Source organism: Macrobrachium rosenbergii, chromosome 43 (assembly GCF_040412425.1).
Source record: "Macrobrachium rosenbergii isolate ZJJX-2024 chromosome 43, ASM4041242v1, whole genome shotgun sequence".
NCBI classification, from domain to species: domain Eukaryota; kingdom Metazoa; phylum Arthropoda; class Malacostraca; order Decapoda; family Palaemonidae; genus Macrobrachium; species Macrobrachium rosenbergii.
The window spans coordinates 17,109,979-17,182,067 of NC_089783.1; the positions used below are offsets into that span (position 1 = coordinate 17,109,979).

At 37.7% G+C, this 72,089-nt stretch overlaps 1 long non-coding RNA gene across 2 annotated transcripts; it reads left to right on the forward strand.

Annotated features, from left to right (window-relative positions):
- The first annotated feature begins 7,304 nt into the window (after window positions 1-7,304).
- Window positions 7,305-33,738, forward strand: LOC136828609 (uncharacterized). Of its 2 annotated transcripts, none has more exons than XR_010850139.1 (4): window positions 7,305-7,420; window positions 27,079-27,288; window positions 27,887-28,033; window positions 29,105-33,738. It is a non-coding gene; the product is annotated as an uncharacterized lncRNA (long non-coding RNA). The 2 variants fall into 2 exon arrangements; XR_010850140.1 differs by having other exon boundaries at window positions 7,311-7,420; window positions 27,887-28,083; window positions 29,105-31,756.
- The last annotated feature ends 38,351 nt before the right edge of the window (window positions 33,739-72,089 follow it).

Here is a 72,089-nt window from a genome sequence, read left to right on the forward strand (position 1 = left end):
AATAATATGCAAAAAAAGTTTCACTCAAAAATGAATTTCCCACGTACAAAATCAAGATATATAGTTATACTACACTCTGTAAACGTTTCATCGAATTTGGTTCAGTCTTCTTGGAGTTATAAGCCTTTATTTTTTAAAAAAACTAAGTTTTGAGAAATGGCAAAAGAAAAAAAAATAATGGTTATTTTGTAATAACTATGAAACTGTGACAGTTAGAAGGCTGATTTTTGAACAAAAACTACTTTGTCATATAAGAAATATGCCCTGGAATTTTCAATATAATCAAATGAATAGAAATGTGCTCTCTCATGATTTATATGTTACCTAAAGTTTGCATAAGAATAAGGGGTAAAAATTTGAAGCAAATCCCTTCATTTATAGGGCAGTTATAAGAACTAACTTTATAGTGGGGCCTTATGGAGTCAGCGCTCCCCTTAAAGCTTACATATGTTCACACACCTGACCATTAGTAACCAAGTTATGTTAAGATGTAATTCGCATGATATATAGAATTTATTTCATAACGCAGAAATGTATTAGAGGCAAGGAAACCAAACACAATGAATTGCCAAGAAAATAATCATTCTTTCTCGACTTAGGAAGTGAATCAAGGGTCTGAAAACAAACACTTTTGTTAAGCGAATTTATAGAAAGCTGCAAAGTTCACCCACATTTTCCTTTTGGCAGAATGAGTTTCAAAAGAACCAAGCAAAAAGGTCATAATATAAAGTTTTCAACCATTCTTTTAAGGTTCAAAAATAAGAAATCTGTGTCACTTGATCAAATAAATCATATATATATATATATATATATATATATATATATATATATATATATATATATATATATATATATATATATATATATATATATATATATATATATATATATATATATATATATATATATATATATATATATATATATATATATATATATATATATATATATATATATATATATATATATATATATATACATATACAGATATATATATATATATATATATATATATATATATATATATATATATATATATATGTGTGTGTGTGTGTGTGTGTGTGTGTGTGTGTGTGTGTATACATTTAATGTGCGTGCGCTTGTGCCTTTTTACCTGCCCGTAATAGTAATCATTTTCTAACCAAAAAAAAAACAATGTTAAAAATCATTGAGCTTTACTTCTGGCCTTATACACAATGTTTTAACTTCACTAGAAATCTGAGATGAAACCAAAATGAAAATCAAAGTCAAGGAAATTTCCGGAAAAAAATCGCGATACAATGAAAATGTCTGAAATATTTTTTATTAATTAACTTAAACATTGAAGTAACTCTCAAAATTTGCCGTATATATATATGTGTATATATATATATATATATATATATCATTGACAGTTTACTCATATATAAAATTTGCCGTATATATATAATATGTATATATATATATATATATATATATATATATATATATATATATATATATATATATATATATATATATATATAAACGCATATTATAATATATATATATATATATATATATATATATATATATATATATATATATATATATATATATATATATATATATATATATATATATATAGTGTTGTTGTTGATGTTTGTGTTGTGTGTGTCAGTTTGTAAGTCCTAGATATGAAAGTGATCACTGAGCATGTACGAAGGCCATTAAGACGTTAAGAATGAAAAGGCACCAGGAGTCCGTAGGATAACAAGTGAGAGGTCCAAGTGCTTTAGGGAAACTGTCTGAATGAATGACGAAAGTACACCAGCTATGACTGGATGAAGGAGAAGTTCTATAGTAATGGGTGAAAGGACAAATTGTTTCACTGCGTAAAGGTGCATGTGATGGAGGAGACTGTAAAAATATTTGGGGAATAACATTACTTATTTTGATCCAGAAAGGAAGACAAAGAGATTGCATATCAAGTGTTTGCCATAAGTTTATTAAATAGTTTGAGAATTAATAGAAAATTAGTAGGTGATGTGAATGCACAAGTAAATATAACATATAATAAAGTTGATGATGCTATGTTTAGAGTGCTTTAATGACGTAAAGTGTTGAAAATAATGATTTTAGAGTAATTGAATTTTATGATGGATTTGAAGCTTCTGCCATAATGTTTAGACAGGAGAGTGACTGGTTTCATGTTGAAGTCGGTCTGCACGAGGGTGTCTAATAGCTATATGAATGAAGTGGTGCAAAAAATATTGAAAAAATAAGTTTTCCAGAACATCACATGCGTCAGTGAGAGAGAAATAGCGGTATTAGGCTAATAGTAGTCCATATGGTTCACAAAGGAGCCACGTGGTTCAACTCATCATTGGTCGTTGACATGTTCGGCAGGAAAAATGCCAAGGTTAATGCCGTTCCGAGTAAATTAAGAGGGATTTGATTATTGACCTGACTCTATAAAACTTAAGCCTTTAAACTAGAAAGTGGGGCCAGTAGGCAAAAAGAAGAGAGTTCAAGGGAATGTATTAAAAGCAGGAACAGAAGGAAGTTAGCACGAGTGAGGTTATAAAATACGATTAAATCTGAAAGGACTGGGAAAGGTTGAATTATATAAGTATTTGAGAGTAAATGCAATTGATTATGATAGGATTACTAAAGGAGTGAGTCAGAAAATTGGAAAAGCAAAGAAGTCTCAGGGTTAGTGCAAGATTTTGAAGTAGCCTTGTATTATCCATAGAATCCAAGGTTGTATATATGAATCAAAAGGGTAGAAATTTCTGAGATGAACTGTTTTTGTAGTATGTGTGACCACTGAAAAGCTTAAAATGAGAAATGTCAACAAATACAGAAGCTTAGGTAAACTTACTATCATAGGTAAATAAACAGATGGGTCAAAGTGTTTTTGGACGGTGTGGTTGAATGAATAGAATGGAGAATAATAGGTTATCGAAATTAGTGTAATTTGCAGCTTTTCAAAAGGAGGAGGGGAAATAAAAATAGAGGGTTTAGGATAGATGGAATCGAAAATTATCGGAAAGCAAAGTGCCTCACTTTATGAAGCACGAAAGTACTGTACGTGCAAGAGAGATATCGTTATTTCCTGCACATGAACATAAAGGTTATACTCCGGTGAGAGTCCCTTCGTGTTGGTCATTATCGTAAAAGTTGTTTACATAAGGGGCAAATCCATAATTCAGCTGTTAATTTGCGAACGCTGTAGTGATTATAATTTTTTTCCTGGAGCTGCTACAGCCTATTTACACACATGCATACACATTTATGTCTCTGTAGATAAAGTTTCGGTTTAATGATATACTTGAGTAATAGAATATCGTCTGTACCTCCCAAAGGGAATTACCCACAGACAAAAATAAGATTATATATGAGGGGGGGGGGATTACGAACACAAAAGAAATCAAGTTAATCCACATCTTCATCAACACTTGATATCCCAGACAAATGGAAGACTCTGTTTTATTCAACTAGGATATGAAGAATTTGGTGAGAGAGACAGACTAGATGAAATTAAATGGTGACACGATGAGAGTGTTCAAATGATATAGAGAATATGAAACGTCAAAGCGAAGGGTTGCATAATCCCCGAATTTTCCTTTTGAGAAACATTTATTCACTGAAGTGTTTTCGTCTAAATAACTTCGTAATAAAAATTGCAATCATACTTTTATCAGTTACCTTGAAAACGTTACAATTTCATTAAATATAGCAACGTTGGCTTTAAAAAAGTTAAGGTGTTAGAAGAGTATTACGCTGTTTCATATGCCGGGGACTAGTTTTAACTTGATTATACTAAGGCAATTATAAACGCTGCAGAAACAGTGGAATTCAAGAGGCACTGGAAATTGATTGCATAAGATATCACTCATTCTCAGCACAAGGGAATTCTTAATCAAACAATACTTGAAATTCAATGTGTAAATAAATGAATGTTCTTGCCTCCGTAGTAATTGCTGTTCCTTGTTTGTGATCACTTTGAGAAATGATGAACAGTAGTCGATGTCTCAACGAACAGTTGTGGTTAGCTGTTTATATGTAGTTCTCACATTGCTCGAAGGATATGAAGAATGTTAAATTCATACCTGACCTTTTTTTATTGTAACTGTGACCCTGATATTGTTCTTGACCTCACTTTGTGCATCGGTTTCATTAGCGGAGGGTACTTGCCAGATATAAATTTATCATAAACAGATGACTGGCGACTTCTAAACAAGCTCTTCGTTGCAGCTGTACTAGACATATCAGCTTCAATCAAGGATTGTTGCCATATTTTTATATTTGGCAACTATAGTGTCATTCTGATATGGTTTACAGTTTATAACTACATTTAAATCCCTCCTGTTTGGCCATTGATATTTAAGTATGTCCTTGATCTTAGCCTCCACATCACAGTGCACATTCATTTTTTTTAGTGAAGAAGAATATTAGGTCTCGTATTGTTCAAAAGCTTCTGTTGACACTACATCCATTATGTGGTGCCCTCATAAGATTAAAAGCTACGCCTATATCTCAAAATTTATTCCGTCTTGCTAAGTAAGAGGCCCACCTATGTAATATGTTCGCTAGACCCCACCGACAACACTATGGGTAATCCTGGTAGCAGACCGACAAACTGAACATAAGCATACCCTCCTTGTCAGAGCTACAACAGATATACTAATATTTCACGGTTTTGAGGTCTTATAATCAGTTTCCCTTGTTTTATTTTTCTGCACTGTTAAATGTTAGTGAATAATACCTACATCTAAAACAGAAAAAAAGTGTCACTCTGATATTTCTCTATTTCCTTCGGAACTATCTAAGTGATTGTTTTATATTACCCAGAATTTAACAGTACGTGTGCACAGTATGCATTATTCTATGGTAGTAAATTTTATAAGTAATTTGCTCAAAAATCTTCGCAACTAAAGTTTTATGTTAATTCTAATTTGTTTCTTAAAGTTTAGCGTTCATGCACAAGAACTCTATAATGTTATTCTGTAGGTATATCTGTAAGCATCTCTCTCTCTCTCTCTCTCTCTCTCTCTCTCTCTCTCTCTCTCTCTCTCTCTCTCTCTCTCTCTCTCTGTATTACTAATAACAGCAGTCCTAAAGAACGAAAATTTTCTATGTTATTTAAGTATCGCCTTCGTTGACATAAGGCAACTTCAACCTACAAATCAAACACTGATTTAGGGCCAACACGTTCGAACGCTGAATAGTTATTAAGATCATCATATAAACCACTTATCAAAGAAATATTTACCGTCAGCCCTGCTTTCGAGCATGAACTGCGTTACTGCAACAGGAACTCGGTCAAGTGATGTAGGTAGTCTTCGTAACGACGGAAAGTTTTAACTGTCAAAGAAAATGCAATCAGTTGAGTTAGGCTACTGTTTTGTTCTTATTCTTTATATTTACATAAATAGTCCTTTGAATATATTTATAACTAAACCTTATACTGGCTTTGATGTAGTTTTTATTTTTCAATAATTCTGTTCCTAGAAATTTTATAGTTTAATCTAAATCTTAATTAACATTTTTTTCTTTTTAATTAATAATATGGACAGTATATGACCTGTGTAAATTGTGTTATCGTAACTTGGAGAGCCCAGTAGTGACTAAGAACTGAAATCAAAACTAACGGTTTCAGAGAAACTTATCACAATAAAAATGCTAATTTATAAATATTCATTTTGATTTAATTTAAAGTTATTGCGTTATTAAATCTGACGATCTTCAAATGCATTGAGTTTCATTTTCTTTGTCTCTTAAGAATTCGTCAGCTCTTATTACTAAACGTGCCTTACAAACACCATGCAAGTGCTTTTATTTTTCAGATAAATGCACTCTCCTGATTTTTAAATGACATCTAATTCACTAGCATTTTATATTATGCATTGCGTGAAGAGAAAGTAAATTTTTTGTAAGAGATGTTTAGAGATGACGACATTAGTCATTCTTTCTATGTTGGCTATGCTAGTCACGGTTTTAATTTGTATATCATTAGGTATCAGTAGGTACTGCACCAGTAACAATGATTTTGCCTTTGATAATAAACACTGTTGATTTGTAAACATATTTTATATAGCTTTCGTAAAAATTCCCAGTAGATTACATAAAATTAAAGACAACGTTTTATATATTTCAAAATCGTTGCCAATTATTATTTATTTTGTTCATATGTTGTAATTGTTCAGACTCTCACTAGATGCTAGCAACGAGTTATGCAACGCCTCATCCAATCACAGCAATGTCTACTTAGGTGGAAACTTGCTTTCCATTTTATCTCCCCAATAATCTTATTAAATCAAAGGAAACGTTTCCATATGGGGCCATTTTTTTTCATTCTGTCGCAAATGTTATTAATATCAATAAGAGCAGGCCGCAAGCATTCTTTCTCCCGAAGCAACTTTTAAATGTTGAGAGAGAGAGAGAGAGAGAGAGAGAGAGAGAGAGAGAGAGAGAGAGAGAGAGAGAGAGAGAGAGAGAGAGAGAGAGATTACGTTTAAATGTGTTCTTAAGGTAGAAACTATTCGGTACCAGTGTTTTAACGTCCTGAATGAATACAAACCTACCTTGTTTCGTTAACAAATTTTACAAATCGAATTCTAAAGACAGCTTCAGAATCACAAAACATGTCAACGTGACATATTGTTCACGTTTTGTTTGCAGTTCATGTTGAACATGATGTACGTGTGTGTACAACAAAATTTAATTCATGTTCAAATAATACTTGTAACCTTTGGGCGTAACTGGTTATATTTGTTCAGTGACGTCTTTTCCCGCAAAACTAAACTGCTGATTGTATAGAAAATTAAGAGGACAAAGATATCAAATGGTAACTATATTATAATGTAGTCTCAAAGACCTTTGTAATATAATATTGTTTATTATTTACTACAATTAGTATGCTTCATCTGCTGCTGGGGGGCAATCGAGTAAAGCACACCCTAGCAAAGTCTTTGGCCGAAAGAAAATGTGGCAATGTTGATTGTAGTCGCATGATAGACAAAAAATATTAGATTTATTCGCAAATACGAATTCCTATGTCGATTCCCTAGCCTATATATATTAATCAAGACATCGTTATGACAGGTCCTCGGTTATAAGCGTCGGGAAAACCATAGACGAGGAAAAGATCTCGGAAAAGTAGTCCGCAGAATCATGAAAATATCTAACATCAGCTATTACCTCTTTATATTTTATCAAAAATAATCACAGAGTTACTCATTATCACATGCTATATTTCAATGGAGTATTCAAAGAAAGCCATTAAAGAGCAATGTAATTATCAATGAGCTATTATATTTTCCTGTCAGTGGTATTCTTCCGCCTTGGTGTATTCCACTGTTCCTGCAATTGTTCCCGGTCCATGATAGAGAAGACAGTATTCGCTAGTCGATTGTGTTTCATATTTTCGGTGTCGGGAGAAGCGCAGTGGTTCAAGGTTGGTAATTTGAATGATGTTACTAATAGACTATGATAAAGGACCGTGTAAAAGGAGTAGAGTATTATATTTAGGCATGTCGAATTGATTTCTCGCTAGCCTAATACAAACATGCCTGCTTTTGTTAGGGGCTCCCCCAAAACAAGAGCCCGTGAGAGCAGAAGGCTGGCGTAAGATGAATTGAACGGAAGGGCACGTCGAATGTTGATAGGGATATGAGTTTCTACTGTACATGAATTGTGGTAAGCAACTACTAATAAAGTGTTTGCAAATTTTAAGTATAGTAGCCACATGCTAAAATATCTTGAAAAATACCAGGTTAGGCTATGTTCTTATATGGTAATAGGGTAGGGCATATTTGACAGTAACAATTGTCTCAACTACTTAGAGTAGGCTTCTTGCTTGGTACCACTTCACCAGATGTGCCCTACAGGACCTGCACACTCATTTGTCATATTATGTGGGAACATTAAAAGAACAATGGTAAAATTTTAATTTGAAACATTGCATTTTCAACTGACGAACCTAACCTAATATGCTGGTCCTCCTAGACCTCGACCCTGTACCTTGCCTAACCTAGCGGACTGCATCCATACTAAACTGGGGATGCTTCACCCCTATAAACATACCCTCGCCTGGATCATGAATGTCAGTAAATAGCACTGATACCGTTAGGCTGGTCAGGACTTTCTTAGATTTTGAGGGCCGCTTGGGGTAGATCTAAGCTGGCTGTCTACGGTGAGCTAGGCTATGGCAGTTGACATTTTCAATAGAACTTTACTTGCTGAACATGAATTTAATATTTTGTTGCTTGGCTATAGTTAAGCTGTAAATTATCTTAGAACTGGTGTGGTAAAACCCTTTTGAGAATAGCTAACAGTAAGGGAGACCCTTTGGGAATTTGGGTTTTTTGATGGGGCAAATAACTTGGGAAAAAGTTTTGATACCTTATTGTATTTCCTGTTATATATGTCATTTGGAACACGAAAAACAAGCGTAAAAAGAAGGGCGAATAAATAGATAGTGGGAGCCGTTCCAAAGGGACTTTTCATTAATTACTAGTACTACTGATTCTAAGCCTTAACATGCATGGGCTAGTTTTTGGCTCACCAATCACCAGTTGCCGGTTTTCTGCGCATAGCGAGAACTGTGAGAGACTGGCAATTGACGGTTTATGTTATTTTACTTGCTGAACAAAATTTAAAGTTAATTGCCTCTTGTCAGAACATACAAGCTTGCAGTAATATTTAAAAATGCAGATAAGGCACGCAGCACCATTCTGCTATGGCGACCTATAGAGGCCACCCAAGTTGAAAGCGGAAATGGTATTGTTTTGTTTCCCGTTTACGAAAGCTTTGAATAGTGTGCAGTGGAGCTAGACTATGGCAGTTGATGTTTTTCTATGTTATTTTACTTGCTTTACAAGATTTTAAGGTAATATTTTGCCGGTTGGTTGCTGCTAAACTGTAATTTAACCTTGAGCTGTGTGTGACCCACTAGCGGTTCTCTCTGCCCACTGGTACAGATGTGCAGTTTTCAAGGGTTAATTACATTTTAGTTACAGCTGACCAACAAAATATTATTTCACTTATACAACTTACCCGGTAGTTACATATAGCTGTCGTCTTTGACGTCACGGCAGTATTCAAATTTCGCGCTAGCGCTATCGTTACAAAAGGTGATCCCTCTACCCCCGCCCTCTATCGGGGTATCGGGAACCGTCCCAAGAACACTTCATTAGTTTTTGCCGTGCCGAACCGGTAATACGGTTCTGCTGCTGGTAGTATTTCTCAACAATTCGAACTTCTAATTCCTTTTTAGGTGAAGTACTCGGTTTGTTGTTTTTTGCTGGCGCTAGTTATTGCTTGAGAGTTGTTATTAGTTGGACTATTATGTCTGATTCTGGTTCTAGTGGTATCCGGTTTTGCAGCAAAGGCTGCAAAACCAGGCTTGTTAAGCTTAGTCTAGATCCGCACACTTCGTGCTTTTCATGCAGGGGGCAAAAATGTTCTGCTGATTTGACTTGTAACGAGTGTGAACTTCTAACTTTGTCTGACTGGAGTGCTTTGGGGAAGTACATGAAGAAGCTAGAAAGAGATAGGATTAGGAAGGCCTCTTCTAGGTCTTCGAGGTCAGGAGGTAGTCAAGAGGTTTTTGTAAATCCTATTATTCCTGCTCCCCCTGTAGTTCCTGTAGTTTTACCTACCCCGGACACCGTTTCTCCCAATCCTGATACCGTGTCAGTCCTTAATGCGTTTATGTCTTCCATGCAGAAAATGGGGGACAATTTGCAGCGGTTAGTAGACCGCAGTGATAATACGAGTGTTGTGCCTTGTGTAAGTGTTGTGGAGGAGGTAGCTTCTCGGCCCATTCACGCTCCCAGGTCTAGGCCCCTGTCAGGCTCCCAGGTTCCAGGGAGAAGGCATGCCGAAAGCCGAAAGGAGGTGAGTGGGACCTGCTCCCGAGTAGTTGCCCCCTCAAGCAGTCCTGTTGCCGCTTCCCAGGCTGCTGGCCCTCACCACCGAAAAGGTGAGGAGCGGAGAGTGTCGAGTGGATCCAGTTGGAGTTCCTCCCTGCCTAGAGGTTGGCGTTTTCGCGACTCTTCTAGACCTTTGAAGAGGTCTCGTCTGCTTTCTCCATTGAAGATTCCTAAGAAGAAGGCTCTTCTGGAGGATCCTTCCCCCTCCTGTAGCTTTTGGGCAGAACCGGAGAGGCTTTCTTTGTCGGACTCGTCTCATTCGTTATCGGCGGATCCTCCCTGTCAGACGATTACATCTGATAGGCCTGCTCCTTTGGCGCCAGCGACTCCTGTGTCTCCTGTTCCTGTGGCGCCTGCTCCAGCATTCGATGGACCTCAACAGCTTGTGATTGACGGAATTAACGCCCGTTTGGACTCGATTTTACAACTTTTGTCTAAAAATCAAGTCTCTTCTTTGGCTCCTCCTACGATGCCAGCGGCGCCCACCACATCGCCTCGTTCTATCGCCCCGGTAGCGCCGCCGCTTGCGCCTCCGTTGGCGCCACCTTTGGCTGCTGTGCCGATTGCGCCTCCTTTGGCGCCTCCTGTGATACCAGCGGCGCCCGCCTCGACGACTATGTCTGCCGCTCCGGTAGCGCCGCCGCTTGCGCCTTCATTGACGCCTCCTGTCGTTGTGGTAACGACGGCTCCGCCTTTGGCGCCACCTTCGGTTGCTGTATCAACTGCGCCTCCTTTGGCGCCTCCGATGGCTCCTCAACAGGCTCAATCTCTTTCGGTGACACAGCAAGAATATGTCACTAGCCTTCCAGCCCCCGCTCGTGTAACTCAAGTCTCAGTTCAAGGAGACTTGGATGAAGATGTTGTCCAGCTGGACTTATCCCCAATTTCTGACGAACTCCTCTCGGGCTTAGAGGAGCAGTGTAAGGAGGAGAAGTCTCCGCAACTCTCTTCCTACAAGAAGCTCTTGAAGTTCTTTATTGAGAACTTCCCTGATTCGTTCTCGCCTGCGGCTCCTCCGTCTCCTGGGTCCCAGTACAAGAGGGACAAGGCTTCTGTTTCTTCTTCGGACTTTACCAAACTTGTCCTGTCCGTCTCGGCGAAGAAAGGCCTTAAGAAGATGGATGCTTGGCTGGCCGAGAAGAGGGAAATTGGAAAGAACGTCTTCTGTCTTCCCCTCCTCGTCGTTCCTTCCGTAACCGGAGTTGGTATGAGACTGGGGAAATGTTTTCCTGGGTGTGGCTGCCTCCGCACAGGGGACTTCTCCAGTCTCATGGATGCCAGTAGGGAGGACCGCACTTAATTCTGCGAAGGTCTTCTTTACGTCCTCCGAACTGGATCAAGTTTTCAAGAGCGTATTTCGGACTCTTGAAATTGTGAGCTTCCTGGACTGGGCGATTGCGGCCTTAGCCAGGAAGATTAAGGATTTTAATCTTCCTTCCGAGCTCTTGGATGATGTGGTAGGAGTAGTGGATTGCATGGATAGGGGCATCTGCGACAGTGCAGTAGAACTGGCCTCTTTATTTACGACAGGGGTTCTCAAAAAGAGGCAACTTTGGTGCTCCTTCCTAGCAAAAGGTGTTTCTTCAAGCCAGAAGTCGGCTCTCTTGTTTTCTCCTTTAAACAAGGCTCATCTGTTTCCGCAAGAGTTAGTTGCTGCAATTTCCCAGGCATTAGCCCAGAAGTCAACCCAGGATCTTTTGTCGCAGTCTGCCAAGAAAGCGAAGAGACCTGTGCTTTCTACCGCTTCTGTGCGCGGTGTTTCGTCCCCCGCTTTCTCGTATGGACAGTATAAAGGAAGACCCTCTAAACGTGTTTTTGGCAGGGCCAGAGGAAAAGGCAAAGCCACGCCTAGAACCTCGACGGCCCCAGAGAAGAAATGAACCTTTGTCCTCCATTCAGCTGTAGGAGCCAGACTGCAAAGGTTCTGGCAAGAGTGGCAACAGATCTCGGCAGACCCTTGGACGATCCAAGTTTTAAAGAAGGATATGCCATCCCCTTCCTTTCCAAACCTCCTTTAGTGGAGGCTCCAGTTTCTTTACAGGCGTACTCGCACAACTCCGCGAAACTAGACGCCCTTCGCTCAGAAGTCCGAGCCATGCTGGAGAAGGAAGCGATAGAACAGCTTCATGCCCCTCTATCTCCAGGTTTCTACAATCGTCTGTTCCTGGTTACGAAAGCATCAGGGGGATGGAGACCCGTCCTGGACGTGAGTGCGTTGAATGTCTTCATTCAGAAGACAAAATTCTCCATGGAGACAACTCAGTCGGTCTTGGCGTCTTTACATCAGGGGGATTGGATGGTTTCGATAGACCTCCAAGACGCTTATTTTCACGTCCCGATACATCCAGCTTCAAGGAAGTTCCTGAGGTTCGTCTTCGAGGGACAGGTTTATCAGTTCCGTTCCTCTGCTTCGGTCTGTCGACAGCCCATAAGTTTTCACAAGGATCCTGTTGTCAGTAGCCAGACATCTTCACCTGGAAGGAATTCGAGTTTCCATGTACCTCGACGATTGGCTGCTCAAAGCTGCTTCGAGGGGAGAGCTGTTTGGAGGACCTATCAAAGACTCTTCAATTAACGAAGTCTCTAGGCCTCATTATCAACGAGAAGAAGTCTTGCCTTACTCCCAGTCAGCAGATTGTCTATTTGGGAGTGAGTCTGGACTCTCAGACTTTTCAGGCTTTTCTGCCCAACCAACGGATAGCCTCATGCCTGCAGAAGATAGACGACTTTCTGCAGAGGAAGATTTGTTCCGCGAACGAATGGATGAGCCTCGTGGGAACCTTAACTTCAGTGGAGAAGTTTGTAAAACTGGGGCGCTTTAAACCTGAGACCACTGCAGTTTTACCTGCAAGAGAAGTGGCCCAGGAAACAGTTCCCGGACTCCTTCACTTTCGCCATTTCGGAAAAGATAAAGGAGTGCCTCCGTTGGTGGAGGTCAGAAGGAAGGCTGTCACAAGGACTTCCTCTTCAGCTTCCGAACCCAGACCTAACTCTTTTTTCCGACGCCTCGGACAAGGGCTGGGGAGCGACTATGGGGACAAAAGAAGTTTCGGGCCAGTGGCAAAGAGAAGAGAGAAACTGGCATATCAATCGAAAAGAACTAAAAGCGGTTCACTTAGCCCTGTTAGCCTTTCAAAAAGAAGTGGAAGGCAAATGCGTCTTGGTCCAGGCGGACAACACGACCGCTCTGGCATACATTCGGAAACAGGGGGGCACTCACTCGTGGTCCCTCTACGAGACCTCGAGGGAGCTTCTAGTTTGGACGGAGGAGATCGGGACCAGACTAGTAACGAGATTTATTCAAGGGGAGAAAAATGTAGCAGCGGACCTTCTCAGCAGAAAGAACCAGGTCCTATCCAACGAGTGGACTTTACATCCCCTAGTTTGCAAGGAGCTTTGGAAGATATGGGGACGCCCGCTCATAGATCTTTTTGCAACCGACAAAACGACTCGGCTGCCCCTTTACTGCTCTCCAGTTCCAGACAACAAAGCGGTTTTCGTGGATGCAATGTTCATGGACTGGTCGGACCTGGACCTGTATGCCTTTCCCCCGTTCAAGATCCTGCGGCAGGTAATCTCGAAGTTCTCAAGCCATCGAAACGTAAGGATGACTCTGGTGGCTCCATTCTGGCCGTCCAGGAGTGGTTCCCGACCTTCTAAACCTACTGTCAGACTTTCCGAGACTTCTGCCAGAGAGACCAGATTTACTCAGACAGCCGCACTTTCAGAGGTTCCACCAAAACTTGTCCGCTCTTCATCTTGTCGCCTGCAGACTGTCAGGAGACTCATCAGAAAGAGAGGCTTTTCAAGAGAGGCTTCGGAAGCTATCGCGAAGCCAAGAAGAGAATCCTCCGACAATGTTTACCAGGCGAAGTGGACACAGTTTAGGTCCTGGTGTCGAAGAGAAGGCGTGTCTTCTTCTTCGACGTCTATAGCCCAGATGGCCGATTTTCTCTTGTTCCTCCACAGAGAGAAAAAGCTTGCTGTACCTACCATTAAAGGGTATAGAGCCATGTTAGCTTCGGTCTTTCGACATAGGGGTCTTGAAGTGTCTTTGAGTCAAGACCTTTCAGATCTGATTAGATCATTTAATACGTCAAAGAGAGACCAGAAGAGACCAGTGGCGTGGAATCTTGACGTAGTGCTGAGATGGTTACGGTCTCAGTCCTTTGAACCGATGGCGAATATCTCCTTGAAGGATCTCACGAAAAAGACTCTTTTTTTGGTAGCTCTGGCTACGGCCAGGAGAGTAAGTGAGCTACATGCGATTGACAAGAGAGTAGGCTTTGCTAAGGGGAAGGCAGTATGTATGTCTACTCTTGGTTTCTTAGCCAAGAACGAAGACCCGTCTAGACCTTGGCCAAGAGAGTTTGAAATTAAGGACCTTTCCCAATTGGTCGGTCCCGAAGAACCCGAAAGGTACCTCTGCCCTGTGAGAGCTCTCAAGTTCTACGTTCAGAGAACGAAGAAGCTCAGAGGTCCCAATGACCACCTCTGGTGCTCGGTTAGAGATCCTTCGAGGCCTCTCTCTAAGAATGCCCTTTCTTTCTTTTTGAGAAGCCTGATAAAAGAAGCTCATGAGCAGTGTGCTGACTCGGAGATGAGTATTCTTAAGGTAAAAGCGCACGAGATTAGAGCGGTTTCGACTTCTGTAGCCTTTAGCAGAAACTTATCTGTGAAGGACTTGGTTAAGTCCACCTTTTGGAGATGCAAGTCAGTGTTTGCATCGCATTATTTAGTGGACGTGCAAACTGTTTTCGAAGAGTGCAGTACGCTGGGGCCCTTTATTGCGACTGACACGGTGTTGGGGGAGGGTGAAAAGGAGTCCGCTCCTTAACTAACATTTTCACCTTGGTGTTGGGGTTGTTGTTTTTTGAAGGTTGCCTGAGATACATGATGTGTTAGTATCTTCCAGTTTTTAATCTTTGGTATTGGTTTTTATGGTAATGTTAGGTGATCCCTCGTTTTGTTGTTCGTTGTACTGCGCCTGATCAAGGGCATCAGACTTGTCCGCACGCAGCCATGTTCTCTACGGCAGGTACTGTTTTTATTGTGTCCGACACACGGATCCCTTTATATCCTCTCGGCACAATATAAAGGCCAGCAGACTACAGAGGCAGTAACCACTGAGTCAGCTACCTTTAAAGGTAAGGAACCTATGTCTAACTTGTTGCAAGTAGATAATTCCAAGAATTTTATTAGCTGCCAGGGCCCCACCTCCTCAAGGTGCCAATCAGCTATATGTAACTACCGGGTAAGTTGTATAAGTGAAAATGAAATTTTTATGATAAAATAACGTTTCACTTATACTTACCCGGTAGTTACATAATCATAACCCTCCCTCCTCCCCTCACCTGGGCAGTTGGGCAAAAACTTATGAAGTGTTCTTGGGACGGTTCCCGATACCCCGATAGAGGGCGGGGGTAGAGGGATCACCTTTTGTAACGATAGCGCTAGCGCGAAATTTGAATACTGCCGTGACGTCAAAGACGACAGCTATATGTAACTACCGGGTAAGTATAAGTGAAACGTTATTTTATCATAAAAATTTCATTTTTGAATTCTTGTTCAGCAGGTAAAATAACATAGGAAAACGTCAATTGCCATAGGCTAGCTCACCGCGGACAGCTGGCTTAGAATTACCCCGCTTGGTATCAAACTGTCGAAGATTAAATAGTGGTTCATGAAGAAACGTAACTAAAGAGGTGGAGGGTGTGTGCTGGAATGTGTGAACCTTTCAAGTATGTACTTTTGAAATAACTAAGAAAATATATCACCATCTTTTCTTTCTCTTCACTTTAGATTGTAGCACTACAATACCATAAGTGCTGTTCTCCTCTATACTTGCATGTGGTACACTGCAAAGAACGGGATAAAACACGCGTTCCTGAAGGTAAACAAGTATCTCGGTGAGGAGAATGAAATCTGTCGTGGCATTTAGCAATGCGGGCAAAATAATAAACAGACCAAGAACAACACAAGTAGACCAAAAGGGCCATGACAAAGGAAAGCTAATTTTTTCAATCAACACTTGAAATTTATAAAACAACCAATCACATTTCAGCATTTTCCCCACCTATCTACAGTTCAGGGTGAAAATTACAGATATCCCTTATAAGTAATCTATACTTACCCAAAGTGAACTTGGACGCAAATTCCTGTCAAGAGCTCCACTCCCTTGACAGTGTTGTTATAAATGGAAGGCTTAGAAAAAATCCAAAGAGGTAGCAAAATTCGTCAGAAAAATTGCAAAAGATATGAGCATGGCTTTTCTACTATGCTTGTTAAGGATGCTTAAGATGGCAAATATAAAAACTTTAAACCTGGAGTATTGGTTTAAAGTAAAATAATACCAAAATGATAATGAGTTTCAGTTAACTGATAAATTTGTAAATTTGTACTTTAAAACTTTGATCACACTCTGGAGATGAAAATATTTTTCTATGCTTTGTAGTGCTTTGAACATTGGCGTCCATTGCCATGGCCAATTAGTGGTTTTAGAGATATTGGGCCTTTATTATATACTACAATTATGGGGACCCTAGTTGGAAACCAGGGTTTTTGGTTGTGGGAAAACTCAGAATAACTATAGGCAAGGCTGTATTTAACTGAATCCAACCAAGAGTTGTGGGTCTTTAAAGTTGCAGGGTCTAGGCACATTAAATTAGAATAGATAATACTGTTGGAACCTGACCTGTCCACACACAACCTAACCTAGGGCACTGGGCCTTCACCTGGCTGAGAGACTTTGCCCTTCTGGACTTCATCAGCTAACCTAACTAAAGGGCATTGCAAATTTAAATAATAGGGGTGTGGCATAACCAAACATAACTTGGGGCACCATGTCCTTACCAGGTTGGTAGGCTTTTCCCCCACTGGACCTCCTCATCCAACCTATGCATTTATAAATGACAGGGCTGTGATCTAACATAATCTCTGGAACCAGGTCCTTATCTGGCATTTGGGGTGGGTTTTTTAGCTCTTAATTGGGCGAGTCGGTAGAGTTGTGGCCTTGCCCTCGTTAGGCGCGAGTTCGGCTCTCTGGCCGGCTAATGAAGAGTTAGAGGCATTTATTTCTGGTGATAGAAATTCATTTCTCGCTATAATGTGGTTCGGATTCCACAATAAGCTGTAAGTCCCGTTGCTAAGTAACCAATTGGTTCTTAGCCACATTAAGTAAGTCTAATCATTCGGGCCAGCCCTAGGAGAGTTGTTAATCAGCTCAGTGGTCTGGTAAAACTAAGGTATACTTAACTTTTTTTTTTTTTTTGGCTTTGATGCCACCAGACCCTCCTCACTTCATTTAGTTCATGGTATTACTTTGAAAATATTCATTAAACTCTCCTTAATCAGAATCAGAAAGTGCAGAATTTGCTTGGGTATAAGCTACTACTGATTTCTTTTTGTCTTTTTATGTTGAAGGCCACTGGATTTCAGGCTGAGGAGGGTAGTGCTGACTTAATATTGTAAAAAGAAAATGGTGCTGCTGCTTTTCCTCTAGAAACTTGGTAACAAAAAAGATGCAGAGATATATATTGCCCAAAATACTTTGATGAGTTACGTGATTCGTAACCCAGCCTTTGACGTTTTTCCAAAGATGTTCAGTATTTTGTGTATGTATGTATATCTGGATGAGAGTCATCCACAAAATTTCCTGAGTGACTTTGTCAGGTGCAAGTCAAGGACTTACTGGCAGAACACACTATCGTGCATAATTATGCTTGCGTACTTATTATTTTTCTATGTAAGACACCTGCAGTAAGTGGAAACGTTGTCTACATGCCTACAACAGGACAAGAGATTTGTACCTTCTTGGATTCCCTCTTAATCCCCCCCCCTCCAAAGCACCCACATATCCTTAAGAGGCTTTCTTCACATGAATATATGCTTACCAGTATGTAGTTCATCTGTTTTGTCAACATCCTGGACACAATAGTTCTTGATTACAAAAAGTGTATTCAGTTGCCACAGAACAACAGCTGCTCCTTAGTTTTAGGAAATCTCCAGACAATACAGTATGGTGGTTATGTCACTTGATTAAATGATTTACAGACAACAAATATCCATGCTGAAAGGAGTGATTCTTCAAGGGAAGAACCTTTGTAATCATTTAGAGTATTTTTACATCTGTCTCTTAGTTTTTTGGAACTTTCACTGTATGGCAGTCTCAAGAATTAGGAAGTTTTGAATGTTACTAAAGAAAGATAATTGCTTGTCCAGGTAGAGTATAAAATTGAGCACTTAATATAGGAAACAACCCAAATTATTCAGTGGAGATCTGCACTAAAGGAGCCATGACCATGAACTGAAGCCCAAAATCCCACTTGATAGGTGAAACATGAAACAAAATAACCAGTTAGATTTCAGCATTGTCCAAGTACCTACATTTCTGGATCATACGCCACCATTTATGGAACATCAGGAAGAACTTACAAAAAGTCCAAGTTGGTATTAACATTCACTGGTAATGATAAATTCCCAATGAATTGTAGTAGCATTTTAGTATTAGGCAATTAAGGAGACTGAACATAGCAAAATAATTCCAATACAGTATTGAGAATTGGTATTATTGTAAAAAAATAAATATCACTTGTTCAATCATAACGCTCAGTTAATAAGCAAGTCTACATTTCTCCCTGAAGAACTGTATACAGTATTCTAAGTCATCCTAGTATCAAGTAGAGGATCAGTGTAAAGCCTAGGGGCTGCATATGGGAAGCACTTGAAACCATATGTAGCTAAACTTTGCTGTGTTTGTACAGCATATCTCAAATATTTCTTAATATCAAGTAAATCTGTATGGTTTGTATTCTCACAAGAACACTACCAGATTTTAAAGATAATTTTTATATAAGTAAGTTACCAAGTAACTACATAGCTATTACATTTCATTTATCAGCAGCTTAAATTTTAAAATTTGCGGTAGCATTCCAATATTTTGGTGTAGGTAACCAGCGCCCCACTTTTGGGGAAGGATAGGTACAACACTACTAACGAGCCCAATTCATTTCTGCCTGTTAACAGCTTAATATGGTTGTTGACTTCAGCTTCCATTTGATTTAATATAATTCTCCAAGTGGTTTTCATCGTTTATGGTGGAGTATTCTTTGTCTTGGTAGCGATTACACTAATTGTATTAGCTTATTTAGCTTGGACTTTTGCTTTTTATGAAGATGTCTGACTCTAGTTCTGCTAGCAGTAGGTTTTGCAGCAAAGGCTGCAATACCAGACTGACTTTTATCAATTATGACTCTCATACCATTTGTAGTCAATGTAGAGGACAAACTTGCTCTTCCGTCTTGACTTGTGATGAATGCAAATATTGGGATCAGGGGAAATGGAAAACTTTGACCAATTACTTAGATGAACCTGAGAAAAACAGACATAGGAGAGCGGCGGCTAAGGCTGAAACTAATAATTTAGTTAGTCAGGGTTCTCCTGTTTCGCAAGCCCTTCAGAATCATATCTGCATTTTCCCCTATCACCAGGCCTCTGACTTTGCCGGTGACTCCATTATCCAACTTCCAACCTTCCAAACCCAATGCCATCGCCAGTCTGAAAGCCAAAATGGACCAGAAATTTGGTCTCTTAGTTAACATTGTGGCTCAAATAGGGGCTTCAATGAGGGGCCTTATGGATAAGTTTAGTGCCAATGATCTCGGTGCAAGTGTTGTATCAGTGGAAGAGGTGGCTACTCGTTCCACCGATGCTCCTAGACAAAGGTCCCCGTCAAACTCCCCTAAACCTGGGAGGAGGCAAGCCATAAGTCACAGGGAGGTGTGTGGGGGTTTGCCCACTGGTAGTCGCCCCCTCAACCGAGCCTGTTGTTCAAGATTCCCAAGACTCGACGGACAGCCACTGGAAAGACGTCCACATTGGAATTCATGCCCTTACGTCGAGTGATTTGAATTCGGGATCCGATGAATCCAAGTACAAAGCAAGTCAGAAGCCCGGCTGGTGCTTTAAAAGTGCATGCATGCAGGCCACTGAAAAGGCCGATTTCCTTGGCTGAGTCTGATTTTCTGATCCCCTGCAAGCAGAACAGAGATTGGGATCAGAGTCCCAAACCTTCATGTAATTTTTGGGATGATCCATCTAATGTGTCACCCTTAGTGTCTGTGTCGGAGCTTAGGTTTTTGTCGCCCAAGCGGATCTCCAATGGTGCTTCAGGATCCAAGGGATCCGGGCATCCAGTGGGATCCAATGGATCCTGTTTAGTGGGATCTGGAGGATCCAAGTATTTAGTGGGAATGGAAGAATCCAGGCATTTAGTGGGATCTGAGGGATCCAAACATCCATCGGGAGCCGAGGGATCCATTCGTCCAGTGGGATCTGCGGGATCCAGGTGTTTTGTGGGATCCAAGGAGACAATGGGATCTAGAGGATCCAATGTGCCTGTGAAACCAGATCGGCATGTAGTTTGCGCATGGTCGTCAGTGTGCGATCGCTCCCCTTCTGAGCTGGCGCCAAATTCATCCAGGCATCCGGCGCCACACTCCACTTCCCGTTCGGTTCAGGATCCTGCTCTAGAACCAATTCAGCAATGCTTAGGCAGTATTCCAGATCTGTTACGCAAGCTGACAGTGACTCAGGAGTCAGAGGAATTGACTCACCCATTTCGTTTGAAGAAGAGGACATAGAACAGGGTCAGCCTTCATCAGCCTACACTTCTCTTTTGAAGCACCTCTTGTTTTGTTACCCGGACTTCTTTTCGCCAGTGACTCCGGCCTTGCCGGGTTCATCTTTTATTATGAGACAGCCTAAGGAAGCTTCAAGGCTGCCTAAGATGGCTCTTTCGTCGTCTTCAAAGAAGGATCTGCCAAGCATTGAGAGCTGGTTGACAGAAAAGAGGGGTATGGGGAAAGCGGTATTCTGCACTCCTCCTCCTCGTTTATCCAAGAGGGGATACTTACCTTAAGTTACTGGAGAAGTGCCATCGTTGGGAGTTACTGCCTTCTTCCAAGGGGATTTCTCCAGTTTAATTGACTCGCCATGGAGATCTACCTTCTCCTCATCCAAGGTCTTATTCACGACTCCAGAACTTGAGCATTTTGACTAAGGGTATCTTTAAAGTCTTCGAGATCTTAAGTTTTCTTGATTGGACTGTCGGCACCTTAGCGAAGAAAACAGATAACTTCGCTACAGATTGGCTGGGAGTGCTCTCATGCACGGATAAAGCGACCAGGGATGGTTCCCAGGATCTGGCAGCTTTGTCCGTGGTGGGAGTACTTGAGAAGCGAGAGCAGTGGTGTTCATTCACTTCCAAAGGGGTCACTCCCTCGCAGAGATCCTCACTTCTTTTTGCTCCTTTAGACCAGCATGGTCTCTTTCCCAGTGCTACAGTAGAACATATTGCAACGGAGCTACAAAAGAAATCCACTCAAGACTTGTTGGCCCAGTCCACCAAACACCAGGAGGAGTCTGGACGTTCTTCATCTAACTCATTGTTTGCACCTAGAACAGTTTCCCCTGTACAGTAAGCATTTCGAGGCGGTAGAGGTAGACTCCAGCCCCGTTCCCGAGTGTGTTCTAGGTCCATTCAACCAATCAAGAAGTCAGCAAGCAAAACTTCCTCTCGCAAGTGAGGATACTATCCTCCGTGTACCAGTGGGTGCCAGGCTTCTACATTTTTGGAACAAGTGGGAGGACAGAAATGTAGAACCTTGGGTTTTAGAGGCGATCAGAGTAGGATATTCCATCCCATTCAGGGAGAAAATTCCCTTTGTGTCCTCTCCTATCAACTTGGTGGCCTACTCCTTAGACTCAGAGAGGTATTTGGCCCTATCCCAAGAAGTATTGCCTCTGCTCACCAAGAGAGCCATAGAAATAGTCGGAGATGTCAACACGCCAGGGTTTTACAACTGCCTGTTTGTCGTCCCAAAATCATCAGGAAGTTTGGAAACCTGTCCTGGACATCAGCGCCCTGAATTTCTACGTTCAGACTATGAAATTCAAAATGGAAACAACCCACTCAGTTCTGTCTTCCATACGCCAAGAGGATTGGATGGCAACTAGAGACATGCAGGATGCATATTTCCACGTTCCAGTCCACCCAGAGGCCAGGAAATATCTGTGGTTGGTCTTCCAATTTCAAGCGCTGTGCTTCAAACTGTTGTCACCCCCTCAAGTTTTCACCCACGTCCTCGCACCATTAGCAAAATGGCTACATCTTATGGGGATCAACATTTGTCTCTATTTAAAGAGACGACTTGCTCCTACGCTCCCCGATTCCAAGCCTACGCTCCCCCTTGGAATCAAGTTGCACAGAGGACGTAAAAAAAAGACTTCTGTTGGCCCAAGAGTTGGCCCTGCTGATAAATCTAGACAGATCCCAGTTAGCCCCAAGTCAAGTCAATACTACATTTGGGAATGAAAATCAACTTTCAGATTTTTCGGGCTTTTCCGTCCAACAAGAGAATCCAAGCCTGCGTTTGGGCAGTTCAGAAATTCCTCTCTCTCCTGTCATGCTCGGCCAACGAATGGATGAGTTTACTGGGAACTCTCTCATCCATAGAAAAGTTCGTTCCATCAGGGAGACTTCACACGTGAGTGCTACAATTTTTTCTAAAAGCCAGTTGGCAGAGGAAGAATCTTCTGGACTTTTGTTTTCCCAGTCACCCCCAAGATCAAAGAGGACCTTCGATGGTGGCTTGTAACAGGAAGGTTTGCAGAAGGAAAACCTCTACACCCTCTGAGCCCCAACCTCACATTATATTCAGACGCATCAGGTCTGGGTTGGGGGCTCTCCTAGAAAACAAGGAAGTTTCAGGGACATAGTCACTACCCGAGAGAGAACTTCATATCAACGTGAAGGAGCTTAAGGCAATACACTCAGCCCTTCAACACTTCTCAACAGTGACTTGCAACTCCACAGCCATAGTCCACTCGGACAATATGTCCGCTCTGGCCTACATAAGGAATCAGTAAGGGACACACTCCTTCTCACTGTATCAAGCAACCAGAGATCTCCTTCTCTGGGCGCAAGGAAACCAAACCAAGATTGTCACCCGCATTATACAGGGCAAACTCGATGTTATAGTGAACGAATTAAATCATTGCAAACAGGTCCTACCCACGGAATGGACACTGAAACCGCAGGTATGCACCAACCTGTGGAAATGGTGGGGAAAGCCGTCGATAGATCTATTTGCAACATCGAGGAATCACTGACTTCCTGTATTGCTCACCAGCCCCGGACCCCCTCGCATGGGCAATGGACGCAATGCTCCAGGACTGGTCGAACCTGTATGTCTACTCCTTCCCACCTTTCAGTATGGTGAGAGACGTAATCAACAAATTTCTCCTACATGACAACGTGTCAATGATGCTGGTAGCTCCTTTTTGGCCACAGATGGAGTGGTTTCCAGATCTCCTCAATCTCCTAGTAGATTTCCGAAAATTACTTCTACAGCGACGAAATCTACTCAAGCAACCGCACTTTCACCAGTTCCATCTAGGACTATCCACTCTCGCTCTGACAGGCTTCAGATTGTCAGGAAGCTTGTCAGAGGGAAAGGTTTTTTGAGATCAGCTGCAGGAGCAATTGTGAGATGTAGATGTCAGTCTTCCTCCATCTACCAGAATAAATGGACAGTATTCCACAGCTGGTGCAGAAGAGACAATGTATCATCTTCTTCTACCTCTGTAGCGCGAATAGCAGATTTTTTGCCGCTTTTAAGGTCTTCCTGAGGGTTGGCTACATTCACGACCAAAGGATACAAAGCGATGCTCAAACTCCGTATTCTGACATAGAGGACTGGATCTATCAACTGATAAAGACATCGGTGACCTTATCAAGTCACTAGACACTGTGAAACAGGAGAGGTCAGTTTCCGTATCCTGGAACTTAGATGTTTTAAAATGGCTCTTAGGTCTAGATGTTTTAAAATGGCTCTTAGGTCTACCTTTTAAACCTCTTCAATCCACATCCCTCAGGGATCTTACAAGAAAGACACCATTTCTAGTCACTCTAGGTACTTCTAAGAGAATTAGTGAGTTATAGGCTCTGAGCAAGAAGGTAGGATTCACACAAGATGTGGTCTGTTGCTTTACTATGGGGTTCTTAGTGAAGAATAAAATGCCATCTTTTCCCTGGCCCTGTTCATTCACAATCAAAGGTTCAACAGACACTCTAGGTCCTAAGGACCAAGAGAGAGCTCTTTGTCCAGTAAGAGCATTAAATTATCTAGAGAGAACTAAGAGTATCAGAGGCGCATCCCCTAACCCCTGGTGTTCAGTTAAGGATCCAACCCATCCTTTATCCAAGAATGCATTGGCGTTCTTCTTGAGAGATGTGATCTCCGAGTCGCACAGTAAGTTTCAAGAGGAAGACTTGCCAGTCTGCAAGGTTAAAGCCCACGAAATTAGGGCAGTAGCGATTTCGATTCATTCAGGCAGAATTTATCCCTCTGCTATTTTCCAATCTACCTTCTGGAGGTGCAAATCAGTGTTTGCGAATTTTTATCTACGTGATATCGAAACTGTTTATGAGAACTGCAGTACCCTTTGCCCATTATCCGTGGCTGGCATGGTGTTGGGGGATGAAGGGTAGCGGGTATTCTTAAATTCCTCTATCTACTCGCCTTGAATTTAGGTTGTCGAGTTTCGGGAAGTTAGGTTGTACTGAGTACTTGGAGCACCCATCATTCGTTGTGTTGTGTTATGAATGGGTTATGGCAACTGGTCTTTTACTTGGTGTATGTGTAACTTGCTTTATGGTTTTGATTTGTTACTGCGCCCAGGGCAAGGGCAAGGGCTTTTGTGTTGTATGCTTTGGCAGCCATCGGAGTACTCCTCAGCATCAAAGCCCCACTGACGTAGAGGCGCCTCTGGCTTCACTGCCATGCCACTACAGTCGAGATGAGCTGCATCAGAGGCAGTTGTTTCTTGCTGGAGCTCTCTCGCCAGGTAGGTTACAACTAACATTTTATCAATGTTAACTACTGTACTTGCTATTTTAAAATTCATCTCCATTCATGAATGTTTTTTAAGTAGTACATGCCCATGCATCCCACCTGTCAATGTGGGATTCAGCTATGTAATTACTGGGTAAGTTACTTAAATAAAAATGATTTTTATAAAAGTTTTATACTTAACTAGTAACTACATGATCAAAGCAGCCCTCCCTCCCCTCGCATGTGCATAGGACATAAACAAATTGGGCTCGTTAGTAGCGTTGTACCTATCCTTCCCCGAAAGTGGGTGGGGCAAGTTACCTATACCAAAATATTGGAACTACCGTGAATTTTCAAATTTAAGCTGCCGATAAATGAAACATAGTAGCTATGTAGTTACTTGGTAAGTATATATGAAACTATAATTTATCATAAAAATGTCATTTTTATTTTTTAACATGCAAAAGAGAGAGTTTAACTTAATCCAAGGTCAACTCATCCAGTGTTCCCTTTTTGTTGAAGAAAAAAGTTGACCAACATGTGAGTGGTCGGTGTCCAGTCACTCACCTGCCTGTGACCAGTTACCAGGCTTCGAGTAATTCAAGCTTACCCCACGGATACCTCTATATCCCTATTGTGTTCAATCTGGATATCCTCCTGTGAGAATCACGATTTTGTGCCATGCTTTTTTAACAATTTTGTTGGAAAATATTCAAATAATTTGAATGGACCATAAATGACTTATGGCAACTCTTAGGGCAACACACACTTAATGATAGGGGAAGAGGACTCTCCCATGGGATTACACGCGGAAAGGCACTGCATCTCCCTGTTCCAGTACAGCTTGCATATACTTGCCCTTAAATATACTCAGGGACTGTTGTGGTTTTAGCGCTTATCCTTTACAATATTATGGTGTCTGTAGTTCTTCGTGGTTTTGCCAAGTAAAGCAAAAGAATTGCGTCGCATATATAAAGAACATGTCTAACTTGTTACTGCACCTCCCCGCCTCTGCACATCTTGTATGTACTTGTCCATAAATATATTCGGGGGATTGTTGCTGATTTTAGGTCTGACCTTTTACGGTGTTATGTGAGCTGTAATGGTAAATTGCAAAATAAATTAAGTAGATTAGGAAGTTCTATAGTAGATCAAAACCCTTGCAGATCATAATATGACTGATTAATCAATCCTATATTGTGCTTCCACTTCATGGTTTACTCCGAAGACAGTACTGTGCTTATTGTCATTTTAGCTAAATATTTTTTGGGGGTCATATTCCGTATGGTTTTATTTCAGTAAATTACATTTAGTTCAGCATTACTTGAATATCACGTTTACAAAGCACAAGCCAGTGGTAACATTCATTTGTTGTTTTAACAAAGATTGTTATATGCCTAAAATCTTTTTGAGGTAGTATTCTGAGAGTAAACTTTAAAAATTCAAATAAATTCAGTCATTTGAAGTAGCAGTATAGCCTGTCTCAAATTTTAGTTTATCCGAAAAGCAAGGATAAGAAATAAATGCATTTTCGAAGCTGGAAGTTTCCCCTTAACTACAAGGAAGGTTTTCTTGAATATCTGTTCCTTCGTCAGCCTTAAATTTCATCATGAGGAAACCTTCGACAATGCATTTAAGTTTGAGATTCTTCCAATACAGGGGCTGTTGAACCTTCAAGAAAGCCAATTTTAAAAGAATTCATCTTGCATTATTATGACCATTAACCCCCTTTGCTATCCATAACTACGTATGCCATAAGTTTCACAGCCTTGTTACAGAAGCTTGTAATAAGCACTGACATAATAAAATTTTGTCGATATTTTGTGTATGTGGAGTGACGTTGAACATTACTTAACTGTACTAAGGCATGTGGGCATTGCTTAATAAATTAAAGCAGGTAATCAACTAAAGTCATTGGTTTTGAAATTGAATATTACTGCAATATCTCAATTATTTAGACAGAAATGTTAACTTTGCAATGAATTGTTATTGACCTCTTGGGAGTAATTGGCGCATGAATCGAACTTCAGCAGATGTTGCAAGATAATTTTGTTTATGCATTTTGAGTTTATAAAGTTGATTGTCAGAAGTTACCAATAAGGCTTAATAGAAGTTGTAAATAAATTTAGATTATTTACGAGGCCATACTAGAATACAAGTCAAAATTTCTTGTCTGTTTTGTTTATCTGAAAGTGCAATGGGCAGTAAAGTGTCCATGCCACAGGCATATTCAGTAAAACCCAGTTATTTATTAATCTCAAAACTAAATTTTGATCCTCTTTCAGGAGCGGTTTGATCTTCTGAGGAGAAGCTTGAACTTGCAATTTTCAGAGGACTGGTTATAGTTCTGACGTCAAGTATTGTAAGAAAAGGTTGTTTATAATTCTGCAGTAATTTGTTGTACGAGCAAGCTGGTTAAAATTCTGCTGCCGTATTTTGAGAACAAGAAGCATCCCAAGAAACCAGCTGGGTGCAGCAACTGGGATGTTTCAAAGGTAAGAAAAAGAGAATTGTCATCTGAAAAGTTTGATGGCATTCTGAAAGCGAGGTGGATCGGTAGGCTACATCGTATTTCAAGAGAAGAAATGCATTTTTCATTAAATTTTTAATCAAACTGGATATTAGAGGAGAGGCTAATGTGATCTGCGCAAAGTTACACGTTTCATTAATTCTGTGTAAGTCTATTAGCAAAATGAAAGATCTCTTGAAGACTAAAAACAAACTTGCTAGATCATTAAAGAGAACTATGACATTTTTAAAAAACTTTCACTAATGGGAAACTAATACTACAGCAGGCAGCATTTTTCCTTCTAAAGATCATGTACTTCAGTGCAACGATGAATGTAGTTCTATATTTCAAATAATCTTTCAACTAGAAAGGCTAAACATGAATTTTTTTTATGTACCAGTCGTAATCTTGTGTGTACTTAAAACATTTTTTAGATTCCTCTGTTTTGTGTGGTGCTAATTTCAAATTGAAAGCTTTTTTCCGGGGATAATGCAGGTCTAAATAGGTATTGTCAAGTCACTTGACCATCAGAAATATAACTCGTGAGCTTGTTTCTAATTCAAACATTTTTGTTTTATTCACAGGAAGTCATCTTAACACTTCGAAATTCCAGTGACTCATGGATATGTCATTTGCAATCCGACCTACGTCACAGTAGAAAAAAATACAAAGTTCTCATCTTAATTTTGCGTCAGTGAATTATGAGGAAGTTATCTTGAGAGTGACATGAGGTGCGTATCGTAATTATACGATGGACAGTGCGATGAGCGTGACATTTAGCGTGCGTATCTCATTTACTATTTTACTATAAATTATTATATGAGGGATAATATTATAGCATATATGTACGCACTTGCTCTGCATTTATCTTGTCAATATGCACTGTATTTTGTGTTTGTAATCTGTGAATTACACGAGTTTCAACGTAGGATAGTCTGCCTTTATAACACACACACACATTACAGTAAGAAGTTTGAAAATATCCATTTTAGAAAAATTTAAAACTGTACAGGATTTTCAAAGGATTAGGTAGAACATGTTAATCGAAGGGTTATGGTGGGATTGGTTAATCACTGAATTAACATGTGACAGATTAGTCGGTGGATTGCAGCGGAATAGGTTAATCACTAGACAGTGATATGCTAGTTCAGTCAGTGGGTTAAAGTTAGGTCAGCCAAGAGAATAGGTTAAGGTACAAGACATTGTACATTGGGTGATGGTGGGATAGCACGTGGATTGCAGCGGAATAGGTTAATCACTAGACAGTGATATGCTATTTCAGTCAGTGGGTTAAAGTTAGGTCAGCCAAGAGAATAGGTTAAGGTACAATACATTGTACATTGGGTGATGGTAAGATAGCACATTAGTTAGTTTGTTAGTTGCAGAAGAATTTAGTCAGTGGGTTAGGGTAGCATAGGCAGTCGTTGTTGTTAGTTGTTGGACTGGGGTAGGGCAGGTGTCAGTGGTTTAAGGTGAGTACTGTATTGTGTTTTATTTAGTTGATTATTATATAATTAATCTTTTGGTCAAGATCACATAGTTAAATCAAAGGACCAAAGGATGTGTTAGTTTATGAATAGAATCTATTTAACTTAAGGTACTAAAGAATACTTAGATTTAAAGGTAATAATTTCTGATCAGTTATTCTGTTAACGTTATAATTGCTGTAAAATGGCATAAAAATACCCAGTATTCCTTTTACTTGTACTATATCAGATCACGTAGACTACAATTTTTTTTTTTTTTTTTTTTTTTTTTTAAGAATGTAAAGAAACCAACCTAATGCCTTTCTTTTTTTACAGGGTTTACGTGAGTCACAGCTCTGAAGAAGGAATTTACCTGTAGTCGTTTGCTTATAACACGGAGATATACTGCTGATATTTCCTCCCCAAAAAATGATGAATTAGACGCCATTGTTGATTATAAAGCACCACATGAAGCCCTAAATAGTTTTTATGTTATGACACGTTATTTAAATATTGTATTTATCTTATCCTAGTTATCAGTACTCAATGTGAATTGAACTCATTATTTTCATTTGAGAAATATCAGTTTGATGTAAATGCTTTTAAATTACTCAGTAGACATTTTATGTAGTATTACCAGTTCTTTATCTTTTTATATAAAGAACACAGAATCCATTCTTGGAACATACAGTACACTGTTAAGAGTAGTAGTGCAACTTTCCCCTTGTACAGATAGAGTAAATCCTTGAAATCTTAATGAAATGTCTATTCAGTGCATCATTATGGTGAAAAAACGTTAAGACTTGATGCTAATGTTAGTTAACCCAAGTAATTGGTGTTTTTATAAGTTAATCCAGTCAGTCCTTTTACACATTGCATTTTTGTTACTCGCTAACTGAATCTCTGCTCACCGGGCTTAGTAGTAAGGTAATGAAGGAAGATTTAAAAGGCGTGACTAAATTTACACCAAGTAACCTGCAGTGCATTGAGGTTTCATGTTTTATTGTCTTGAACTGATTTTAAATTTGCGAGGTTTACTATGAAGGTGCAATCGTTTTCCTTTGATTAAAGTCAAAAGACTGATTACTACAGAAGAACAATTAACATTAGCTGAAATAGTCTCATCTTTTTAAGTCTTAACTTATTTTCAGTTGAGAAGAGTTTTTATGAAGGTGCAATTGTTTTCCTTTGCTTAGAATCAAAAGATTGATTCCTTTAGAAGTACAATTAAAATTAGTTTTTGTGCATCAGCTGATTCTTTAAAGTCTTATCATTGTTATGAGCATGTGAAGTAAGCACGAAAGTTAATTGGTAATATGCCTTATAGTGTTTAGAAACCTAATCGACTGGCATTTAACTCTTTAAGCCTATGCTTTATAATTACTGTACTTAATAATAAGAACCAGAATGAATTTTACTTCGCTGATTGTGAGTTACTAATTTTGTTTTGTATAAAAAAAACTAATTACCTATTTGCATGAACGCAAGCTGTTTAACCGAAAAATTATTAAATGCTGTGTCACTTTTAATATAGTTTTTCGGAGACTTAGTATCGTGAATGAGGTTAAAAGGTACTTCAGGTGTTGTTTAGGGTACCTATGTCAAGTGAGGAAATTGAACATTATGGAATGATTAAAACCTGAGATGTGCAGAATGAAGGAAAACTGTTGTACTTGGATCTTTGCTAGTCCAGTTTCCGTTGCTTATTTTTGTTTTGCAATTTTATCAGTTGAGCCATATATCAGTTTCCTCAAAAAACTAAAGTGTCCATGTAGGATTTATTTTTGTAGAATTATGCACTGTACGCCCGAGTACTTTAAACAAGTCACCAAAACATGCTACTGACTTAAAAATGATAAATGTAAATCCAGTTTACCATCACCTGTTCATATAAATTTGGAAAACTTGCTTATGTTTCAACCTCTTACATCTTTATTCCACTAAGCAGTCATCTAATACTTAGCATCTGTTTATATGCTTCTTACGCAGTAACTTTCGGCCTTTCGCTAAATTTGGGTAGATTTCCATTCGTTTTCGTCCTCTATAGAAAACTGCTCTAGTTCAGTTCATTGGCCATTAACCTGTATATGCAATGTTTCATCTGACTAAAGCTTTATTGGACTGCTTTTAGGCAAATTGGTATCACACAAAACCTATTGGACAGGAAAATGTTTGCTGCCCTCTGCAACAACTACCTCTTTCTAGTCCAGTTCACTAATTTGGCAGGGGAAATACCGAGTCATTTTTGTAATAGAAAAATTGATGAAATTCAAGAACTGCCATTTTAAGTAATATGGAAAGAGGGTCCCCACAAATATAAATAAAACTTTTCCTATATATTTACAAAAGAAAATCAGATCATTCCATCCTATTTGTAATCGTTAATTGTAAAGGGGAAAAACTGAGCAAACAATACTAAATTTGTGGGGTTGGGTTGGTCGAGGCTGATAAGACCTGGTAAATGTCCAATGGGAGTGTTAAAACCTGTTAATTGTTGCAATCATTAAATTGAATGGGAATCATTTGTCAGAGTTTGTAAATGGTTCTTGTCACTGGGCCTTTAAGGGTTAGTGTAATACACCTCTCTCTCTCTCTCTCTCTCTCTCTCTCTCTCTCTCTCTCTCTCTCTCTCTCTCTCTCTCTCTCTCTCTCTCTCTCTCACGAAACTAGGTTGGTGTCCCCTGTAATTGTTTTTACAATAAATTCTTGATTGTTTTGCGTTGTTCTCCAGGGCGTTTTGGGTGTTTTATAATTCCAAAGGTCTTTCCCACTAGCCATCAAATGTGCTATAGTGATGCTCTGTAAATTTCACGATTTCGGTCACCAAAACTTCAGTTGTTCAGTAATCCAGTCGCATGTAGAGCCTGGCAGACTTGTTTAAAGTAACTCATATTTTGTTGACTCCCTTGACAGGCACCTGCAATTAATACCCAGCCACAGAACGACAAAACTGCTTTCAAGCAGGTGTACACATTTTAGATACTAATTGCCAGCTGGTTTTGAGCATTTCGCTTGTGTACAGCGAAATTATTTGTAATTATGGTGCGTGTGTAATGTCCGTGGTCCTCAAGTGGGCGAAATTCGTGTAGTTTAAAAAAAGTTTGCATTCCGTGAAGTTTTGCAAAGGAAAGCCTGATATTAAGAAAAAAAACTTGAATAAAGGCGTAAGGAAGGCATAGCTCTTAAATGGTAGTCCTAGCTAGTTTTTAGAAGAAATGCTGAAGTAATAGTTCTTGAAGGCTAAAGGAAGAAATTCGAGGAAGGCGCAATCGTTAAAGAAGGCTCAGAAGAGGATTAATATTTGATAGGATTAAATTGAATTCAGGTATAAATGAAAAGGTGGATTGGTTCTCCAATGGAATGTCTTAAGGGAGGTTATGTTCTCAAAGGGAGACTTTTAGATAACCCATTTCAGCGATAATCCAACAGGCTGTAATAGAGTTTACGACAAACAGGGGAGGGCATATTTGTTGCAGAAAAGAGTATCAATTTATAGAGTAATTAATATCTGAGGGATCTCTCCACAGGTAGAAAATTAACGATGGCCAAATTTCTTTGTACTATAAATCTGAGGAATCTCTAAAAGGATGTTTTTCAGGAAAGGGCTGATTATTTTTAGGGAATGGCAAGAGAAGCGTGCTTTTTAATGGCGTTACAAGGGAGGACATTAGTAACCTGTTATCCATAGAAGAAATTTTGTCCGTAGTGGAAATCTGCTAAATCTTTCTTCTGGTTTGATGTCATGTCTTTTGGATAAATGTAATATGTCAATGGTGCTAGAAAAAAAAACCGTAGGCGTTACTTAAGGATCTTTGCGGCGTCCCTTTGGCCCATGGCTGAAACCCCCCCTCCTATCTTACTTCCCACCTTCTAACAATTGTTTCGTAGCGTAACTAGGAAGTTTTCCTCCTGTTACAACTTGGAAACCTTTTTACTCTCCCTTTCAGCGCCTAATGATCTCATAGGTCCCAGCGCATGGTCTTTGGCCTAAATTTTATATTCTATTCCATTTCAGATTAAATTCACTAAGTCAGCTTGATTAGATAACTTTACGACGATCAATAGGGTAGATTGAAAGTGTTTAAAACCAGCTGTAGCATGATAAATATTTAAATGCCTGAGTTTGTGTTTTGTTTTTGTTTTTCTAAGGCTTGATTTTTGTATCGACACAAATAGTTTATCTTAGAAATGATGTATGAATATTGTGATGTCAAGAGGAGCCTGTATACAACTTATTGTTTTAGTTAAAACGTTAACAAGAACCAGCTCTTAGGTAATTATCATGTAACCATTAATGTTAAATTTCTTACCCAATATTAGCCAATGCATTTTTCTCTGTGCTTTACTTTGTGTGTTACATTTTGCAACAGTATCAGAGCTATTTGGTAAATTCTATTTCTTAAGGAATCCTGGTACAGGAAATTTGACTTGTAAATGAGCTAATTACACCTTTACCATAGAAAATATTGGAAGTACCTTGTTGCTCTTGCTGGCTGAGGAGCTCTGTGTATTTTCTGTGGAATACGTGCATTTAGCTCCTCAAATATGAATGGACAGCAAATTCGAGGAAGATTATATTTTCACGCACAGTTTCGAAACATGACATCTCCATTTTAATGTGAAAGAGGAGACACGGTGGCTCGAAATTGTGTGTGATAATGTATTCCTTCCCTCGCATTTGTGGCTTTTCATATTTATCACTCTTTAAAGCTGAGGCTTTTAAAGCTGAGGCTCTTACATCTAAATACTGAACTGCTCAGTTACCTTGACCCATTTGCCTGAAGTATAGACGTTATCAAGTAGATTAAAACTTTGATTGCAGTAGAAAATGCAAAAGGATGGTTTTACTCTTAAGAAACGTAAGTTTCACTATTGTTTTTACAGCTTATTAAAATCAAGATTGTATTGTTTTATATAAAATCAAGATTGTATTGTTTTATATAATTATGAAATAAAATTGAAATAAAATATGCATTCTTTCATTTATCTTAACTCATGGTATACAATTTACAACTGAAATGAAAGCAAACAACTGGTATAAAATTTACAGCTGAAGTAAAAGAAAAAAAAATACAATAGCAGTGAGTATTCTCCTTTTGCAAAAGTTCATATGACCGAGTATTCCCCCAAGACGCCCCCCCCCCTTCTTCCCCCACTCTTCCCCACTCCTAGCACGAACAAATGCCTTAGTACACCCCCACAAAAACGGTCAAAGAACTCACGATATAGGTTTGGCTTTTAAGTGGCCATAAGGACATCTAGACTTTTCATTTCACCTCGCACAGAACTCGTTCACTCATATTGATGGAATGAGAGCAGTTCCACGGTGCTAAACTCTAACCTGGGACTCATTTTGGACCACTGTCCACTTCTCAAAACCAGCTGTCTGTTCAGCAGGATTTTCCTGACTGCTTAAGCCATGTCAGTAATTCCCTTGCTATGTCCGTTTAAATTGCTTAAAAGTCTCACCCGGACTCAGAATTTGAGATTTACACTTCCGTTGGACTTTATGAAATAAACTTGCTTAGCTTGTATTTTACAGGTAATTGGAGCTTTTGAACAACAAAATCTGGGTTTAGCAAAACGGAAAAAATTATCACTTTTGAACAACAAAATCTGGGTTTAGCAAAACGAAAAAAAATTATCAAAATCTTTTATTGTAGGAGATTGATTGCCATACATAGACAGGTTTCAGTGTCATCAAGTTTGTTGTAAGTTGAAATATGATTACAGACCAGAATCAATGACAACAGATTTATACCAAGTTTATTGAAACCTCATTTTCTGAAAGCTGCAAACGGCAGAAAGTCCAAGAAACCGAGGCTTTTACTCTCCAGTAAGCTCACGATTCGAGTCAAGAAAGACACTGGGAAGTAATCCTTCTTAACTCGAATAATGTTCACTTAAGAGAAGGCAGCAAGTTTGTGTTTTTCTGGACATTTGAAGCTGAGCGTATGAGGTCACATGTGTCATGAATATGTGATTAAGTAGTGTTTTTACAAAAGTAACTTAAAGGAAAGAGAGGAAAAGGAAAGCCCACCAAGGCCCTCCCCAGTCCCACCTAGTAACTGGACACTTAAAGAATTTTTGTTCTGATTAGGCAAAGTTACTAGGCCCTTGAATGCTTTCCTTGTCCTTCTCTTTTTTTTTTTTTTATATTTTATTACATATTTTACAGCTTATTGCACTGATTGTGAATCAAAGACGCCAAGAACAGTATGAAAGTTTTTGAAGTCTTAATGACAGCATTTGATTTCTTACAGTTGCCAAAAGGTGGTTGAACAGTTCACCAGTGTCACACTTACACTTAAATGAGAACAAAGCAGCAAGACAAATTAAAAGTACTTGTACATCCAAGGGAGGGGGGGGGAGAAATTATTACTCTCGATTATTGGAAACAAATCATTAATCGGTTATAATGTCTTTTTCGAAGGGGGAGAGGGGGAGGGTCATCATCAGCCCCGTGTGCAATTTCAGTGCGAACCATTACTCATGATGCCTGAGGCTCCCTCAAAAGCAGACAAGATTAACAACTGGACAAGAGGTCTCTCGATTTCCTCCCATTTTATGTACGTGATTGAGTCGGGTAAAGGCGAAGAGACGTGCAAGACTACTGCCCTGACTACCCGGTGCTTCTCCACCCAGCAGATAGCCAGATTGGACCGAAGTACGCATTCACCTTACACGTGGACCGCCAAATCACTTTAGCTTTAACTGTACAATAAGACCTCAAATATGGACCATTTGGAAACATTAAACATATAGGGCAAGAAGGGATCCTCTTTTATAAAACTGACTGAGAAAACTGACGCTTCAGGGAAATGACTCCTCTTACTAAAAAAAACTAAATTTAGAAGTCACAAAACGTTAGCGCTGCTAATTACCCAAGAAATTAACCTACGTCATGAAGTTCCGCAAAACAAGTCTTACGATTCCTAATAACAAACAAGTGGCACCAACAGACTAAATTTTACATATAAAACTACTACTAAGCAACACTGACCCTACGTAGCTTTGACATAGCTGCTCGATTGATGACAAAACGAACTTCGTACTTTTTTTCAACGGACTTTCGACGAGCGAGAGAGAAAGTTACGAAGTTTTCTTTACTGGAAATCTATACAAATGGCAGAAAATTTAAACATTTGATATAACTTCTTGAATCATTATAATCAGAATTATTTGTAACCAAGAACTTCTCAAAATTTTATATCTCTCTCCTCATACGGCCAAAGAAAACGTAATAACGATATTTTGGTTAAAAATGGTATCTACGAGAAAACATTAAATTATATAATCACTCCAATGATGTTCGATTATTTAGTAATCTTAATTGTCTGCAGTGACGACCATTTTCAATACAAAACAATTAACAAACTTATTTCATTTCAACAATTAACTGAAACTTATTTCATTTCAGCATTTTAAACCTCTTAAAATTTTTTTCGTTAATATATCTACTGTATAGAAATGAGTAGCAATTACTCTTTTAAACGAGTTAGATCTTTCTTCTAGACTTTAGAAGGGAAAGACGTATTTTATGGATGCCGAGAAAAATCCAAACACTTTACCATCAATTTCCCTTCCATACTCGCATTAAGAAAAGTGGGTGGTTCTCAAACTGTTTAAGCAAATCACAGTGTCTATGCGTCAAGGCCGCCACTAACGTTGTTATACCTGCGTAGCTATGCCTGCACAGTCGGCCTGTGCAGGCAAACCTCCATCACTAACGATAGTCATTTCCCTCAGTCCTCCGTAGCAGCCATGGCGTCAACAGACGATGCTCTGGCTGTAATTGGCTTGCTGATGGCATATAAAAACTCATTAATGTCAAGTAAGACGCCTAGTGGAAGAGTGGTTAAAAAAACTATTTCAGTACTCCCATGTTAAGTTTAATTTGCCCCCAAGTACTTTCATAATGTTTATTGAATATTTTATGAATGAAGGAAGAGTTCCATGGCAAGATAATCGAGTTAACTTAGTAATTGTTTTTATTTCAAATTTTTCATATTTAGGCCTAATATTGTTTTTCTGTTTCATTAGAATGCTTAATACAGATTTGCTTTCATTTAAAGAATGACTTTCTTATGATGTGTTAAGGTGAGTGAAGATCCATAGTATACTACTGTTCCTTTGTTTCATTTGTGTGTTAATTAGTCCAATTTCATTTCAAAACTGGCTTACAAGTCTAATATTTTTATTTTTATCAGAAAGTAGAATATTATCTTGTTCTCATTTTAAGCGTGAATTTCATATATGACGTATAATCATGAATAGACCCATTATAGGCCTATTCTCATTTCACATTATTTCCCCACAATGAATATTTATTCTCATTTAAAAACTGGCTTAAATATATGGTTAATAACTACGAATAAACATACATAGGCTTGATCTGTTACGATAGCCTCTGGGTTTCACTTGCCCAAGCAGTCTCATTCATATAGATTACAATGAATCTACAAGACTTTCAGGAATGATGCTGCCACTTTCAGCCTTCATTATACACAATTATTTTTCCCGTGGAAAAATTCCAAAATTATAAATATATATTATTCTCACATCCGTATTAATTACTGAAAAACTTGTAAATCTGATACATCATTAATTTTGGTATAAAAACTTAAATTTAATAAAAAACCAACACTGTTTCTGACTATTAAATAGTATCTGTCCGGGGACGGAAGCGAACTGAGCCAAAAAAGTTGCTTGCTTCCCCATTTTTACGTTGAAGTGCGCATGCGCAGGCAGTTTGGCTGAAGGCTCATAGATTGAGATGAGTTATTTTCTCAGGCCACCTGCGCAGTCTAGAAAAAGCGCGCAGGTTGTTCGCATTAACTTTCAGTTTTGTCAGCACAGGCCGACTGTGCAGGCATAACTGCGCGGGTATAACTGAACGTTGGTGGCAGCCTTAAGGCTTTCATATAAAAGGGCCAAAGAATTTACTCTCTAATAAAAGAACAAAAAGCTTTTCAATTGCATGTTTAAAAAATTAAACCTTTCAATCTGACAAGTGTTTGGTTCTGAAACAGATAAATTCAAAGGTCGTATGCCGGCCGTGACTTTCCACAGACTCGAAGCTCTTCTAACGGTCGGCCCAAGAACTATGATCCTTAATTTAATTAATGTTTAATTTTAACCACTGAACTTGCTTGAAAATATAGATGTGTTAGTTATTTAACAGGAATTTAACCACTGATGTTGAAAATTTTATGCTCATGAGAAATTACTTTACAGAGATGTAAGTCTGAGGTTGGTAAGAATGCTAACTACTGAATAAATGGAATTATTTTCGGCTTCGTAATTCATGGAAAAAAGTCCTTTCAGAATTATACGATTTGCCAAGTTCTTCATAATTCCATCATTGTGCGAAAAACACTGATTTAATGAATTTGAAAACACTGATAAGTGATAAATCACTGCGCGGGGCCAATCAACTGAAAAATGATGTGAAAATGAACGACTTTCCGCATGAAGCCATCTGCCACCTTCAAGCGAAACGTTACGCCAACTTGCTTTAGTGGAGTTCAAGACAATATTAAACTACAAAACCCCATCCATTCCACATAATTAGCCTGCAACGTTTCCGAACGATTAGGCTCTTACACCAAATCTTAACATGTGCATGGATTTTATCAAGACGCTTAGATACTGATGTGCAAGGAATAATAAGTATTTGAAGGGAATACATCGAAATCATTGATGAGTTCCGGAAGTCGCTGATTAACAAAGAATTTCGTACATCTATTGAAATCTGCCAAGATTTGCAACAAGTGGAATCCTAATATTCTCATCACTGAAATGGCCATTAAAAATGAGAGAGAGAGAGAGAGAGAGAGAGAGAGAGAGAGAGAGAGAGAGAGAAATGCCTTGCTTACAGGGAGTTCGCCTGAAATGGTTACGGACTGCCCTTGAGCAAGAGCCCGGCCTGGCAAATAGCCAACTTTTTCTAGACTTACTAGACTGACTGCCTAAAGAGATGTTACCCTGGTTCACCAAGTTATAAGACCGGGACACCAGTTTTAGAGTATAGTCAGTAGTCAGTGAATGCTGCTTTACCTTCGTTTTACCTGTTTCCGCGCGTGCAACAAAGCCAATTCTTTTACAGTTCGCCCAGTACTGCAATCTAAGAGTGAAACCAGTATCAAAATCGACGTTCAGCTCTTAGGGTCTAACAGGGAAATGAATTAAGATGTGCGATTCATTTTTCAAGATCAAAATTGCCAAAGGATAACAGGAGCCAAAACCGTTAACGACTATTTTCACTATTAATGATGCCTGGTAATTTTCAACTAATTGTAATCTAAAAACCTTCGTATTTCACATGTCCACCACATTTCTTTAATTGCATTCAAGTCATCAGAAGAAATTTCCCTAGTTTTCATAATATTCATCACAAATTAATATGTAATGTCTGTTATCTAAATGTAAATGTATATATTTTATATCTATAAATCATCACCCCTGTGAAGGTGATTGCTACTTGTCATCAACAATCAAGTTAAATCGTTTATGCTAATTTTAAATACACGGAATGAATGTTAATGAAAACAATTACATCATTAACTAGAAAGATCGTCTAAGACAATATATAAATAATGCACAAAAATGCGCGGTGTGTTCAGTAATAATGCTTTAATTATCACGGGTAAGTGAGTCCTCAGTGTGTCAGGACTTTTCTTTAAGCAAATCAGAGCAGCGGCAAAATTTTTACATGAAAATTTTTATGAAATCTCGCTATACATTAGCTATGCAAATGCAAGCAAATATACTATCTGAAGAAATTGGTGCGCAATATATGATACTGTGATTGTACCCAGAGCATTTATTTACACTGTTCACAACTATCATTGTATTTGTGGTTGAGATATGAAAGAAAGAGAAGTTGGAATTATGATTTGTTGTTGTTGAGCAGGAATGAATTCTTTGTAGTGATGTTCCATTCACTGAGAACTTTACAACGTCATAGGACACGTTATTATAATACCTAAGAAGTTTGTTTTACATTATAAGAGATTTTCACTGATGAAGGATGCTGTTAAAATAGGAAAGTTCCAACGAAAGGTATATTCCTGCACATCAGTTTCTCATGCCCAGCACGTTTAATGTTACATACACCAAGAAAAGTTTCCCAAAGACAGCATCCACATACAGTAGACAAGCAGTAAAGAACAAACCATATACCACGGCAACTTCCATATCCTAATCAACGACAGGAAACGAAAACAATTAAACAAAAAACTAGGACAACTTCCCCTTTAAAACACACACACACACACACACACAGAAACACACACAAACACACATTCTCACACACACACACAAACACAGAAGCACTGGGAAACACACACACAAACACTCACACACAAACAAACACACACACACACACACACACACGTTCACCTGGACAGCTTCCATATCTACGAGATATTCGAAATCTTATAGTACAGTTCTTCTAAAGATGACTAAAGCAGTTATTTATCCCTTCTTTATGTCAAAGACACAAATGGGGGAAACCAGAGACCAACTGTTCATTTATGAACCCAGCTGGACCCCTTTTCAGTGAGCACAGGCATCTCAGCATAACAGAAAGCACTCAAATGCAAGACTTCAGAATGACCCTCTCATCAAATTCTTTGATACATTTACGTTGGAAACAGTCATTTACATTAGCAACAATGTTCATCAACATTTATCATTAATCTTCATTAACCGTAAACTTTAAATTTTCATTAACTTGAACACTGACAGTTTTCACAGATTTCATGTTAACTTCAAAAAAATTCATACAATATCTCGAGCGTATTTAACATCACAATCCTTATGGGCTACATTATGTAAAATGTCCACTACTTACATTACACGTTCATGACATTATTGATAACAATTTGTTGTCATTAAACCTGTGGTGCTTACATACTCAAAGCAAAATTAAGAAACCAAAACCTGTACATTTGGCATTACAAACTCCAACAATTCAAGATGTCTAGATGTTAAAATTACTCTAATTTCTATCATCTTCTTTTGGATCAGAAAGTATTAAAGAGGTGAGTGTTTAAACAATTTAACAAGACATAACAAGACAATTACTGCTCGTGACTCTGGAAGCCAGGATAAAACCTTCTTTGACAAGACAGCTGGAAGAGTAAGTGGACCAAAATACATGTTTACCAAGAGAGCATATGGGCATCTAACAAGTACAATATATCAACATGCAAACACTGCGTAATACTGCTCTCATTACACCAGGTAAAAGAATGAATTAGCTCTGTGCTTGGGAAATTCATTAACAGCCTAAATGCACTTATGGTTCCTCTGCTTAAAAGCAATGTCTAATTCGTGAACTCCTCAACCCATTTGTGGCGAAGAATATGGCAAATGCTGATGCTGGGAAGGAGGAAAGGTGGGGAATGGCGGGGAGGGGGCGGGCGATGAGGGAGATTCATCAATCATATGAACTTTGAGAGTGAGTTTTTGTCAAGTTTTTTTTTTTTTTAGCATCTTGAGTTTGGGAAAGGGTAGGATCAAGGAGAGGGAATAGGAGATCTGAAAGTGGAGGTAAGCATCAGAGGGGGAAAAAAAGGGAAGTTCTGCAGAATTCAGTCTAAATGTGAACTTTGGGAAAACTCCTCATTACTTTTAACGATTAGCACTTTATTTGATAAAGAATTGCTCATGTAGCCCGACAAAGAGAGAGAAAAAAGTGAAAGAATTGTTGAAAATATTTTGAATGTAAAGAAACTTCCTTAAAATCATCCAGTTGAAAATCTATAATTTTACCCTTTACACATTACACCTTTAACTCATTTTGCTCTTAATCCTTATGCTATCATTCATGTCTCCTTCCATTTCTAAACACACACACACACTAACATTAAATTCCAATTTTCTCTAAATTATACCCGTTGCTACATAAATTTTGTAGTGGCCATATACAGTCTACGGTCATCTACTCAAATTTCTAATTCAGTCATCAACAGTTTAGTATGCAGGAATCTTCACGTCGAGCTTTGCAACACACAGTCATAGGACATTCAAATATTAAGTCGAAAAACTATCAACATAACCCCAGTTATTTCGGCCTCGTATATTCCATAACTTTAATTAGTTTTCTTATACTCGCCTACAGTCCATAACCAATATTCAAAAGCTTACTTTTATTCACCAAGGTCTATCCTAAACAGTACCTTCACTAACGTAGATGTCATATTCATTTAGTTTTTGGTTCATACCCTACAAACTTTTTTCATCTATATTGCAAAACCTTTACTTTCATTAACCAATGTATTGTACCAAAATTTTTACTATCATTAGCCGGTATTCAACGCCATTGCACTCAGATACTGTTCATAACTTTTTCGTCACTCCATTTAATTTCATAAAAAATTTCCATCACACGAACGAAAAGTGTTGATGAAAATGTGTGAGAGAGAGAGAGAGAGAGAGAGAGAGAGAGAGAGAGAGAGAGAGAGAGAGAGAGATCTGCATATTGAAAATATTTTGTCAATGTAATACGAGATTTTGAGGAGATTGAAATTGGGGAGAAATAAGACTAATATATGAGAGCGACGCATACTTCCTGAAATAGTATGCTGTGATCCTTTAGAGAATTTAATCTTCAAAAGAGGATCATATTACGTTATTATCCTTATACTATGCTTTTATCCTTAAACTAATCCTTAAAACATCAATACAAGTGGGGATTGTACTTTTCAGTAATCCTTTAAAATCGGAAATGCAACTGAAAATACTAAAGGGAATTATTAGATAGTTATTACTTACTAAATGATTAACGCATTAAAGGGGAAGCAGTATTTCGAAAGAGCTAAAGAAAAACTACAAGGGCTACATGAGAACTACAAACCTCGAATTCCATAATTACAGAACTTCCCTTTTAAATACCACAGAAACTTAATCATAAATATACCGAAACTAACACAAATCTCACTCTCGCCAATTATAAGGCTTATGGCAATGAAGTGTTCAGTTCACATAACAATACCTCACATGATCTATTTTCATAGCTGCTGTTACACATTACTACAGTTTAAGAATTTTTCTGACTCTTCGTGTTGTGCATATTCAAAATCAAACTAACATTGACGCGTATAAGAAACATAGGTACCCTTGAGTTACTGTTTTAGAAAGCATTGTGGTAATTCCCAGTAAGTGAAACATAGGTACCCTTGAGTTACTGTTTTAGAAAGTATTGTGGTAATTCCCAGTAAGTGAAACATAGCTACCCTTGAGTTACAGTCTTAGAAAGCATTGTGGTAATTCCCAGTAAGTGAAACATAGGTACCCTTGAGTTACTGTCTTAGAAAGCATTGTGGTAATTCCCAGTAAGTGAAACATAGCTACCCTTGAGTTACTGTTTTAGGAAGCATTGTGGTAATTCCCAGTAAGTGAAACATAGGTACCCTTGAGTTACTGTCTTAGAAAGCATTGTGGTAATTCCCAGTAAGTGAAACATAGGTACCCTTGAGTTACTGTTTTAGAAAGCATTGTGGTAATTCCCAGTAAGTGAAGCATAGGTACCCTTGAGTTACTGTTTTAGAAAGCATTGTGGTAATTCCCAGTAAGTGAAACATAGGTACCCTTGAGTTACTGTTTTAGAAAGCATTGTGGTAATTCCCAGTAAGTGAAACATAGGTACCCTTGAGTTACTGTTTTAGAAAGCATTGTGGTAATTCCCAGTAAGTGAAGCATAGGTACCCTTGAGTTACTGTCTTAGAAAGCATTGTGGTAATTCCCAGTAAGTGAAACATAGGTACCCTTGAGTTACTGTCTTAGAAAGCATTGTGGTAATTCCCAGTAAGTGAAACATAGGTACCCTTGAGTTACTGTTTTAGAAAGCATTGTGGTAATTCCCAGTAAGTGAAACATAGGTACCCTTGAATTACTGTTTTAGAAAGCATTGTGGTAATTCCCAGTAAGTGAAACATAGGTACCCTTGAGTTACTGTTTTAGAAAGCATTGTGGTAATTCCCAGTAAGTGAAACATAGGTATCCTTGAGTTACTGTTATAGAAAGCATTATGGCAACTCCCAGTAAGTGAAACATAGGTACCCTTGAGTTACTGTTTTAGAAAGCATTGTGGTAATTCCCAAAGATTCTTAAATTAAGACAGAACGGGTGTCTAAGCAAATGTGACAAAATGAAAATGTAATTTACTTCGAGAAGGAAATATTTTCAAAATACAATATAAATGACCACTAACTCTATAAACCAACATACTCTTTGAAAAACTCCATAGAAAAGAGCCCCCCCAAAAAGTTAATAAACTAAGGAGTGTCGAGAAAACTCGACAAACTAAGGGTGTCCTGAAAAGACCAAGGAGGCCCTGAAATATTCTAAGAAAAGAGGAGTACCCTGATGTAATAAAATCTAGGATTGCCCTGAAGTCCGTAAGCTGAAAGCTCATTATTTGGGAAAAAAACAGTTTGAAGACCAAACCATTTTATAAAACCAGGTGTCAACAATTCAAAATATACAAAAATAAGATTAACCATTGATAGTGTAAGATATTTTTCTCTACAGTTTAGGCAAATTTATTACCTTCACATCATCTAGTACCTAGGACCAACTTATAAAACAAAATATCAAGCCAAGAATAAGGTTCCAACCCAAATCCAACCCTGTTCTAAGCAAGCGTACAAATTTTGTGATGTCATCAGTCGCCTTGACACTAATCCCGGTAACAGTGAAACTAAATTACCTGTATTGCTCCCAAAACTAAGTAATTCGCCAAAATGCAATTATTGGTCAAGAAACCCATGGCAAAACATGGTATTCGTCGAAAGACTAGAGTTCATAATTTGCAAATACAAATTAGGAAGTTTTTAGGGGATAGCATTAGTAATACACTATACCACAATATCAGATTAAAAAGCTAAAATATTGGGCAAGGAAACTAACACTAAATCGCGACATTACAGCCTGTCATGTTTCGATTTATAACCATGAATAGCACCAAGACGATCATTCGCAGAATTATAAGGAAGAGAACCTACTACTTTAAGAAAATTATTATTAGTTTTGCGAGGCAAGATGCAACCCGAGTTTGAAAAGCAAAATACTGCGATCCCAATGGACCAAGTACGATAAGCAGCCCAGTACGGAAAATAATAACAGAAAATAAAGAATAAATCATATTAGAAATAACAAAGAAATAAACAAAACAAAATAAACCGAGGAGTAGGACACGTGAGGCTACTCAACTAAAAAACACTTGCATTTATTTGAAGTGAAATGAAACTGATTCAAATATTTAGCTTGAAAGATCATCTCAAAACCTGATAATAGCCGAAATAAAATTTCTAGAAGCCTGTGTGGTACTGAACCTCACAAAAAAGAAACTTAGGTACCCCTACTGATTAACAGTCTGATGCTAGAACTGGCTCAGCTATGCCAAAATTTCAAAACTTAGTCATGAGGATGTAAAATGCAAAATTAAATTCAATTGTCATAATTTCTGGCAATGTATTATTTTAAAAGCAATTTCTTTATTTAATGTTTTGAACATGACATTTACTCTGACTGAACACTTCATAGTACCATAACCGTATTTCGATAAAATTTGTCCTAAACATACTAGAGTACTATGTTTGCTTGTCAGAAACATCTGATATTTGCTAAACATAAAGAATGACTTGCAATCACATTGTTATCAAAATATGCTCCAGGCACTTCAGAATACAGATAATTCAGAGAAGCTGAAGCTTTAAATTCACCAAAAATACATATTCATTAAGTAGAAGCAATATCACCACAGAGATTGATGAGAGCGAGATTTAGTGATGAAGTTCCAAATAAATATAGCGTGACTTGGTATTACCCAAGATTTCAAAAGACTATAAAATTGGGACTAATGTCTTTAAAATGCTAAGCAGTTATATCAAGTTATGAAATACAAAGATCTAGTAATGAAGCTCGATTCTTTCATTAAAATTCAAAATGAAAGACTGGTGGGTACTCTAAGAATGATGTAATAGTATCTTATATGAAGAAAATCAACGTCATCAAATCATTAAATATCTTAGGAACTTAAACAAGACTAATAAACACCAAGGTAATTTCTGGAGTGTAACCTAAAATAACTAACTTGAATTGACTAATTATGCCGTATCAAGGTGCTTAGAGCCTCACTACGAACTATTCTACACAAGAACTTTTAAAGTTGAGAACGACCTATGAACTAAAAATCCTGGTGTACTCTGATTCCTGTCCTTGAAGTCATAGATCCCATATCTAGCTTACGACACAGAATATAGGACTTTCTTGAAGTTCATCGAGTTAATGGCAATGAACATCGCCGCCAATCTTTTTATATTATATTCATTCCATTCATGCAAGCGACCAACCATATTCTGCAAAAAGAATTAAAAAATTACGCACAATATTTTTGCAAGACAAGTGCTTCCTAACATACGGTGAACTATACAGTAATCAATACCTATCACAATTCAAGAACTTTAAACTTTAAACTCCAGTAGCTATAAAATTGTTGGGTAACATAAAGTCACATTTAGGAAGATACTCCATTCAATATTAGTTCCCAGGGGCTATATGTTTCAGTTGCCCATCAGCGTTATTTCATTTGAAATTTAACTCATCTAGAACTAAAAATCTTTAAAAAATGATCTACCTGAAAAAAAAGGCTATTGAAGCCTCTCATAAACATAAGTAAATGTTTTCAAAACCATCTTCCGGTAAAATATAGTTAAAGTTTGATTTTATCCCTCGAATAATGATAGGATAACAGAACTTGTCCAAATGAACACCCCTATCTGGAAATCCATAACTCAAACCTTTGGGTTCGAAGGCAGCTGCTTCTCAATTTGTGGGTTAAGCAAAGCCTTCAGTGTCTAGTTTGAGAAAGAAACTGCTCTTCCGCAACCAGACAAGTAGCTTAATATCCTCCCTCTAAGAATTGTTGGAGTCTTCCCTGACCTTTCGTCAATTTCTCACGGCTGCAATCAATTAGGTGTCTCTGTAATTCCGAATTCAAATTTCTTAGAAGTCTTGAAATCACTTGAAGGCAAGGTTAAATTATATGTATTTGAAAACTGAGTAGTTTTTCCTTTAACTCAATCTTGTATATCACTTTGCCACTTTGAAAGCTAACTTCGGGAACTAGAATAACTTCTTATCTGAAAAGGATCTAAGTTTTGTATTTGCACAAAGAACTTTCAAGTTACAAAATTCACACTACCTTTTAGAAGCAATTTCTTAATTTCTACAGGGGTGTCTTTTTACTAAGATGTTAGGCAGGTTTTAAGTCATTATTCAAGAAGCCACTTACAGAAAAAATCAGGTAATTTAAAAAGTGAAATTCTATTCAAGACAATGAAAACTAATTTTAAGACCCACTAAAACAATTTAAATTTTAAAATGACCAACACTCAATTTACCAAGTTAAGACCGCTATTTCAAAAAAACAAATTGAAGCCTTTAAGGATATTATTCAGTACATAGTTTAATAGTAAAAAAAAAGAAATTAAGTAGGCCTAAATTTAAATTCATAAGGGACTATGTACCGAACAGCTGTGCTTCCACAAAATACAGTAGACTACCCTAGTTCCTAACATTTACAAATCTTGGATATTATTTCAAGACCTCTGCTACTGAAATCAGAAACCTGCCAATGACTGACTGATATAAAAAAACTTTTGCAAATGAGTAAATATAAAAAACTTTCTGTCATTGAGTGACTGACATCAGAAACCCTCTGTCATGAGTGACTGATATCAAAACCTTTCAGTAAGAGGCTGAACAAGAATGTCCTTTTAAATACATGGATGTACAGATTTGTATAATGTTCAGTTTTGCAGTATCCTACATGAAGTAGTAAGGGACAACTAGAAGCTCCAAGATGGACACTATATTCCTTTAGTAACTGAACTTGGCTTGAGCAGCTTCCACAACTTTAACATATATAGGTAAGTCTCAAAAAGTACTTTATTTTGGACACTAACTGCACTGTTTACTTAATTTTCAGTTTTAAACTTGAACTTCACAGATTTCTGTTAAAAGCTCCGTTACTGAAAGGCCCTGTATCAAACATTATCTTAAAATTTGACTGTATAGATTCTAATTGATTTTATATTACTCAAAAAACAATAATTTAATTAAGGACTGCAGCTACGGATATGTACCAGTTCATCTAAAATGACTGTTAGAGATACGCATTAATGATTGTACTGTATCTAACATTCCTACTGCCAACAAGGACCTGTAATCCTACAACACAAATAAATTGGTGTGGCCATATGCGTTTCACACTGGAACCAGCTTTGTTAATTCACTCATAATTATACACTAGTGACAACAAAAAGTATATGGTCAATATTCTTGGCAAAATATTGTATACATATTTTTGATATCACATCAGTTTATGAGCATGTGCTGCACATGTCACGGGAATTTGCAGCATATCATAAGTCCCAGTATTTGTAGCTACTTCATTAACTAAGACTAGGTAGTACATTGGTCAAGGCACCAGTCGCTTATTGAGATACTAAATAAGAGAGATTAAGTCCTGTCTAAGGCTGGCCATTACATCCTGTTGTTCGGTCCCACTCTGGTCATGGACTCTTTTCTATGCCTACATCAACTCACATTAGGCTGACATGTTCATTACCTCTCTTTTACTACTGACACACACTTAAAAAAACTGAACACCCTACTTGTCTTACCTTTTTCGATCTGTCCTTTCTTGTTATGTAAAAGACACTCACTTGCATGCTAAGCATCTCTTGTAGCAGGCCACTGAAATAAACGACAGTTCTTCAGTCTTGAACGATGAAATAGCCTTTGCACTGTGGTCGTCCGCTGTCTTGAATTGGAGTTTCCTTGCTTGGCGGAGCACTTAAGCACAATGTTTTTTTTGGTTCCCTCTTCCTTTTGCTTTTCAAATGGTATGTAGGGCAGGTTTAGTAGAAAGGCCAAGGATGCCTGAGGTTAAGCAAGAGGATGCCTCATCATTGTCATTTTCTCTTTTATTATCATTACCTGTGCCTTCTTTTCAAACTAATTACTATTGTTCTTTCCTGTAACTTGTCTCTCATTGCTGACTGATTTCCTTTTGGAAACCTCAGGGATTTATAGTCTGTTGAATCTGCCAATAAGGGTTTTCAGCTGAAGACCTAAAGAAAGAAGAGACAAAAATTTATTAAAATGTAGCTTTCTGTGGTAAGTACGAGTCAGTCATACCTACCCGACTATAAAACCAGCAAATTGCCTGTCTACTATTTGACTACTACTTATCCAGCAACAATTTTTTTCCACTTCCTTCTTAGCATCTGCATGTCCCATATCATTTAGTTTAACTTATGAGTTCCATGTCAAGTGGATTCCATCCTAACATGAAAATTAAAAACAAAAATTTAATACTACTTATAGCACAAAAGCACAATTCTATATTTGCCAAGAATATGGACCTTAGGAAAATTTCACATACAATTTTTAAAATCAGGTGCGGTAACTATCTATGATGAAAACCCTATTGGGTGTCAAAACTAATGTTTCTGTAAGCTATTTAACGTAATGACACTTGCTAACATTTATTGTGGGTAAACCAATAAGATCAACTTGACTTATCTGATCAACTGAAAGCTTCATGTTACTTTCATTTATATATGTAAGTCTAAATTATATGCATGAACGTTTATGTTACATCACTGAAAAACAAGCTAGACTAAGTAACCTGGCTATCTAGGTTAGCAACAAGAATACAAAATACTTGTTTGAATTTTGATCCACAATTAACAAAATGGAGCCATGTGATAGGTGAAATACTTGAGTGTTTCAAGCAGTTGCTGTATTCTAAGCAGAATATGGATATTAAGTAGTATAACAGTGATCAACTAGATTAACCCTTTTGCAGTGGTGTTTATTTTGGCTCTCATTCCTACACAGTGAACATTTTACATGAAAAATTTAAAAGGTTTAAGGAATCATAACTTTTTCATAACATGTATAAGAACTCTATTTCCAGGACTGAACATTATATTACCTTTAGGTAAGCCATTATGTATAGAAAACTGCTAAAATGCAGAAAACATTTGATTTTACCTTGGCTTCTGAAATCTTTTTAGTGGCACTAGCAATCTTTTTAGTACACTACCAGTGTCTGCTATATTGGTTTGCCACATTTGCAACATTTCTTGTACTTTGTGAGTGTTTGCCATTCCATAAATTATGAATTAATACAAAAGTACTTCTGTATGCATAGTATAGGTTACAAAGAAGGGGAAAATGGGAACACAAAATTATTTTTTTTTTACCCCTATTAATAATATTAACCATCTTGTCTGTAACCCTCACGACATTTTATATTGATTTTCCTCATTGGCAATGATTTTTGTATATTTATACTTATGATTTTCTGCAAGACAAGGAATGATACCAAGAGGTGGCTTCTTTACACATAGGTCACAAAATGTATATAATTTTCTTCCTTTTAAATTCACCTTTACTTCTTTTCTGCAAATCTTTAGCTGTATATTATACACTACACATTGTGGTAAGTGATTTTAGTCTACAAATTTTGCTAGAAAATGATAATAAAGCAATCTCGCTTCAATAGGGTTTGAAGAATCGTGCACATCTTTGAGACTTCCGCTGCTGATATATTTCTAAGAAATATCAAATTATTTTTCCCTGAATTTTCCTTGCTAGATTCTGAATGTTATAAAATATAATTCTAATAAATAATGTTGCTTCAGTTCCAAACTGATAACTGTCCTTTACAAATACTGCTCTGAAATCTGTTGTATGTAATAAAGCTATTTTCGCTAAAATAACTTTCATTTGTAGGTAATCCATGGGAACTAACCTCATTGCAATGTCAACTCTAACAGAAGCTTTTATATCCAAGAAAGTTAAACCTGTCACTGATGATACTTTGATCTTTTAAGTGCAGGCTGCTTGCTACCTATCATAAAGTAGAAATTCTTATTTGACCCTTTCGCTACACGATCATATATTTCCTCTGGAAGGAAAAGTTATGAGAGCGTTCATATGGAGTCACATTTTTACATTTGATCAGCCTATCTTCTGAGGGTCAGTATCATTTAATTGTTTGGAATAATAACCAGATGATTTAACTTCGAAAATTATCGTCATCATTCTCAATTTCCCAAGAACAGGATCATTAACATTTTTGTCAGATTTCGAATCTGATTCCTAAATTTCTTCAAGAGAAGCTTGGTGGGGAGTTAAGCCATCAAAAGTCTTCAACTACAAAAAAAAAAAAAAAAAAAAAAAAAAAAATGCTTGATGTTATAATTGGCTAAGATCGAGTTAAAGGGAACATTAAAAGGCGAGCAATAAGCTGCTGACTTAAAACAAATACTCTTCGATAAACGAAATACCCTTCCCGAATTACATACTGATCCAACTCAATACTGTTTGATATGACAAAATATGTATATTGTAATCATAAAACATTATTAAGCACCATAATTTCAGCTCCTCATATCCCCACAAAGCCAAGAAATCTGTCGTTCGCTAGGCTACACAATAGCTATTAGATGTAAACAAACCTTCCTTCTCGATAATGAAGCTTCCTTGTCGAGAATTACGTTAATCCTACAACAGATATAGATCTGCATGGCGGAAAATGCATCTCGCCATCATAAAACATTATAATATATCATGGCTCTGATCTTACATATGAAAAAAATACCGGAAACTTACCAAAGACTGTTACTGACGTGGGAAAGTTTTCAGCTATGCACTTTCGGCCAGTGCTTCATAAAATCGTCAACCGATGGCGGTAGTAGATTCCCAGCTACATCGTTTGCATGAAATTCTACAGTTTTTGACAGCGCAATGTAAGGTCGATTTTCTTAGGGACTTAATACAAACTCTAGCTCAAATAAAATTGCCCTCGCAATAAAAGTGATGAGTTTATGGAAAGTGGAATGAGAGACACTATTCACCATTCACAGGCGAATACGACATGCCTTTTTTTTGGAAGGGATTTGTAAACTCTGTGGTTAAATCCGATTGAATGATGAAAACAGAACGCGATAAAAAAAAAAAAAAACTTTGTAAAATTCCTTTTCCTCTCTGGTCGACATCTGCTATGTAAAGTCGATAATGAATTCCCGATGGCTTTCCCTTTCTACAAAATAATTTCCAATTAGCAAACGTAGCGGGTGACCGCAGATACAAATAGATGTTAACTATACTTTCATAGGTTTTATACACACAATTATATATGTTTGTGTGTGTGTGTTTTTATATATATATATACATATACGTATATATATATATATATATATATATATATATATATATATATATATATATATATATATATATATATATATATATATACTCATATATATATATATATATATATATATATATATATATATATATATATATATATATATATATATATATGAGTTTAAATTTTAAAATGATGAGCATACAATAAACCAACTTAAGACCTCTATTTCAAAAAACAATTTGAAGCTTTTAAGGACATTATCTAGTCCACGGTTTAATAGTAAAAAAAAAATTTAAGTAGACCTAAATTTAAATTCTTAAGGAACTATGTACCGAACAGCTGTGTTTCCACAAAATACAATACGCTGTTCTAGTTCCTAACACTTAAAAATCTTGGATGTTATTTCAGGACCTCTATTTTGATATCAGAAACCTGTCAATGAGTGAATAATATAAAAAAAAAACTTTTGTAAATGAGTAACTGATATCAAAACCTTTCTGTCAGTGAGCGACTGACGTCAGAAACCCTCTGTCATGAGTGACTGATATCAAAACCTTTTAATGAGGGACGGTACAGATTTGTATAATGTTTAGTTTTGCAATACCCTACATGAAGAAGTAAGGAACAACTAGAAGCTCCAAGATGGACACCATATCCCTTTAGTAACTGACCTTGACTTGTACTGCTTCCACCACTTCAACGTATATAGACAAGTCTAACAAAATACTTTGTTTTGGACATCACTGAACTGTTCATTTAATTTTCAGTTTTAAGGTTGAACTGCACAGATTTCTGTTAAAAGCTCTGTTACTGAAAAGCTCTGTATCAAACATCATCTTAAAATTTGACTATATAAATTCTAATTGGTATCATATTACTCGAAAAACAATTATCTAATTAAGGGCTGTAGCTAAAATGACTGGTAGAGACACGCATTAATCATTGTATATCTAACAGTTCTACTGCCAGCAAGAACCTGTAACCCCACGACACAATTAAACTGTTATGGCCACTAGTGTTGTGCAGTGGTACCAGCTTGTGTTGGTTCACTCATAATTATACACTAGTAAAAACAAAATGAATATGGTCAATGTTCTTGGCAAGATATTGTATACAAACTTTTTATATTATATCAGTTTAATTTATGAACATGTGCTATACATATCACAGGAATTTGCAGCATATCATGAGTCCCATTATTTGTAGCCACTTCATTAATTAAGACTAAGTAGTGCACTGGTCAAGGCGCCCATCGCTCATTGGGATACTAAAAAAGAGAGATTAATATCCTATCTAGGGCAGGCCATTACAGTCTGTTGTTCGGTCCAACTCTGGTAATGGACTTTTTTCTATGCCTACATCAACTCACGTTAGGCTGGCATGTTCATTACCTCTTTTACTGCTGACACACACTTGACAACACTGAACACCCTACTTGTCTTACCTTTTTCAATCTGTCCTTTCTTGTTGTGTAAAAGACACTCACTTGCATGCTAAGTATTTGATCTTGTAGAGGACCACTCTGAAATAAACGACAGTTCTTCAGTTTTGAACAATGACATAGACTTTGAACTGTGGTCTTCCACTGTCTTGAATTGGAGTTCTCTTGCTTGGCTGAGCACTGAAGCACAATTTTTTGTTAGTTCCCTCTTCCTTTTGTCTTTCAAACGGTATGTAGGGTAGGTTTAGTAGAAAGGCAGAGGATGCCTAATGGTTAAGTAAGAGGCTGCCTCACCCTTGTCATTTTCTCTTTTATTATCATTACCTGTGCCTTCTTTTCAAAATAATTACTATTGTTCTTTCCTGTAACTTGTCTCTCATTGCTGACTGATTTCCTTTTGGAAACCTCAGGGATTTATAGTCGTCTGTTAAATCTGCCAATAAGGGTTTTCTGCTGAAGACCTAGAGAAAGAAGAGGAGACAAAAATTTATTAAAAATGTAGCTTTCTGTGGTGAGTATGAATCAGTCATACCTACCTGACTATAAAACCAGCAAATTGTGTGTCAACTTTTTGGCTACTACTTATCCATCAACAATATTTTTCAACTTCCTTCCTAGCATCTGCATGTCCCATAACATTAAGTTTACCTTATGAGTTCCATGTCAAATAGATTCCATCCTAACATGATAATTAAAACCAAAAATTTGATGCTATTTATCGCATAAGAGCACAATTCTATATTTGCCGCGAGTATGAAGCTTAGGAAAATTTCACATACAATTTTTAAAATCGGGTGCAGTAACTATCTATGATTAAAACCCTATTGGATGTCAAAAGTAACGTTGCTGAAGGCTATTCAACGTACGACGAAAACATCCAAAAAGCCACAGAACAACTCAGGTCTAACAATCCTTTTATTTTCCATTATTCCAAATCCATTGGGAGCTCACTCATTAAGATATACTTAAATAAAAAAGGGGAAGAAGCCGGAGTTTACAAGATTCTGTGCAGCAATTGTCATGAGATTTACGTAGGGGAGACGGGTAGATCCCTCTCGCAAAGATTAATAGAGCACAAAAGATCAGTGCGGTATGCTTCAAAGAGTTTGGGTATTTTCCTAAATATCAGGGATAAAGGCCATACCATAAACTGGAGCAGGGTGGAGCTTTTTTTTCAAAAGTAGCTGTCCGTACAAAAGAAAGATGCTGGAATCTGCTATCAACAATCAAACCAACAATATGAACCTGTCAGGAGGACAGTGGAAATCGGATGACATTGATGGGTTAACTCTGAGACCTCTTCTTAAGCAGGTATTCCAGGAAACACAACCACCAGACGCTTCACCAAACGGGAGTTAATGAGGCCAAAAACCACTAGGGAATTGTTTATTTTCCCTCCTTCTTGGCAAACGTTCACCTGCATACCATCGGAGACTTAATGCCACACCTACATATGCTTTGTATATATACTTTTGTAACATTTCATCTGTCCATATTTTACCAGTGAACAGGGGCACAGAAGGAAGTGCTCGAAATATATGGTTGCAACGTTCAAGCAGTGTTTTATGGGCCTTTTTATCTTCATATTATACTGTGGTATTACAGTAAAAGACATTCATACATATATATTTTAAATCATGAAAAGGTAAATCGTGACAATTACAAGAACAAACTTTCAGACAGGGAGGAAAGTGGAACAATGGAGACGCTAAGCACTTTTGTCTCATTACCAAGACATGGTCACAGCAACTAAAGATATACAGAGACAAGGACGTATATACAGTATATGGTGGGTTTAAGGCCTAAGGGAATACAAAAAGTTTGGGAGGTCACAGAACGGTCAAAGGATTAACATAGAAATCTACCTATTGGTAATCCTCTTTATTCAATCTTTCAAATCTTTATGGAACATATGTTTTATTGCAGGGTCAAATGAAAATAATCATGGGCTTGCATTAAGATTTTCCCCCCAGGTCAACTGAATCATAACAGGGTCCAAGTTCCTGTAAATAGTTTCATTACTTTGTAATATTACATTGCTTTGCGTCCAATTTATTCTGTGGAACTTTTTACTTAGATGCAAAAATAGAGCATTACTGTATTAGTTTAACCTGTTCTTACTGAATATTTGTGTTGTTTTAATCTGGTATTTAACTCTTTGCTTGTCTGACCTAAGTAAAATAAGTCACAATCCATATAAGAAATTTGTATATAATATTGCTATCTTTTCGGGGTCTATTTTTTATAAGCATGTTTTTTATATTATTGTATGTTAAGGATACTATTGTATTAAACAAATATCCATAATGTGGGTTGGATAGCATAGATCTCTTCCTATTTTTCGGATTTTTTTTTTAATTCTTGATCTAAAAACTCAGGACTGACAGTCTGCAAGGCATGAAGAAGCATTGATGAAAAAGCTGAAATTTTGATATTTATATGATTCACTGAATAACAGTGTACACATGTCAAATTATTTGTCTCTTTCCTATAAATAATAAATCTACAATTAAAATGTTCCCTTTTAATGTAAATGTCCAAAAAAGCTAAACATTCATCTTTCTCTAACTCGAGTGTAAATTTAATAGAGGGGACTTGATCATTTAGTGGAGCCAAATATGTTATAGAACTTCTAATAATTAGAAGAATGGCCAATTAATCTTTGTAAGACATATCTGGAATAAAAGCAAGCTATGATGCCACTTTCCACTCTTTACGACATGTTCATACAGGACATTAACATTATACGCATAATACTTAAATAGATTCTATTTATATTAGGATTATATCTAACATTTATTATTAATAAACCACACAACTCACTATATAATGAAAATAAGAAAGTATAAATGATGACAATATGAAAAACATTCATTACATAACTTAAGAAAAGTTTGTTTCCATGCCTGAAAAAAAAGGGAAAAGTAGTTACTCATTCACCGATGCACGGAAAATCAGCTCAGTTAAGTTATAAAGATGGTATCTATTAGTCAATTCAAGGCTAATGAAGCAAAATAATTGAAAGAGGATCCGTAACTTCAATGGAGTTTGTAGCAGTGATGCTTCCTATTGCCTTATTCCGAGAATCTAACTGAAAATATTGATGGCATTACAAATATGTGTTAACCAATGGTGTTTCATAACAACGCCATTATCTAGATTATGTCCGGTGCGTCTCATTGTTCATCTAAACGAAGCTTTGAGCTCGAAAAAAAAAACTTTTTTCTTTTGTTTTCATCTGGAAGCAGACGCCGGAAATTAAATGTTTATCCAGCATTATTAGCTGTAGGGTAGTTACTTACCAATGCCAGTTCTAGAGCGGAAATCTGTCTATAGAGATTAAAGTGACGTTTGGTAGACGTATGAAGAGGTACGCTTTCTGCTGTTAAATAGATTGTGTTTTACTTTGGATACCAAATAAAGAGCTACGAATGGATGTGAGGTATAATACACATTTCGGTGATTGATGTAAAGGTTTTAATGAATATCCTTCCATTCTACCGCAGCAGGCCTAAAATGAACCCTCGGTATAAAATTAATGTGTAAGAGTAAATTTAGAGATTGTCAGCGTTTAGGGCATGAATTAATTGCACTTGAAAAAGAGAGTGAAGAGCTCGGTTATTACTTATCTTCCCTTCTCCCTTTTCATTATAATAAATGAGCGTGGTTAAAAAGTGTTTTTTTTGTAAATTCGTCTAACTTGTTTTATTAAATTTTATTATTATTATTATTATTATTATTATTATTATTATTATTATTATTATTATTATTATTATTATTATTATTATTATTATTATTATATATATATATATATATATATATATATATATATATGTATGTATGTATGTTTGTATTGTCTTGCACGAATATTTTATTCAAATGTAACATTCCTATACCATTGTAATAACTACAGCTCGGAATATATTGATAATAAGCACCTTCCCTTACACGATGGGTAGTCGAAAGTATCTCTTTTTGTGCAACTCACATTTAAAGACAGAAGGACTATAATATCTTTTATTTTATAAGGGTTATTGCTACTGAAGATTTGTTGAAAAAAGAGAAGTAAAACATTTCCTGTAATATTAAAGACTTTCTTGCGTTTGAAGTCTTAAAACTCGGAGAGGAGAAAGAGAGCAGTGGGTTCCCTAAGGTATACTTCTCGTTGTCGGTATAAAACCTTCAATTTCTGAGACTTCGGCTATGTCCTTCAGTGTCTTTTGACAGTTCAACGGTTTTACATATTTTAATATTCATAAATTGACTGAAGTTTCTATATTAATCTCTTCGGTTTTAATTATCAATTTAGTACGCTTATTTTCGCGATTGTAGTAATTGGTCTCTTTGAAATTTGATTCATTCTCCCCCCCCCCATACTTTTACTGGTGTATTGTTGTAAACTGTCTTACGTGTTGTCACTTAAAATTTAAGTACAGTTAATTAATAGTTTTAAAATTCTGTTTTTCTTACTTTTGCCTTATTTGGATGATATTCTTAGCTTTATAATTTACATATGTTTACTGTAGTCTTTAAGGGTAAAAATATAATACATTACAATTATTTTGTTAGTGAATATAATGACAATTTTATCAACTTACGCATAAATGAATACACTTTGGAATCAATGTGAAGTGTACCACCCAGCATTTACAGGACACATTTGAAGTTCTTGATTCCTTCAAATTAATGTTTTTTTTTTTTTATAAGATAAGACTATTGAAAATATTTAAATATTGCAATAAATTTTCCTACGTACTGATTAGAGTTCATCCTGTGAGGGAAAATATTTATAAAAAAATTTACACTTACAATGGACGAGCGTTAGCGTGAAAATCCAACGGTTCACACTGTTCCACTCTTATTTCCCGGTAAATCAAGAGGCTGTTGAAATATCTCGTCGGTAATGGATCTATTGAAACAAATGGATGGGAACTCTTTGACTCAATTTACAACTTTCGATAATAAAATTCGGGAAAAGGAGAGATAGTGCCTCTCCGGAAGAGGAGCCCTAAGAATTGAGATAAATATCACTCGAAAGTTTTGCCCGAGCTGCTACGTCCAATTTCCGGATGAATCGGGAGGATTCATAAATTATCCAAAGGAAATCGGGGCCGAACGAGTGAGGGTTCAGGAATATACGTCTTTTCAGCGCCTTCTTTCACTTCGTTTTTATGTTCACGTGTGTTTCTAATTCTATTTAGTGTACGTAGCTCTTCTGGGTTTGTTCTTAGTTTTGCTGATGTTTTGCTTATTGATTATCGATTAGAATTATTGCAAGTTGAAGATATTTCATGCTAGACTGAGAGTGCTCAACCTCCACTTTTGACGAAATGTACAAGATTTCAAAATGAAAGCACCCAGCCATCTAGCAAATTTCAACAATTCTAGCTATAGGTCTCCACCGGCATAAACTTCAACATAAAATAATGAAAACTGGTGGATGTGCAAGATACAGAGGAAACTAATGACCTATTGGTAAAATGATTGCAAGTGTAATTCTTAAGTTATAGACATTTTATGCTTGGCTAATAGCGTTCAACCAACACCTTTTCCCAAATATACGAGACATCACAAATACAAATACAGAGTTCCCAGCCATTTGTTTCAATAGATCTAGTAAATTTCAACATTACTAGCAGTGAGTGCTACCCCGACATAAAATCTTTAGAATAGGTAGAAGTGCAAAGTAGAGAGGATACTATTTTTTTTTTATTTATTTTGACTTTCGGCCATTACTGTCATTTACATTCCGGATGTCTTCTATTTCTTCATCAGTCATAATACAACAGGATAAAGTAAATATCACAGCAAATGATAAAAAGATGCACATTAATAAATGAGATACATAGACATTTAAATCAAGTGTCATAACTTCATCTCAGTCAGTTTTACTTAGATGAAACAGTTTACCTTATTTTCTCTCATTGTCTGAACTTTAAAAGTCCCATAAAAATATCAAATTGTAATGTTAATGTAGAAAAGTTATTCTAAAATTATGAAAAAAACCACCATAATTTTAGGCACTCATTTCCGCAGTCAGGTGCTTGTGGAAAATAAACAATAACGTTTCAGGAAAAAATTACCTCTTTAAAATTTAGTAGGGTGTACATCTGGACACTAATGGAATTAAGCATTTGTTGCTTAATAAGAGAAGCACGAGCATACTTCTACTGTTTCTACATAAAAAGCAAAGTTTAGAAATGCAGCAACAATAATCGTGTACCCTTTAGGTTTAATGTTGTCTGGCATAACAAGAATTTGAAGAGAGAAGAAATAAAAAAAAACGTAATCATCTAAGATAAAAAAAAAAAAATAAACAATTGAATAAGAAGATATGGTTGTGAAACATCATGCTTCTCTCAGTGACAGGTCCTTTTTGCACCTTTGACCTTTAACTATGACTTTGACCTTACGCTGCACAGCGATTTCAGTAATGATTATGAATGAAAAATTTCAAGTGAGTGTCGCTTAAAGTTCACATCTTGACCTTGACCTTGACCTTACGCTGCACAGCGATTTCAGTAATGATTATGAATGAAAAATTTCAAGTGAGTGTCGCTTAAAGTTCACATCTGTGGCCAGAGTTAAATAGTCAAACACTTTTGGCTAGGGCTAAACTCCCATTCGAATGTTGACATTTAAGTGCGACCTTTACCTTGACCCTTGATCCGTAAATGATTTATACAAAGTTTAACTTCCCTACCTTGAAAAAAGCATAAAACAATAATATATAATGCTAAAATTAAATCCGTTAATAGACGGATAACATAGTACTGTAGATGGTAGGACAGACAACCTAACAGATGGACAATTTGGTCAGCTGCTAGATGACCCAGGATGGCCAACTGTCAGCGTAAAATTATCTTTGATAAATATAATAGTTCACCTACAAACTTCTTTATTATTGCAGTGATAAAATGTCTACCAACTGATTTTCCTACTTCCAAGTTTTTTTCCTGTTATACACGTATTCAAAAGCTAAAATGACAGCCTACGCAGCAGTTGCCACTGATTACTGAATGCTTCCACAAATTTAATCATTACATGACACATGCATGTACTGAGTAATTTATTTATGGTCAATATTTTTTAATATAAAAACCTTGCTATAACTTGTCCCCATATCTGACATACGATAAGATGAATAGTAAATAATTGATATCAGATACAAGGACATATTTTAAATTACCATCCCGTCCTAAGTATAAAAAGGGGGGGGGGGGCGGGCGGCGGCAGTATGACATACGCCACAGCTAGAAATATCTGTTATTTAGAGGTAATAAGGATGTTTCAAAAATATTATTTGCCAGTTTGTTATAGATCCTGACTGCTCTTTACATCGGTAAAACATATTTTGCATTTTCACATTTACCAATCACCGTGTCTGTAATAAAAGGTCTAATGTATGATTCTATACCATCCTTCACTTTTTTCCAAAGTTTTGCGAATGCGAGTCAAGCTTTCACGGTATTTTAGTTAACATCATAATCATGTATAATGATTATAACAATTACTGAGTAATCTTGCATACGAGTTCAACCTGAACCACGTTTCTTTCAGCAAAAAGCCAGTCCTTCCTTATTCTTATTTGCCCTCTGATAATAACCTGTCATATTCACGTAAGTTTGATACCCATTTAAAATTTATATTATTGGTTTACAAGATGATGTACTTTTAGCAATTTCATCAACCTAAAAGTAATATCCTGTATGCTGAAATTAGTGGTTACATGTAGACTGGGTCTGCCAAAGAAATATACCCCATTATTACTCTTACATACCTGTCTCATAATTAAAACGAAGTTATATATTATACAGAACAGTAAAAATATATTAGCAATCAACTCCTAAAGGTAAAATTTCAAGATCGAATGTTCAATCCCGACTTTTCGTGTTTGAATTTTGTAAGACGCCCCACTATCTCAAGCCAACGAAAAACTAAAACGTAGACAGCTCGACCTTCCAAATCGTAATTTCTTAGCTACATATTTACTCTGTATAAAAAACCTGGACACAAGATTTCAATTGCGAAGTTTTTCCCTGTTTTATAACTACTCTAATTTTGTGGATGAAAGGTGAATGTTACGAAAAACGTTATCCCGGTCTTTTTTCTCCAAATCAGAAAGAATCGGATACTTGTGCTTTCCTTCTTGAAATCTATTCATATTGAGTCAGCATGTCGTCAAGCAAAACTGTAACATTATTTCTTCGTTGATTAATTTCCATACCATGGTGTAAATGGCTTAACTTTTATGGTACTAAACTATATTACTAAATACTTAGTTTTATAAAATTAACATTCTCTCTCAAGAATATAAGTTAATGATTACGTTAACACCGGAAACTTAATTACCAGCCTCCGCATCAGCCACTATTCCACGCTCTTGCACACACAAAATTGCATAGTTATTGAATAATATTCTCATTTATGTAAAGTGCTGTTAAAAAGGATTTCAGTTTAACATATATATACTATGAATAACATATATTATGAATACAATTGCTAGTAAGTATCATAACCGTATTTATATTTATGCGCATATTTCCCAGAACATGACATTTCAGCTCTAGAACGTGTGATTGTGAGCACATTTAAATATTTGATTTAACGACAGTATTTCTGTACATACAATGAGCAGCTTTCACTTAAAAAAAACATTAAACAGTCAAGAGACCAAAACAAAACATAACAAAAATTAGTCACCATGAAGTGTATTACACCGATTACAGTGGGAAATCACCCATCAGGTACTTTCTTAATTCGTTGTTAACTATTGAATGAATAATTAGAAATTTTTAAACAACAGTCTCAATTGTAATCGAAGTCCTATTAAGAAAATATAAAGGCGTCCTTGTTTCTTCACTTCAGCTTTCATTAATGTTGATTTCACTGGTAACATTAATACTTTATGATTATTTCTAAAAATTGTTTATCAATAGTCTTCTGAAACTATGATTTACTCAGTTATCCTTCACAACCGGAAAGCTGTATTGGTAAAAGTCTCAGTAAATGACCAAACGCTTAACGAGTACTATAAAACATTTTGATTTTAAGAATTATTTTAGAAATTGCAAATTTGTAAGAATACTGTTCTTACGTGATATGTGATTTGATTACAACGCATTAGAAATAGAAAATAGTGTCCTCTCAACCTGGAATAAAAATACGACTTTTCAGCAGATCATGACTAACAAAAATAGTTTCAGATCAAGAGACATATGAAATATAAGGCCTCAAAACAAGTTTCCATAAGTCCTGAAACATCACACTGAGTACACCTAATGGACTTGGCATTTCTATCGTGGAAGGAATTAGAGCTCTTCCTTAAACTGAACACTCCGTGAAGGGTTTACATTGACCTTAGTTAGGTTATAGGAAAACGTGTTTACCTCTCCCCGCTGCTTGCCTTTATTAAGCTTTTTGGAAGAACATTTCTAATCGCTTCAATTTCTGATACTGATCATGCGTCATTTGATCAATTAAGATAACGTGTATATTCATATATTTTGGGCTATACCATGCCGAAATTATTAAATTATGGTTTTGATGATTTCCGGAATGTACGTGAACTTCGGCGTTTTACTAAATAATGAAGTACAGGAAAAAAATTCTTTATAGAGAAGGAAGCCCAACAGTTAATCATATATTCCCATCTGGCAGGCAACGGATAGCCTATCATGTTTAGTATTCAGAAGGAAAAACCTTCCCCTATAACACAGACATACTTTGAAATATTTTCAGTTTATTTTAATGCCAAGAAATACTGGCTGACTACACGACAAAGTATCGTATTGAGGAATGGTTATTTTACAAAATATTTTTGTATTGTTTGTTATATAATACTGTACACCATAAAGCTATGTGGTGTTAAAATCTTACTGAATTTTACTATATGATAATCAAGGAACAGAAAGGTGCCTATTCATAAGGAATTTATATTGATACTAATTTTCACATCATTCTCAAAGCTGGCATCAAACACTACTTCATCTTGATGGTTATAGATCAAACAATCGCACATTGCAATTAACAGATGTAGCCATGAAAATGGTAGATATTCATTTGAGGCTTAGAGATAAATCAACTCGAGCTGTTGCCTCTCAGGTTTTTGTGGTATATTTGTCATTCAGAAGTTAACTATCGTTCACTGAATTAGTAATCCTTGTGTAACACTAAAACTTTCCCTATTTCAACAAAAGGTTGTTTCTTGTAACTGCTAATAATGATTTGTTCAATAAAATAAGAATAACATACTAATGGCATGATCACGGGGATTGTGTAGCTAAAACCAAAACTTGTATTCATTATTGTATCAATAATGCAATTCAAATTAATTATATACTTATAGCTACGTATCAAATGCTTTAAAACAGAACTGAACTGTGATTTTTTTATATCTTATTTACATTCAACATATATAAAGGAAATTAAAAATTGTTATTATTGTTGAGGACCTTCCACCAAATTTTGTAGTACCTAATTGTCTTTTCCAGAAATACACGAGTCATTCTTCAACTTAGATCATCAATTATCATCAGTTCCCAGCCACGTTAACTGATCCTACAAGGGGTTTCTCATATTTCAAAGTAACATATTTCCAATGCTTTATTTCACTTAACGTTTTTCTTCAAGAAGGATTCCAACAGAACTGTCATCTATATTCTATCTCATATCTGGAGTTATTGATATATGGGAACTGCATTGCTTGCTAATCGTTTTAAATTAACGATTTAGAAGATGAAAACTTGCAAAAGATAATGTTTTATATATGTGTGTAACTTTTTTTTCTCTTGATCTCTAGTGATAACTACGTTTATTTAGCCGTTTGCTAATATCTCGATAATTTTAACTTTGGAATTCAAACACACAAACACAAACACAAACACACACACATGTATATATATACATATATATATATATATATATATATATATATATATATATATATATATATATATATATATATATTATTAAGAATATTCGCTCCTACATTACCTTTCATGCAATAATTTAAAGTAAAAGGACCAAGCAATTCAACAAATTTAATGTAGTATATGATTCACTGTAAGCAAATTCACATCTAAAACTTCTCCCCACTGCCTTTTTGGGGGAAACCCCCTCTAACCCCTTTCTTGTCCACAGTGCTGTCAGAAATCCCTTAATTCCTGGTGCGGACCCGACCAGAGCTAATCGTCGCCAAAGGCAGGTCAGCTGGTGGGCTGACCACATGTGTTCCACCATTTTGAAATCAGAACCATGCTGCCTGCAGTTCCATGTGGGCACAGTGATCACAATGCCATCTAGGAAGAAAAATCCGTAACTTCCGAAGATATAAAGGGCCTTGGAGAGAGGAGCTTGTTCTCAGAATTGATGGCGACATCATGGAGAACAGAGCTCCGTCCCTTGCTCAATGAACTGCCTATTTTTGACACGTGGCTGGCAGTATCCAAAAGTAACTTTTGTTGTGAATTAATTCACTTGCCCTCCCTCTCGCTGGCCCTCATAAGAAGAGAACTTCAGCTCCTAAAGAAAGGTAAAGTACCAGGACTTAAGGTTTTTCGTCAGCCACGTTCCCTATTCTCCTCCAACTATGTTCCTTTTTTTTCATAGTGCTATATAATTACAGTGAGACCTGTATTGCTTTATACTTTGTGCTGTTAAATTTGCAAAGCATTTACAAGAAGTGTAACGTAAGCGTATGATATTCGAGTCACTGGAATCGAGTTCAATCTAGGCATCTTCAATGCAATTCATCAATTCCCTCATCACAGTGCTAGTTTCGGTTGAGTAACCATAAGTGATTCGATTACAGATTAGGGTCTTCAGCTGTGGATCTGTGCATCATCTGTGTGCGTAGCGGCCCTCACTACTTCGTTATCAACAACTTTTGAAGCGGGCAACCCATTTGTATTCCCTCCTGGAAATTCCCCATCATTTGCTCTCGCCTCATTACCCCAGAATTCTGCAACCATTCTTCTGGCGTGCTTTCTTTTGTAAATATGATGAATTAAGTTAAACCCCAGAGTTCATCTAATCACCCACCTTTAGGAATAGCCCTTCAGGTGTATTTTGTTGTTTGTAATTTTAGCTGTCCCCAAGACCAGAGTCCAGATTTTTGTGATAATTAAGGTAAGTTGTGTATCATCCTAGCTTACCCCATTTATCTAGTAAGACCCCAGCTTTAAAATTACAACACTCTATTTCAGCCATGATTTTGTTCGCACCTAACTAAAATAAACATCATAACATGATACTTACTGTGGAAATCGATCACATGTGTGCTTATAGGGGAATTTACGCTAATTGAGAAGGTTCGTTTCTTGTCTAGCATTCAGCTCTTAGCTGATAACTGCACGTTGCCAAAAGGGGTAAGGACTCAATCTGTGACGTTTCAGATTGCGAGATCTCGGCAATTTGGTCGTCAGTGTTGTAATTTTAAAGCTGGGGTCTTGCTAGATAAATGGGGTATGCTAGGATGATACGCAAATTACCTTAATTACCACAAAAATCTGGACTCTGGTCTTGGGGACAGCTAAATTACAAACAACAAAATATGTCTGAAGGGCTACTTCAAAAGGTGGGTGATTAGATAAACTCTGGGGTTTAACTTAATTCATTATATTTACAAAAAAAAAAGCACATCAGAAGAATGGTAGTAACCCTGGGGTAATGAGGCGAGAGCAAATGATGGGGAATTTCCAGGAGGGAATACAAATGGGTTGCCCGCTGCAAAAGTTGATAACAAAGTAGTGAGGGCCGCTACGCACACAGATGATACGCAGATCTACAGTTGAAGACTCCTAATCTGTAATCGAATCACTTATGGTTACTCAACCGAAACTAGCACTGTAATGAGGGAATCAATGAATTGCATTGAAGATGCCTAGATTGAACTCGATTCCAGTGACTTGAATATCATACGTTTACGTTACACTTCTTGTAAATGCTTTGCAAATTTAACAGCACAAAGTATAAAGCAATACAGGTCTCACTGTAATTATATAGCACTATGAAAAAAAAGGAACATAGTTGGAGGAGAATAGAGAACGTGGCTGACGAAAAACCTTAAATCCTGGTACTTTACCTTTCTTTGGGAGCTGAAGTTCTCTTCTTATGAGGGCCAGCGAAAGGGAGGGCAAGTGAATTAATTCACAACAAAAGTTACTTTTGGATACTGCCAGCCACGTGTCAAAAAGAGAAAGTTGGCACCCCGCCCTATCCTGAACCCTCCACAAGGGTTAACTGATGCCATGCGGTCATTATAGAAAACGTGACGAAGATTGACCTTTGCGCCACCTAGCCAGATGCCACAGCACAATCTCTGAAGGTTATTTATAGACAATGCAACAGAAATCGAGAGAGAGAGAACCGCTCAGAATGCTTCCAAGGACAGATGTCCTTAACCATGCCTGTCCCTTGAACCTTCCACGTGTTCGACCCTGAGGCTCGAGCCAGTATACTTTGTAGAGGCATTTTAATTCCCTTCTCCATCGCCAGCGCCCTATCGAACGAGGGCACCATCGAAGGTAATGTACCGGAATAAGGTATCTTAGTCAGTCACAATTCCTGTTATTTCTCTGTCTAAATTTCATTGATTTTCCATTATGCGATCACCTTCAGTAATTTGTGTTGGAGCATTCAGTGTTAACATAATTATGCATTAGTGTTGAACTGAGTTATTTGGCACCACCATCTTGCATATTTTGCAGATAGGCCTTGACTGTGGAATCTCGTGGCTCTATCCATAAGCTGTAGGTCCCATTGCTAGGTAACCAGTTGGTTCTTAGCCAGGTAAAATAAAGTCTAATCTCTCGGGCCATCCCTAGGAGAGCTGTTAATCAGCTCACTGGTCTGGTTAAACTAAGGTATACTTAACTTTCTAACCCCCCACTGCGATGTTTCCTGTTATGAAGACATCGTCAGCGTAGAATATTTATTCAGCATAGGATTCAGTCATTTAGCAGGCCCTTATTATTACCTGCCCAGTAATTCGTCATTCTTCTAATCTGTTTGTTATGTAAATATAATTACGAGAACCCTTGAGTTTACGTAATTTTCCCTCACATGAAGAAGGCCCTAAACCACAGATTTCCCTTGTTTGTCTACGAATTGTCCTAATATTGAGTCAGTTGTGTAATAAACATAAGGAACTCCCTGTGTTCATCCGTTGCCACCCAGAATCAAGTAAGTATTCCTCAGACATTCATAGCAACCGGCATACCTGACCGAGTATGCAATTGCTTTGCAATTATCAGCGGAATAGCAACTGCTAGCTGGTCTACATACTTAGAGACGACCCTGATATACCTCCTCCATTTTACCACATGAGAAGAGCCAATTCCACAGCGTAAGTGCGTGTCGAAATATTTTGTTTAGGTTTATGCTACTTGCAAAACGTGACTGCAATCAGCATTAGGTGATTGATAGACCACGTGCGTGCCAAATTAGTTCATGAGAAGAGAGAGTGTATTAGCAATTCCACGAGATTTTTGTGCTATCGCATGTTAGCTGCATGTTTTAAGAATAGGAAGCTAGGGAGCAACTCAGTCAAAGAGTTAATAAAAAGGAATAGAGCCCATATTACTTCGCCCACAAGATAAAGACAATTTGAAGGTCCCGAATTCCCAGATAGGTACACTGTAGGCGACCACCAAGGTTTTGACTCCAGCTATTTTCGCATCGCTGGATTTATTCTCTCTCTCTCTCTCTCTCTCTCTCTCTCTCTCTCTCTCTCTCTCTCTCTCTCTCTCTCTCGCTTGATCGACAGCAAAAGCTAGGAAGTATTTAGGAATCTAAATTTCTGCTCTCAAGAAGAGAGAATAGTAATTCCGACACGAAATCTTCAATTCCAGGCCACGTGGGCCCATCCCTAACCGTCCGCCATCTTTGATTTGTGAGTTCCATTAGAAATTCCATTGTTGTAAAAACCGCACGCACAGAGCTCCTGTATAAATTCCTTGCTTTCGCTCGCCAATTTTTATCCATAGTCTGTGCACCTCGCCGCATTTTTGAAAGTAATAAACCTTTAATTCTTTAACTAGGTAGGATATTCCTCGGCGAGCCCGTAGTATTCCTGTAAATTTATTTATTGATGAATATATAAGCGAGAATTTCCTCTTCCATTCATTACTGCGGGAGGCCCGAGCTTGGGAAAAAGAGTAGACCCAGATAAAAAGCCAGACACGCGGTCATGACGACCCCCCACCCCCACACGCCTGACTCATTCATTTGTCGGCAGATGTCACGAGACCAGAAGTAAACATTGGAGCACGCATGCGAGCTAAGTTTTATTTTGATAACGGAGAATAACAATGTCTTTCCTCCCCCACGGCAGTCCGCACTGCCCCATGCATGTTATAAGATTAAGCATTTTTGTCTTACCCTCGTGTGTTGGAGATTTTAATATTCGACAGGATAGATGTACTATTTTCATTACGCCACATTTAAAATTATTTGACAGAGCAAGAAAATTTCCTTTACACACCATAAGTGTATAACCCCGTAAGCCTTTTTTTTTTATTATTTCTGTAGCGTCTTTCTGCGACATAAAATATACACAAAGGCTTACGTTAGCTTGGGCTAAATTTTCGTTCATTAAGAACCACTAAGTCTATTCAGACATATTAAATTTTAACTGAGTCTCTTCAGACACCCTGAAATTTGTCTTATTCAGATATAAATTTTCATTCATTAAGAACAACTGAGTTTTAGGACACCCTGAAATTTGTCTTATTCAGACATACTAATTTTCATTCATTCTGAACCATTGAGGATTTCAGACCCTGAAATTTGTCTTATTCAGACATATTAAATTTTAACAGTCTTTTCAGACACCCTGAAGTTTGTCTTATTTAGACATACTAATTTTCGTTTATTCTGAACAATTGAGTGTTTCAGACACCCTGAAATTTGCCTTATTCAGACATATTAATATTTAAGTATTTTCAGACAACTTGCGTCTACTCAGACACCCTCAATCTGTTCATCCTGGACAATTTTGAGTCTCGTCAGACATATTGAACCTGTTCATTCGAACAGCCCTGAGTCTTTTTAGACATATTGATTTTCTAACTGGTCACGCCCATATAAGCATTATCTCAAGATGTTTTTTCAGACATATTGATTTTCTATCGGGTTACGCCCATATACTGTAAGCATTATCTCAAGACGTCCGCGACATCCAGAGCCCAGCAAATTGAGGACTCCAAGTTCTACATGTCTGCTGGAAAGGACATGGGACTGTCAGGACAAGCCCTGAGAGATTGGGTCCAAGAGAGAGTAAACGATGCCAAGGCAGAAAGAGAGGCAGAAAGACAGGAGAAGGAGAAACAAAGGATAGCCCAGGAGAAATGAGAAGAGGCAGAGAGATAGGAGAAGGAGAAAGAAGGGATAGCCTAGGAGAAACGAGAAGAGGCAGAAAGACAGGAGAAGGAGAAGGAAAGAAAAGCCCAGGAGAAATGAGGAGAAGAGGCAGAAAAACAGGAGAAGGAGAAAGAAAGACAGGAGAGGGAAAAGGAAGGAGCTCATCAGCTTGCAATGGCAGCTCATGACAGGCGCAACACATCAACACCCTCTTCTCACTCAACCCTCAGCAGTGTAGGCACCCTCATAAGAAAATGAGACGAAGCCGAGCCTGAAGCCTGGCTCGACCATATTGAAAAAGTCCTGACAACCTCTCAGCTCTCTACTGAAGAAGTGTCTCTGATCCTGGGAAAGCACCTTGAAGGGAAGGGTGCCATTGCACTCAACGCTCTCCCCCCCTGAGGATCAAGGAAATCTTGACCTTGTCTGCCAATCCATTATAAAGGCTTTTGAAATAAATCCGAACAGTTGGAGGAAAAGGTGGAGAAATATGCCCAAGGAATCAGGCCAAACCTGGTCTGAGTGGATCTTCAAAAAGACCCAGGCCCTAAAACAATGGCTAGAATCTCTGAAAGCCACTAGTGTGGAGGATATCCTCGAACTCTTCCAGCTTGAGGACTTCTTATTTTATACCCTTTCAGCTCTCGTCACTCATTTATGAGATAAGGTGCCTAAGACAGTGGTCGAGTGCTGCTGTTGGGCTGACATATGGGATACACATCATCCCCATCTTAGTTCCCATGGACGAAAATTATATCCCTCCTCGCCTGCCTCAACCAAATCCCAGCAACCTCACAAGAAATGGCTCCCCCATAAGAAACCCGTGTGTGGGTATTGTAAGAGAATAGGGCACTCCACTGAACAGTGCTGCTTGAAGGCTGAGAATCAGCCAGAAAACCCCTCTACGTCATCAAACGGGACAAAAACCTGAGCCACACCTGGGTCGTGGATGAAGAGTAAAGGGCCTGCTTCCTCCTATGGGACAGTGCCAAGTAAAGTTTATAGCTGGACTTATTGCCCCGCATGCAAAGTCTATGGGCACTCAGCCCAATGGGCAAAATGCCCTAATAATAATAAGTCAAATACACCTGCCCTTGCCTTGGCAGTCACCGACCCAACATCATTAGGTCCTCCAGCCCAGGGTCCCATTTATGTGGCACTTTACCAAGGTAGGTGCCCCGCCAGCCAGGTCAAGGCATTTGATGATTCTGGAGCACAAATTTCCCTCACAAGGGAAGACAAAGTTCCCTGTGGAGCTATCATTAACAGACGTAAACTTGTCATGATTGAAAGTATCACTCACTTTAAGATGATACTTCCTACTGTCAAGCTGAGGATCACAAGATCTCATAGACCTGAAATCTCCAACCTTACAGTCGCCAGATACATTCCTGGAGGTTATGACATCCTCCTGAGGTAGGACTTCCAGTCCCCACCTAAGTTAGAGCAATCCAGGGGTTCAAACCCCCAAAATCATTCATTAGGCACGAATAAGCCTCAAACTGCCAGTGCCACCTGAGTGCAATGTGCAGCGGCCCCAGTGCCAGTGCCAGGGCCCCAAATAGATTCCCCTCCAGGAGATCCTACTCTTGATTCACAATCTCTGCCAGTGTCACTTGGGAGCACTGAGCAGTGCCAAGCTCTGTCCATCCCAAACGATGAGCAAATTCCAAATCAAATATTAATGCCTGACCCTGCCTTAGTGCCAGTGCCAGAGCACGTCCCCAATCTCCATTCCAGAGATCCCAGTCCGGGTCCCCTCTCTTCTTCCAGCTTGGCTCCGCTACCAATGCCGGTAAGAGACGGATCTTTCCAACCACAGTGGAAGCTCACCCAAAGGTGCGGCCTTGCAACCCGTGCCTGAGCTGGTCACTCTTACCTGCGAGCCTCTCACGGCCCCCTCGACCGCTTCCGCTCTGTCTCAGTCTGCAGCAGACGCAACAGTGAGTAAGGATCCTGCCATGTCTCAATTGGCCGATGAACTCAAGGGACTGTGATGGATCATGGTACAGCTTGTAAAGAAGGCCCCTGCATCAGCCGTCAAAGAAGCTGACACAGTTGGCACTCAAATACCCTCCCTGGGCTTGGTTCCACTGATTCCCCGACCAAGACAAAACATCAAAGTAAGAGGGGTCTGTGGAGGAAATACCACGGGCGTGGATAATTCCAGGTAGCTTAAAGAGAGCCCCCGAGCTCTCCTGGCACCCGTGCCATCCCTTTATCCCACGAAGACTTTGGTACCTCTATCCAGAAGAGGATTTCAGGATCCTTCACCT